The 60,948-nt window shown below is 46.1% G+C and overlaps 1 protein-coding gene and 1 long non-coding RNA gene across 5 annotated transcripts; one reads left to right on the top strand and one right to left on the bottom strand.

The window, feature by feature from the left end:
- The first annotated feature begins 6,258 nt into the window (after positions 1-6,258).
- On the top strand, positions 6,259-56,736 carry APPL2 (adaptor protein, phosphotyrosine interacting with PH domain and leucine zipper 2). Of its 4 annotated transcripts, none has more exons than XM_082739054.1 (21): positions 6,259-6,535; positions 13,236-13,334; positions 25,007-25,066; positions 25,590-25,661; positions 29,155-29,242; positions 32,458-32,499; positions 32,616-32,674; positions 33,404-33,550; positions 37,050-37,132; positions 39,232-39,390; positions 40,808-40,996; positions 41,873-41,915; positions 41,996-42,052; positions 42,150-42,238; positions 46,766-46,924; positions 47,093-47,145; positions 48,698-48,872; positions 53,154-53,190; positions 53,379-53,519; positions 54,306-54,353; positions 55,675-56,736. In XM_082739054.1, the coding sequence occupies exons 1-21, from the start codon at positions 6,482-6,484 to the stop codon at positions 55,801-55,803; spliced, it is 1,983 nt and encodes a 660-aa protein (XP_082595180.1). In that variant the 5' UTR covers positions 6,259-6,481; the 3' UTR covers positions 55,804-56,736. The 4 variants fall into 4 exon arrangements, with proteins under 4 accessions (XP_082595180.1, XP_082595181.1, XP_082595182.1 ...); XM_082739055.1 differs by having other exon boundaries at positions 55,883-56,736; XM_082739056.1 differs by lacking the exon at positions 6,259-6,535 and adding an exon at positions 7,397-7,515.
- Positions 11,589-12,636, bottom strand: LOC309868904. Its single transcript, XR_014313862.1, has 2 exons — positions 12,422-12,636; positions 11,589-11,949 (listed from the first exon to the last, which is right to left on the bottom strand). It is a non-coding gene; the product is annotated as an uncharacterized lncRNA (long non-coding RNA).
- Positions 56,737-60,948: the final 4,212 nt, after the last annotated feature.

Below are 60,948 nucleotides of genomic sequence, written 5' to 3' on the forward strand. Positions count from 1 at the left end.
TAAAAAATTATTTATTATTTTTAGTTAAGATATAATTCACATATCATAGAACTCACCATTTTTAAACGTACAATTCAATGTGTTTTTTTTTAGCACACTCACAAGTTTGTATGATTATCATTATAAGTCCTGATCATTTCATTATTCCAAAATAAACCCCATACCTATTAGCAGTTGCTCCCCATCCCCTCTTCCCTCCTGCTTCTCTGGCTACCATGCAACTACTTTCAATTTCTGGATTTTTGTCTTCTGGACATTTCATGTAGTTGGAGTCATACAACATGTGGCCTTTTGTGTCTGGCCTCTTTTATTTAGTATAGTGTTTTCAAGATTCAACCATAGTGTAGCATGTATAAGAACTTTATTCTTTTTACTGCCAAATTATAATGATAGCATTCCACTGGAGGGTGCCTGGGTGGCTCAGTCAGTTAGGCGTCTCACTTCAACTCAGGTCATGATCCCAGGGCCCAGTGGGGAATCTGCTTCTCCCTCGCCTTCTGCTCTCCTGCTCCTGCTCTCTCCCGTGCTATCTCAAATAAATAAAATATTAAAACAAATAATGTTCCATTGTATGAGGATACCATAAACAGTATTTTGTTTATCTATCTATAGTTTACAGACATTCGGGTTATTTCCCATTTTTGGCTGTTATGAAGAGTGCTACTGTGAACATCCCTGTACAAGTTTTGGTGTGGACAGATGTTTTCCATCTCTTAGGTGGACACTAGGAGGGCCTTGCTGGGTCATATGATAACTTCGGTTCCCATCTTGAGGAGCTGCCTATTTTCTGCAGATACATTCCCATCAGCAGACTATGAGGAGAACCCTTGGGTTTTAGTTGTGCAAACGGAGCCTGGGAAAAGCTGGACTTTCTAGCTTCCCTTCGTAGCTATGTGTGGCCATATTATGACTAAGTCCTGGCTTATGCGATGGAATGTAAGCAGACGTGGTATGTGCAGTTTCTGGTGGAAACATGTCCTCTCCTGCCTTCTCCAAGTTGCTACTTGGAAAGCTGACTTAGTGACGGGAGGACCAGAAGCTGTCCTGAGCCATGGAATGACTTTGTGAAGGGAGGCCAGGACAATGATAGGACAAATCTGTGACTGGCACTCTGGAAGGCCATGCTAGGCCTGGACTGACCACCTCTTGGCTACTTAAATACAGAAGAGAAATAAACTTCAGTTGTGCTTTACACACAATAATTTTTTTCTAATTAGTTATAGGCAAATCGAACTCTAGCTGAATTCCCTCACTCACTGTACAAATTCTCCCTGAAAGCCAATTGAAAGCCAGGTTCTGAGCTTGGAGCTAAAGAAATAAAGATGTGGGAAATGAACCTAGTTGTTTAGGGTCTCACATTTGAGTCACATTAATAAATAAGATGATAACACAAGCGCTAGTAAGGGTGAGTACCAAGTCTCATAGGCAGACGGAGGAAATCAGGGAGAACTGACCTAAAGCAAGAAAGTCTCAGTTTGGCCTACAGGCCCCCACTCCTGTTTCCAAATTCCGGAAATCAGGAATTCTTGGGAAATTTCAGAGATTCCTGATATCATAAGCTATTCTTAAAATTCTTCCAAGATTATGTACTCTTTATTGATGATTATGGTTATCTAAAATTGTTTAACAAACAGGAAAAATGAAGTTTGGTAGCATTAATAAGAACCATTATTTCTAGTCAATATTCAAACACTGGGGGAGAACTACCAGTCAATGTTATTGGCTGATACTTGAATAATTAATTGGCCCCTTCTAACACTGATAATAGCACTACACTGTGCCTTTTTTTTTTTTTTTTAAGATGTATTTATTTGAGAGAGGGAGAGAGAGAGAGAAAACTTGAACGGGAGGAGGGGCAGAAAAGGAGGGAAAGAAACAGATTTCCTTCTCAATGGGGAGCCCAACACAGGGCTCGATCTCAGGAACCTGAGATCATGACCTGAGCTGAGACCAAGAGTCCGATGCTTAACTGACTGAGCCACCCAGATGCCCCTACACTGTACCTTGTGTCCAAATTGTGAATTCTAGGATCCACTTTTTTCCCCCAAAATTTGTTATTTCTTGGAACATTGTTCAAAAGATTTATATAAAATATACTATTCAAATAAACTTATTAATATTTAAACTTAATATTAAACTTACTAATATGTATTTTACTCATAAGAATGACTTGTCGTTAGCAGCAGACAGGGCCACAAACACAGACATGGCAAAGCCACAAGCAAAAGATGGACTATGCATGGTGGTCACTTTTTTGGTCCACGCTCCTCTCCTGATGCCCAGAAATGTCAACCTTAGCCTCCTACCATGTGCTCCCTTGCAGTCTGTGCCTCACCTATCAGAATGTTCACCTCTTGGGGTGCCAGGCTGGCTCAGTCAGTGGGGTGTCTAACTCTTGATTTCGGCTCAGGTCATGATCTCAGGGGTTATAGGATCCAGCCCTGAGCCAGGCTCTCTGCTCAACAGGGACTCTGCTTGAGATTCTCTCTCTCTCTCTCCTTGCCCCCTGTTCTTGCTCTCTCTCTCTCAAATAAATAATAAATCTTTAAAAAAGATAAAATGAAGGTCACATCTTAAACTACCTGCCATCAGTAGACTGAAGGTCTCTTGAAGGCAGGAAGTCTTTTTTACAGAAAATCTCTAATATGTTGCTTGGCGTTTAGAACCAAGTACATGCTTAATTAACATGCATTGAACTGAATTTTACTGAACACAGAACTTATATTGAAGCTGAAGTTTGGAAGGTGTATTTCTTAAGTGGTTTATGGATGGAAGGGCATTTGAGGCTGAGAGAAACACTCTTTGCAGAGACACAAGCATACCAAACTCTATTTTCAAGGACTGCAATGATCTTCCCTTGGCATCTGTGCCAAGGGTCATGGTAGGAGATGAAATCAGCATGGGAATCAGAGACCAGGTCACGCAGGGGCCTGGGTACCTGTTAAGGACTACAAATGTGACCCTGTAGGCACAGGCTCCCCTGTAGCTGGGAGCCAGCTGTTGAAGGAGGCCTCCAGAGACTTGTGCTGGAGACAGATGGCCTGAGTTTGAATCCCACTTCTGAAATTATGTACTGTGGGCAGGTTCCTTAAACTTCCTAGACCTCAGTTTCTTCATCTTTAAAATGGTGATTATAACAGCAAATACTCAAGGAGAATTTGGATGAGATGCCCCAGAAGATAATGCAGGTAAGTAATAGTACACGGCACATACTAATAGCTCAATAAAGTGCCTTTTGGTATTATTATTATTGCTCGTACTATCACCAAAGGGTTTTAAGTAGCAGAGTGACATGATCTGATTTGTATCTTGAGCAAAAGTCAAAAGTCAATCCCCACCATGAGATAATACTCAGAACCGATGAGGGTCTTTCCTCTTCTTTCTCCTTAAATTTTTTTTTTTTTTAATTTGAGAGAGAGAGAGTGTGTGTGCACATGAGCAAGAGGGGCAGAGGGAGAGGGAGAGAGAGAATCTCAAGCAGACTCTGTTGAGTACGGAGCTTGACATGGAGCTGGATCTCGTGACCTGAGATCATGACCTGAGCCGAAAGCAAGATCGGTCATGCAACTGAATGAGCCACCCAGGTGCCCCTCTTCCCCCCTCTTTTTTTTTTTTTTATTGTTTTCCATGGTAGTCCCTAAGACCTAAAGGACTCCAAACATCCTTGGGGTTCTTCAGATTCCTCTCCTAGCTTCCACAGACTGGTTGTTGGAAGGTAAAGCAAATGAAAGCCTGAGGTCATGGGAGTCTTGGTGAAGAAAACAGGAATAATCATTCATTCAACAACCATTTGAAAAGCATTTGCTGTACGTCAGGACACTGTGTGGGCACCTGGGAGGGAAGAGGAGAGGGATCCTGGGGCCAACTAATCTTAGGCTTCCCGCCAAGAAGGCTCCATTCTTTTTGGGGGTATAGTGGGCAGAATCCTGGCCTTTAGAACCTTAGCTCTGTCATGTCATTTGTTTGAGCCTCATTTGTAGTATCTTTAAAATGGGGGTATTGATACTTATGTCTCATCTTTTCATGCCCCAAGATGACTTTATCATACCCTTGCTTCTTATTCTACTGAGAAAATAAAAGCAACCAGAAAAAAGTTCCTTCACCCTCCCCATTTAATCTACCAACCGACTGTCGCACGTATCAGTCTGAACACACTATCCCTGTTTCTATCCCCATCACATGTGATTTGGATCTCACTCCTTTTTTTCTACTCAAGGACCATGTTCCTGCAATTGTCATATCACTTTTCATATCTTCAGTTTCCCCCACTCTTCTGGGGCATTCTCCTCGGCATGCAAATAACCAAAGCAATATAGTCTCCTTACTTCTCAGTCTCTCCCAGAATTTTATGTTTTCTTTCAACTAACTGGAGTTCAATTTCTGTCTTTCCAATGGAAAAAGCCCTGCTTAATACAGGAGACATAGATAGGTGTCTATGGAAACAACCTGTGTCTTTTTCCCCATTCATCTTCAATGGGTAAAAGGTTTCAGCTCTGTAGAGTTCATTCTTGCTCTCCCCAGAGGACATGGAAACTCTAAATTGTCCATCTTTGTATGTCCTGTCACCAACCTCACAGCTCTCTAGGGATTTCAGACACAGTGGGTAGATGTTTGAAATTCACCTTCACAGTAGTTTAATAGAAACAGACAATTTTACATCAAACATTTAAAATTTTTCTCATGTTTGCATAAAAATTCCTCTTACATAGTTTTTCACAGATTATCTGTTGAAGAGGAGGATATTTGGCTTCAGAATTTAAATGAGAGGCATAGTAAAGACAGTAAAATATGTGGGAGGCAGAGTACTTAATACTGAGCAGTCTATATTTAATTAAATGATTAGATGAACTAATGAAGGGCATAAATTAACAATTTGCAAATGTGTTGTATTCCCAGAGTTGGCTTTGTAACTCAGTTGTTTTGGATTTGGGATGCATTCTCCCAAAGAAACAATGTTATAAATGATACTTCATTGCCAAGAAATCCCAGAGGCTGTTTACCCATAATGTAGCAATAGAATGTAGAAAAGTAATGGCATTGTGTAAGAACACTTAATTTTGAATACAGGCGTTTGAGGAAAAGTAAGTTTAATTAGGAGATAAGGTGGCACATGAAAAATGTTGTGGTGATTTCCAAGGAGACTTCTGAGCTCTTTCAAGGATCATGGAGGGCACTGTGTCTTTTCTAACATCTATTTTCATATTAAAATGTATGCACTTTTTTCCCTTGGTACAATCTTACACTATTCTTATCACCACCAGGATCTTTATTGTTTGTCTGGCAGGCAATTAATAACTGTTCGTTTCCCATGGCTAGAAGGATGGGGGGGGGGGCCTTCTCTTAATTGGAAAAGGGTTGTGTGTCATTAACAGCAAACAAGTATTTGTTACCACATCTCAGTATTGAGATTTTGAGTATTGAGTATTTGAGTATTGATATTGAGTATTGAGTTAGATCTACACAGAGAAAGAAAAAGCACTACCTGGTAAGCCACCTTGGGTATTCATCAGGGATCTAGCTGTTCAGAGTGGGTGGTGATCTCTGGGGCCAGAGAGGGGAAAGGAAGAGCTTAAGTCTGACCTTTGGAGGAGGATTTCAGTGAGGAGAGTTGGGGGAGTTTATGAAGTGAGATTAACTGAACAGTACTCATGAAAGAGATAGGAAACACAGGAAAAGGAAGAAACATTGTGTAGGCATGATTCTACCCAAGAAGAAAGAATATGGCAGGGAAAAAGGATGCCGAATGATTTCCCCATGGAGGTCATACAACGGTTCAGGAAAGGCTGGTGCTGGCTACGGCCAACTGGGAATGATGGCCTTGGAGTCTCCAAGTGCCCAGGAAGCCTGCCATCCTATAGCTCTGATTTCCACAATGGCTACCTCTGAGTAACACAGATGATTGTTCCTAGAAGTAGGTGCGCTCAGAGATGCCACGGGGGCACTGGGATTTATCTGGGACGAGTGGTGTGTAGGCTCTTCCCTCCGTTAAAGCAGTGGCGCGGGACCAAGGGGCAAAATCTGTTCTTTCCCATCCCCTTCGATTCTAAAGTCTTCTGGGTAGGCGCCAAATAGATAAAACCTTATCGTTCCCCGTTCGGGGCCTCCACCAGCGTGGAGTACCCAGCTGCCTAACCTCAGACCTCGCACCCTCCCGTGCGCACGGAGCCCGCCGGTCGGCTTAGATGCTCTGTGGCTATCCCCGAGGCGAGGCGCGGCGCTGGGCGGCGGAAGCGGGGCCGCCACACTTCCGGTGGCCGGGCTGCGCGAGCTCGCCACACTTCCTGTTGATCCGGTTCCGCGGAGGGCTGGGCTGGGAGGAGGGCCGGCGGGCGGGAGGCTGCGGGGGAGGCGGTCACTGGCCAGCCGTGGGCGCGCTCGGGGCTGCGGCGGGCCCAGAGCGTCCGCCTCGTCGCTTCAGCCCGAAGCACCCTCGGCGGCCGCGCCTCCCGCCCTCCGTCTTTCTGCCCGGCCCCGCGCCACCATGCCCGCCGTGGACAAGCTCCTGCTGGAGGAGGCGTTGCAGGACAGCCCCCAGGTACCTCCCGCCGCTCCGGTCCCCCCGCCCGGGGGTCTGGAGGCCGGGGAGGCCCCTCGAGCTCCGGGGTGGAGGCCGGGTGCGCGCAGGGGCCGGGAAGGGGCACCCCTCAGGCGGGGCTGGAGAACCCGAGAAAGCCCCCCGCGGCCAGAGTCTTTGTGTCGTGACCCCTTTTCCAGAGTCAGCTGAAACGGACGCTGCCCGGCCTAAAGTCGGGCTCCACAGCTTCGCTGAGTTCCTCGGACAAATAGCTTTTCTGTGCCGCAGTTTTGTCATTTGGAACACAGGGATGATCATTGTCCCCGCCTCACAGAGTTGTCAGAATTAAGTAAGGGAACGCCTGTAAAGTTGGTAGCGGCAACGTCTGGTACAGAAGAAGTCTATCTTAGTTATTACTACTGCTGCCGCTGCTGATGCGATGGGTCCTGGCGGGGTTAGAGCCAAGATGGGAGGCAGAGAGCCCAGCTCTCTTTCCCAGCGGTAACCTTCCCAAAATGGTTTTCCCATTTTGTCAAGCGAAAATTACAACACCTGCCCCATTTGTCGCACGGGGGGGACTTCATTAGCACGCTCGAGATGAAGTTAAGTCCTTGGAGCTCTGCAGATGAAAGCTACTGTGTAAATAGAACAGATGAGTGCAGAGTGACGGGAGCTTATAATTCAGTGCCCTTTTCTTCAAGGAACTTTTTTGCTCCGCATTAGCGTTGCCCGGGCTTCGTATCTACTCTCCGGGTTCTGCATCTTCCTGAGTTTATTTGAATCGGTCTTTTTATCCCCCCCGGGTGTCTCAACTCCTCAAAAATTCGAGTAAGATTAACCTGTTTTCCTTCCCTTTTCGTTTCCTATCCTTTTTCTTCTTAGAACATTACACTCTGGGGGATGATCTCTTGATGGACTCTGCATCTTGCCAGTTCAGAATCAGCAGTCAAACGGCAGTGTGCTTGGTTGCCTTGTGTCCATTTCTTTGTGATCTTCCTTAGGTAGGCGAGTTAAGAAACTTGAGCAAGCTGTGACTTTTTTTTTTTTTTTTAATTGGCATCTGCTGCTCTGATTGACTTTTTAAAGACCCCTTTGAAAGCTCTAGACCTGTGGCATTTTAATGGGACTGAAGCCCATTGGAGGAGTCATTTTGTCCGTCCTCACACATCATGTGAAATATGAAGATAATAATCTAGAATTTCTAAGGATACCGTTTGGGACAGGGATTTCTGTTTGCTTTCTCATCCGGAAGTGCAAAGCTATATTGCTTTCCTAACCGATCATGATGATGGCTGAGCCAGGTCAGAGAGGTTGCACTAACCGATTGTCCTATGTTTCCCTCACTGAGAAGTCACATTCTGCATTTCTGACTGTCACATGAGTGAATATGCACCATTTCTGAGTGGTTTACAGGGTTTGCTCAGCTGGGAGGAAGCAGAGGGAGGACTGGCAAACAAGTTGGGAAAACTGGATCCTAATTCTTGCTCTGCCACTGACTTATCATGTGACTGAGGCAAGTCACTTATCCGCACCCTGTCGCTGGCTCAGTTTTCTCATCTGCAGAATGAGGCACATGGAGCAGTTGATCTTTAAGGGGCTTTAGAAGCTTAAAATTATATTGCATGGTTTATAACTTTGAGCTTGTATGTGGAAGAGGAGGTCTGGTGGCACTGGCATTCCCATGTAATGTTCCTCTTAATGTAGGGAATTGTTACTGCTCTGGGGACTTAGGTGTCACCCGACCAGGATTCTTCATGAGGTTGATGCAGTGGAAGCTAACTTTCAAGGTCTTTGATAGTCATCAGAATATATTTATTTAGCAGTCTTATATGGAGTGTGTCCCTAAAGCAACCTTATTCTTGCAGAAACCCATGGATTTGGAACTGGAGGAAAGCAAATCTGATTCCTTTCATGTGTAGAGAATAAAAACAATAGCAATCACCTATATCACATGTACATTTTCTGCACCAGACATTATTCTAAATCCTTTGCCTATAATAATTCACTTTATATTTCCAACAGTCGTCTGAAGTAGGTCTCCTATGAAAATTACCAAGGGGCAGAGAAGTCAAATAACTTGCCCAATGGCAATAGCAGAGCCAGGATTGGAACCCAGGCAGGCTAGCCTGTGTTGTTCACGCGCTACCTGGCCCCTGGCATTTCTATCATCGGTGATCTACAGTGTTTCACTGAAAGGAAAAGATCCTAAGAAACCATCTATTGTTTGTTTCTTCTGGTTTTTTGAAGAGAAGTTATGAGGGTTGCTGCAGCAACCTGCACATGATTCAGTAAGTGAACACAAATGCTTTTGTAACTGAACTCAGTGACCCAAGAAGAGCTGAATAGCAGTTGACTGCCCTTAGACACATCTATTCATTTTGTCCTTTTTTAGCACTGCACAGTGTATGGAAGACTGGTGTGTGCATACACATACCATTTCTGGTTACACATTTCTGATATGTGAGAGGCAGAATGTTTTGGGGACAAAGTTACTGACTGGTCTCTGTTGTGGGTCGCGGGCCTCCACTCCTTGCCAGGCGCCGCTAGGTGCTGGGAATATTGTGACAAGGTAGGAGGAGTGCCTGCCCTCCACGGGGCACAGTCTGTCCCGGGAGACAGATAAGGAAAGCAGTGCCAGGGCCGTGTGAATGGGCTGTGGTAGGAACACAAACACAGCATTGAGCAGCTGCCGCGCCGACTTCTTCAGGGGCTCAGTGGCTTTTGTGTAAGTAGTCCGCTTTTGAGATAAGGTGAAGACAAAAGCAGTATTGCTGACTGTTTTCTTGATCTCTCTGTGTGTGTGTGTGTTTCCTTTGCAGTTGGCATAACTGAAGCCCAGAGAAATGAAAGGCTTAGTTCTGAGATCATGCAGTGAGTGGTCCGACTGGGAACAGCCCTCCTTGACCAAACTGGGCTTTCTTTACTCAAACAAGGTGCCTCAGAACAACCTGGGGTTAGGTCTTGTGGAGGATAATATGTATATTTTATAATCAGAGTTACTTAAATTGTGCCATTATATGGTCAGATGCTATTCTGGAGAATAAAAAATGTCTAGGACTATTTTATTAGGGAAAACCCCGTTTCTTTAAGATGGAGGGACGATGTGGAGCTGAGGCTGTAGCCCTAGTGTGTTTGGTTTTTCTGGCTAGGCATACTCTTAAAGGTATAGGGTAATAGGAAAAGGATGGAGCTGACATCCTAATTCTGACATTGTTGCCTTAGGCAAGTTACTCGACCTCTCTGAGCTTGAGTGTCAACATGTGTACAATTAGAATAAAAATAGTTACTTAATGTGATTCTTATGAAGAATGAATAATGTGTATAGTGTCTTCCCATGTCTTTCATGTCATAACAACTCCATAAATGATTGCTGTTACCTACAAGTGATAGGCAGCAGGGTCTTTCGGATTTTTAAGTAGAATCTTTGATGTCTGGTGTACCTTCAGCTGGTCCTTGGTCTCATTCCTTACATTCTAGATATAGAACATTCCCGTTGCTTCAGATATGAATTCAAGCATATATGGAGCTGATAACATAGGTATCAAAAACAGTGCCTAAGATAGCTGGGTAGGTTTATTTCAGTCATGATCCTGGCCTACTTAGAAAGACTGGATTTTTCCTGCCCGTGCTCCTGTCGGTGGGTGGTCACGGTAAATATGTCCAGAGTGTGAGCAAATGAAATACTGCTGATAAAGATTTGGCAGTTAATAGGCAAGAGCGTGACAGGATGGCCAAAGGGAAGCCAGCTCCAGGCAGGACTTGGGCTGGGGACCACAGCGCATGCCCACTGATACAGCTCGGCCAGTTGGGTGACAGGTGCAGCCTCCTGCAGGGGAGGAAGCATGGCCATTGGTGCCCATCAGACCGAGACTGACATCCCAGCCCTGCTGCTTCCCAGCCGTGGGAGCTTGAGCAACTTTCTTGACCTTGATGAGCCTCAGTTTTATTATCTGTAACATAAGGTTAAATATCCATGTACCTACCTCATAAAGTTGTTGGAAGGATTAAATGAAGTAAATATTTAGTGCTCAGCACAGTGTCTCATAGGAGGTACAGAGTAAAAGGGAGGGTTCATTTTCTTTTCTCTTTCTGGAAGACCTTGACATAAGCCTTCTCTTTTCCTCTTTTCATTTTCCATCCTACTTCATTCTTGAGAGTTCTAAAAACAATTAATAGGACTCGACTAAATGGAGATCAGTAGTAGTTAGAAAAATGAGATCTCAATCCAGTTGTATCATTCTTTCCTTCTCATTTTCCTAGACATGTTAGTTATAGCAAAGGAAGATACCAGAATCATAAAAACGTGAGCTCCTCCAGCACTGACACCATGAATACAAAGAGACAAAAGGTCCTTGCCTATTAGATAACATTTATAGATAACTGTACAGATAAGTATTGCTGTGGTGTTAAAGTGAAATCCTACAGAGATTCATTCTCCTTTCTTTTCTGAGTCTCTGAGATGCCCTGTCCATATCTGCTCTCTCTGTTTCTTCAGGAAGCTCTGTTCTCAGAAAAAATGAGATCATACATGTAAAGCCCTTAGTGTCCAGCATATAATAAGGAATCAGAATTCATTATTTTCATAATTAGTTTCATCTGCTACCACTGTACATCACACACTGGGAGGGGCTTTGTGTGTGTTTGTTATTTCAGTAACCCTGCACAGCAGTGTTAGAGCCTGAATTTGGACCCAGGACTGATCTGGTCCCATGGGGATCCCAGATGCTTTGAGAGGCGCAGCGGGCTCTAAGCTCCTGTAGAACAGAGTCGGGTCTAATCAACTCTGAATCCAAGTTCCCAGCACGTTGTTTTGACAGATACAGGAAGAAGACCGCGAGATGTGTGCATCTGGGAATGGATACAATCTTTTTTCTTCCCCCAAATAAAAAGTTCGTTTTAAAAAGATAGAACGAAGAGTTTGGAACCGATGTTTTCCACCTACTGGTTGACAACTATGCATCCATTATGAGAGCCAGTGGGCCACAGTCCTGATTTTTGTTTACAAGTGGAAGGGAACAGAATAGAACAGAAAAAATTGGAGTGTATACACATACTAAAGACAAATATTGTTTGGTAACGTGTTTCAAACCATTGTTTTTAATTTTAGAAGGTTTGAAGAGCTCCGCTCTGGCACACGAATGACATACTGTATGAGCTCTGATATTTTGCTGTGATTGAGAGCTCTTGAAAACCTGTCTTAGGTTTTCCATATTCATTGCATCTGGTCCCTCTGTTTGTTGATAAGGATTGATAGTGAAGAGAGGAGCCTGGTCTCACAGAAGGTATTTTTAGCCTTGAAGGCCTCAGCGAAGCCAGGACAAGGGTGTCCTGCTGCAAAATACACTGGAGTTTGGGAGACAAAATCCAGGGGAGACGGAATGATCCAAACCCCCAGGTGATTGAGGCTGCTTTGAAGTCCATCCCTGCTCTCTGACCTGAGGTTAGAAAAAGAAAGAAGGAATTGAAATGCATATGCAGGGAGATAATGAGCCTTAATAGATTGTTCTCTGTAAAGTGCTTTGATATTATCTTATTAAAAGCATTTCTAGGGGCGCCTGGGTGGCTCAGTGGGTTAAGCCGCTGCCTTCGGCTCAGGTCATGATCTCCGGGTCCTGGGATCGAGTCCCGCATCGGGCTCTCTGCTTGGCAGGGAGCCTGCTTCCTCCTCTCTCTCTCTCTGCCTGCCTCTCCATCTACTTGTGATTTCTCTCTGTCAAATAAATAAATAAAATCTTAAAAAAAAAAAAAAAAGCATTTCTATAATTTACTATCCATTCTATGCCTAATGGGTTATTTTTAGAGACTCCATTATCACTGACATAATATTTTAATTTCCCACTGTGCTGAACACATTAAGTAAAGTCCCTTGAGTAGATATGGTCACTTACGTGACGCCTCGATACTTACTTAGACACCATCTCCCATGTAAATATTTCTTCAGTGTTCCATGTGTCCAGCTCTGTGCACAAGAGCAACAGGAAACACCTTCCCTCTAATGACCTTGCTCGGCTGCTCTGGGGCACTGAGTAGTTAGCCTTCCTGAAGGGACGGAGCTAGCATTCTTGTTAAGTTGCAATTTCAGTTTTGTGCCCAGATCCACTGCTGGTGGACCCAGGGTATACAAAATTTCCTGGCCACGAGTTTAAAATTAATTGAATAAAAGATGACGAAAGATGTGGAAATTGACTGTAGTATCTTAAGAGGAAAGAGTGACACATTCCTGCAAGATCAAGTTTGCAGAAAACCAGACTGGCGGTTAGCTGTTGGGGTGATGCACTGCTGGGCGTCCACACCCCAGGTAAACAGACAGATCTGGCATCTTGTTCAGTTTATGGGCCAGAAGGAGAGGCTGCCTTTTCTTAAACTTTTTTTTTTTTTTTCCCAATTAGATGGATTCTCCTGGTGTTTAGGTAGGGGCTAAATTGAGACAGATAATAGCCCTCAAGTCTTACTCTAAAAATTGGCTTTCCTTCTCTGGCCCCAGCATTCAGATTGTATTCAGTTTGCCCCTGCATTGTAGTCTGAAGGATGAGGAATGTAGTTCTAAATTAAAGCTCCAGAAATCAACCCTCCCTAGTATTATCAGTAAAAGAATAAAGCCGGAGAATAGGCATCTCCTTTCCCCATTTTAGAGAGGAGTGTGCGCGCGCGTGTGTGTGTTTCTACCTCCTCTGTAACTTTTCCACTTAGGAATAAATGGACTTCTCTTCTTTCCTCGTAGACTCGCTCTTTACTGAGTGTGTTTGAAGAAGATGCTGGCACCCTCACGGATTATACCAACCAGCTTCTCCAGGCGATGCAGCGCGTCTATGGAGCCCAGGTAGCCGGCCCTGCCCCCCCCCCCCCCCCCGGGGAGGAGGGGAGTAGGAGCCCCCTGCCCTCACCTTGAACTTGTCTCAAGGGACAGAGGAATTGGGGTCAGAACAATGCTACTGAAAATTTGTAAGTAAAATCAGAATCAATTCCCTCACTTCCGTTCACCTTCAAAAACTGAGGACAATCTGTTTTCTCTGCTAAAGAAAATGGGTCATTTTCCTGTAGCTAGTAAAACCAGTAGAGAAGGACCACGTCACTGGTTTTAATTCTTAAAAAAATTCAGCCCCAGAACGGAACATTTGTGAATGAGCAAGGGTCAGTATCCTGAGACATGCTCTTTGTCTTTCTCGTAAATGGGAATCTTAGATGTCAGTGCGGGAGGGTAGAGAGGGTTTTCCACATGCTTCCTCTGAGAGGGCTTGAGTCACACTTCTGAAACTATCGGGTGGCTTCTTTGTTTTGAGGAACAAATATCCCCGACTTGCAAAAGAATGGAAAATAAATTGCTGAGTAGCAAAAGTGATTTTTTTTTTTTTTTGATGATCGAGAAGTGCCTGTGTATGTTAATATTCTAAGGGAATAAGTTACTTAAAATTCATTATGTTGCACATCAAAATATTATGGTGGCTGATGCTTTTGATTATTGATTCCTTGCTGACTTAAATCTGTGTGTGTCAATGTTTCTTCCATTGATGATCTCTAAGGAAATATCACATTCAGTATATAATATACACTAATAATTATGTGTGTCATTTCTCATATAACTCTTAATATTCATATGTGATCATTTATTGTTATCATTGTTTTATTAGTCATTTATTCATATCGTCTATGGGACAAAGACTTAGTCCTTTCCATTAGAGTGCTTATGTTTGGGTGGGGAAACAGAGAAAACATTTATCTAGGAGTGTTAGTACCGCTAAGAGAAGAGGTTGCCTAACCCAGAGAAATTGTGCTCAGCACTCAAAGGGAGGAGGATTGTGACAGTCGAGATCCAACTGAATATTGCATAGCTTCTGGACATGATTTCAGGGCTTTTACGTGGATTTTTTCCATTTAAATTTCCCAGAAACTCTGTGAGGTGGGTATTGGTGGCACCATGCACATTTTATGGGTTAGGAGACTTAAGGATTCCAATGACAAGTGACTTGTCCAAGTTCACCCCATTACTATATGTCAGAGCAAGTCAGCTGGAACCGGAAGTCCAAACTCTCAGCTACTAAACCTGGAGTAGCTTGAACTAGGAAAGTGGCAGTAGAAATGGAAAGAAGTGGATGAATTTCAGAGATGTTCAGGAGGCAGATTGTGACTGATTGGACCTGAAAGGGTCAGATGTGTGAAAGATGAGTCCGGAATGATGTCCAGGTCTTTGAGTTGAATGACGGGTGGAGAGTCAGGAGCACATAGGAAGAGATGGAGGGTGTGTGTGTCTGTGTGTGTGTGTGTGTGTGGTGGCAGGGATGCCAATCATAATTCTTTCTTGAAAGGCTGATTGCGAGGTGTCCACGGGACATCAAAGTGGAGAAAGAGCTTGTTAAAGGTTCAGATCTGAAATTCAGGCTGAAGATACAGATTTGAAATCTCAATCTCTCATGTATTATACAAGTGGAACTTCACTGGGACTGGTGTTAAAACCCAAACAAATGTGCTCATGTGTGATACTGTTTTGGTAAGACATTCAGAAACTGGGGACATATTATGTTGATTTTTTAAAACCCTATTTATATTGTATTTTTTATATTCCCTACATATTCAAATTTTAAGAAAATAAAAATTTTTTTCACTGGACTTGGACCAGAACTTACTTGCTATTCAGTGATTTGAATATTGTCATTAAATGATTTGTCTCTCGTTTAATGTTTAGGAGACCCAAGACTAAAAGGACAGTGTCTCTGTCACTCTCAAAAGTTTCTGTTCTGCCTCTCCATGTCTGTCAGAATCATTTGCTTGGAGATGTCCAGATGCCTTCTTACGCATTTTTTTTTTCTTTTGAGCCAGAAAACTACATTTTGCCAAAATTAAGTGGGTCGTGCATTCCAAGAGTCTGTAAACCGGCTTTTTAAATTCACACCACATGATCATCACATGGGTTCTCTACTGGCCAGAAACTCTTCCTCCTGCCTCGGCATTTCCTGCAGCAGAGGCTGGCGGGAAGGGCTGCTTAGGCTGCCAGACTCAGCCACAGATTCGAGCAGGGGCCAGCGGCGTCCAGATCGGCTGGGTCAGGGTCAGTTGGTCTTCAGGTTTATGTCTTTGTAATTAAAAAAACAAAACAAAACAAAACTTCTTTGACTCCTCTTTGATGAATTTGTTTATATACATTATTTATGGGTGTGTGTATACATATGTATAGTAATACTTCACCAGTGTTTTCACTCAACTTTTTCCCTCTAAGTTATTTCTTGGTTTATTTAACATTATTCCTTGAATATTTTGCACCTAGAGCTGTTGAATTAAATTAGTAGGGTTTTATAATCTCATTTTTAAAAACACAGGCACTTAGCAAGATGTTTTTGCATTAATGTATTTTAAAAATCAGGTATATACTGCTGGTAAGTGATAAATGATTCACTTTGAATCAGACCACGTGGTAAATTTCTGTATTCTGATAGGGCAAAAACCATTGAACCTCAGTTTATGAAAGAGGAAGAGTGAGGAAAACTAGAGGAAAGTTCTGTGAGCAGTTTTGCTGATTGTAGCTGATTTGGGGAAAATTTTTAAATTTTATTTCACGTATATGCTAGAATGAAGCTACCATCCATGAGCTGTTTTTCACATTTTACGGCAGTCCCAGAAGTCACATCTGGTCTTTTGACTGTCACATGTGCCTTTGCAGGCCATGGGAACTGAGTACCTTGTTAGGGGTCACTTGAACGAAGGAGGCAGTACACATTTCTCATGGACTAACAGCAGAGATGGGTTACATAAAAAGATCTGCTGTTTTGAGGATGATTGGCTAGATAAGGTTAAAATCTCCTTAGTGTCTAAATAGACGCATCTTTGTCTATATTCAGTTAAATCTCAGATTTTGCATTTCATAGATTTTACAGAATCGCATAAATAATCAAAACATCTGCCATAATTTTGTTTCTTTCTTGGAGAGGTTAAAAAATTTTTAATATTTAAAGAATGGATTTTTAAGGATCTTACAATGAAGTTTACTTAGTAATCTCCTTGTGAGTATTGTGGTGAGAAAACAGGGACCAGTGAAATGTCCCCAGCAATTTTAGCGAAACCCAGCAATTTTTGGAATCTGTCTCCTCCAACAGATAATGAACTTCTGTAGTCAGTGCCTTCAGTCTGGATAGAATTTTTTTCTTTTTTTTTTTTTTCTTTAAGTAAATTTTGGATGGATTCTTTCGAGGTGAGAACCATTGTTAAGCCACTTTCATTTTCCTTCAGCAAAGCAGACTTACTCACCCATAGTTCTATCTCTACAACTGTTCTTCAATCTTCTGGAATACAGAACTACACATCCTAAAAACTAAAAGCCCAAACTGGAGGTGGGAATAGTATCTTTTCAAGTTGTAGGAGGTGATAGGAGTAAAATATTTTGAAGAGAAGATACACAGAAATTTGGTATTATAAGAAAAAATTTTTCTTCTTAAGAAATGTTGATATACAGTTGACACTTGAACAACATGACTTTGAACAGCACAGGTCCATTTATATGTGGATTTTTTTATAAATATGGTACTGTAAATGTATTTTCTCTTAAGATTTTTTCTTTTTTTCTTTCTTCTTTTTTGTAAAGATTTAGAGAGAGTGTGCATGCGCACAAGTTTGGGGAGGGACAAGATTCCAAGCAGACTCCCCACTGAACCCAGAGCCCAAAGGGGCTTAATCACATGACCCTGAGATCGTGACCTGAACCAAAACCAAGGGTGGGATGCTGAGCCAGCAGAGCCACCCAGAGGATACATATAATATACAGAATTTGTGTTGACTGTTGATGTTATTAGTAAGGCTTCTGGTCAACAGTATGCTATTAAGTTCGGGGGCAGTTCAAAGTTATGTACAGATTTTTGGCTGCACAAGGCAGGGCTTGCCGCCTAACCCCTGCATTGTTTAGGGGGCCCCTGTATAGAGATCTCAAGCTACACAAGCTAATGCACCTATTGGGAAACAAAATGGGAGGAAGGGCTTCCAGGAGTGGGAGCTTATAATAGGGCCGGGGGAGGATTTGGAAAACAGATAGGGTCAGAACTACTTACTGTAATAACAGAAATAATAGTCTCCATTTACTGGGCACAGAAACATACCACACACTAAGCTTGGCATCTCCTTTGTAGAATCTCCTTTAGCTCTCACAAGAAAGGAGAGGTACTACCATAGCACATGTTTGCAGATCAGTAAACTAAGACTCAGGTGATATATTTTGCCTAATATCATAGTGACAGAACTAGAATTTGCACTCAGGTCTTTGACTCCAAGACCTTCACTCTCACCCTGAACCCAGTACGCTCTACTCTTTTGACATACTGGCCTCCAGAAGTGGCAGCAGAGGCTGAGGAAGTAGGAGCTTTCCAAGGTTGTTCTTGTCCCTCTAGAACAATCCCCACTATTAGACAGCCAAACAGCTGTGTAGCACAACGGTTCCGCCTTTAACTGTGGGCTCACTTTCCGACGTTCCCGTTACCCACAACCAACTGTGGTCTAGAAGCAAGTGCTCCTCCTTCCGCTGTATCCGCAGAAGGTCAGTAGTAGCCTAGAGCTGTGCTGTTCCCCTCACTTCATCACACCACGGGGGCATCTTATGGTCTCACATCATCACAAGAAGAGGGGTGTGTACAGCACAATGAGATATTTGAGACAGAGACCACATTCATGTAGCTTTTATTATAGTTACAGTTGGCCCTTGAACAATGGAGGGGTTGGGGCACTGACCCCCGCACAGCTGAATATCCTCATATAACTTTTAACTCCCCGGAAAGCTTAGCTAGTAATGGCCTACTGTTGACCAGAAGCCTTCCAATAACATAGAGTTGATTGACACATATTTGGGGTGTTGTACATACCATATTCTGTACTTCTTACCATAAAGTAAGCTGGAGAAAAGGTGTTATTAAGAAAATCACAAGGAGGAATACATTTACAGCTCTGTATGTATTTACTGAAAAAACTTGGCATGTAAGTTGACCTTCAAACCCATGTTGTTCAAGGGTCAACTGTATTGTAATTTTTCCATTTGGTTATTGTGAATCTCTCACTGTGCCTAATTTATAAATTAAAAATTTTATCATAGGTATGTATGTGTAGGAAAAAACAGTATATGTAGAATTCCGCACTAGCTGTGATGTTGGGCATCCACTGGGGGTCTAAGAATGTGTCCCCCAGGGAAGCGGGGACCCACTGTATGTGAGGGGGGAGCCAGTTCCTTTTTGTATCCCAGAGTGACTTTCCTTGTTGAATTAGTTTTAATGCATAATTGTTTTAATCAGTGCATTTCAGTAGCCCTAAAAACCAGCCAAATTGAGGTTGATATGACAGGGACTGAGGAGAAATATGAAAGTAGCTTCAGTGAGGGAGCAGAGAACCTGAGTGGTTTCTAGAAACTGCTTCAGAGACTGGGATTCCTGCTCTTGTTCTGCGTGCTGCAGGACCTACAGCTTTTCTTCACATGGCGTTGGTGGTGTTCAGATTAGTACGGAAGATGATTCTGGGCAAGGATTACTTGCTTAGGTACAGGGCTTAAGTGTGTGTCCTTGAACTCACAGATCTGAGTTCCAGTGCTGACTTTGGCCCCTTGCTGTGTGGTGTTGGGAGGGTCACTTGTTTGCCCGAATTACCTTGTCAGGTAACAGACCGTAATCATGGCCGCCTCACTGATTGTTGCAAAGGTTAATAGAGTTTACCTGTGAAAGGGGAGGATCAGTTCCTGCACAAAGGGCTCTGGGTATTAATCATCTTCTAAGTCTTATAATAACAATAGTTAAGGTAGCACATTGTACTGGGACTGTTATTTGGGTTCAGTAGAAGCTTGGTCCTCTGATCCTGACTTTGTTGACGGAGCAGTCCGTCCTTGCTCTCTTCACTTCCTCACTGGGTATTTGATGCCTGCCCCTCAGGCCACCTCAATCTGGCGTCTCTCCTCCATTTCGCAGGGGGGCAGTTTAGTTCCTGAGTCATAGCCTCTCCACCTCGGGCCCTGGGCCAGCACCTGATCCTTTAATGGCACCCCCCTTGAAGCGGTCTTGCTTTGGTTCCTGTGACAAGGTCCCTTCCGGTCTCCTCCTAGTTCTCTGCCCATCCTTCTAGATCTTTCTCCTTTCTTGGCACCTTGCTGCCTGCCCCCTTTAAGTCTAGGTGTTCTCTAAAACTGCGCTAGAATCCTCTGCTTCATTTTTTGCTTCTAGGGTTCAGATCCCTTGAGCAAGTCTGGCGGTTTCAAAATCTGTTTCTAGCCCTTGTCCCTGGGTCTTTATTCAAGACATTTTCCTCTTGGTGCTGTGGGGAGTGAGTTCTCAGTCTAACCCGATCCAGCGGTCCCCGATCCATCCATCGTCCTGCCTTCAGGAGTGTCTTCCCCTTTCAGTGCCTCCTCCGTCCAGACCTCCCTCCCTCCCTGTCTTCACATGCTTCCCTGGCTCCCTGTGCAGTTGAGTTTGAACTCCTCAGCAAAGGTACACAAGCTCTTCATGAACCGAGTATCAGCCTGATCCTCTGCCCTCTTGTTTGGCTGTTCCAGAATGTGCCAGGTCCTCCCCATGTCTTGAGATTGTGCTCTGCCGTTCCTGCTGCCAGCAATCCCCATCAAACCCTTCCCTTGACAAATCACCTTCCCGGTGTTAAGACCTCACCTCCGAGGTGTCTCTGTGTGCCCGGATGCACCGTGCACTTGTCGCTCCCAGCACTTCCGGCACAGGAGTGCGGTTTCCCTGTCCCTCTGGGCCGGGAGATGCCAGAGAGTGGACTCTCCGCTTCCAGTGCCCACACTAGGCCTGGCCCCTCTGAGTGTTAGAGCTGTAGGTGTCGCAGGTGTGGGGTGAAGAACCAAGTTGGGGACATCTGCAGCTGAACGCCAGCACAGCCCCGCTGTGTGCTTTGTCGTCACTCCCGAATCCCCTCGGGTCCTCTGCGTCCTCGCTGGGGGTCGTCTTCCCTCAGTCCTCCGACCAGAGGTCGGTTTTCCTTGATTTCTCCTCCTCGCTCACGCACTGCATGCTGCTGTTTTTGCCTCAGAAATTCCTCACAGGTCTCCAGCACCTCTTCGGTGGTCTCGCCACCCTCCTGCCAGGCCCCTGCAGCGCGCCTCTCCACCACAGCCACTCTTGAGCTTTCCTCTGCTCCTGTCAGGTCTTGTCACTCTCCTGCCCACGTTGCTCAGGGCTTCCCCGTTGTCTCCCCGGTAACGTCCCCGTCCCCAGTGGGCACCCCTCAGCGCCTGCCCCCGGCACAGCTTCCTGCCTCTGTTCCTCGCGCCCCTCGCTACTCCTGTACGCGACCCAGCCTGCGGGCTCCTGGACCCCGGCTTTGTGATAAGCACCTGCTCCTGGACCCCGGCTTTGTGGTAAGCACCTGGTGACTGAGACTTTCCACGACGGGCTTGAGATGACATTGCTGGGATGGAAGCAAGCACTTGGTGACTTTGACCCCCCCGGGGTTTCCTCTGCCCCTGCTCCCAGCTCACTGTAGCCATCCGGCATGGATGTGTCGCCAGCAGGGGCGTTTGGGTGGTTTGGGGCGACAGTGACAGTGTCGTGGGCTCTCTGTGCCACCCCGAGATAAACAGTCCTGCTAAAACCTTGGTTTTCCTTTCGGGTTTGCTGACCACTGAAGTTGCTGCCTTGGCAGGAGCCACGGAGGGGCTGTGGGATACAGGAGATGCTGTCAGCGAATGCTTCCTGAAGTGGTCTTTTTTAAGGATACTTAGGAGACATTGAATAGCATCGTTAATAGCCAGAGTGGTTCCAGAATGTCACAGAAAATCTTACTCGTGGAACTCCATTTAGAGTTGGAATTTTAGGCCACTTCTGTCGTTGAACCACAGTTAGCTAACAGTACGGGATTTATGTTCCTGGCCCTGGGCCCCGCGAGACATGCCCACTGAGTGCCAGCCAGATAACACATTTGCCCTTTAGATTGAAAGTAGCATGGTGTTAAAAACGCCGTGTGTAGATTTTAGGTCCAGCAGATCTGCGTTGGGTCTTTGCCTTGCTGGGTATTGGTTGTGATTTTAGAAAGTTACTGCCCTTTCTGAGCCTTTGTCTCCTCGTCTGTAAAATGAGGATGGCGATAGTCCTCACCTGTAGGAGCATTGAAAGGATTAAACGTGATAATATACGACAGGCACTTAACAGCTCCATCAAGAACCTAGAAAAGACTCACTGCACGTTTGCGGGTGTCTGTGTTACTGGTATTTCTTACTCTGCACCCCAGCTCCAGGGCTGCAAGCCTTGCCGCAGAGATAATCTTGTGGGCCGACCTCACGGGGTGTGGGGTAATTGGCTGATGTTAGCAAAGCATTTCATAAAACCTCTGTGTACAATAGATTAAGTGTGAATAAGATTAAAGTTGGTTTAGTTCAAAAGATTTTTTCACGGCATGTGCTCCGCCCAGAGTTCACTTCTTTTCAGGGCAGGTGACAGGTCGTTTTGGACCTGTCGTCTGTTCCCAGTGAGATCCCACTGGCGGAGCTGAATCGTGCAGCCTGAAATCACACACATCTGAAAAAGGCACAGGATTGTCACAGGGTGAAATTTCTGGGTGAGACCTGGCAGAGTCCAGTTGTATGCAGCAGTTGCGGAAAGCAGTGGTGAATGTTGGGCCCCCTTCTTTGCTTTGGGCAGGGAGCCCAGGTGCACCCCCCCCCCCCCCGGGAGCCAGGGCACAGTCTGACCCAGGCAGTGCTCGGACAGGTTTTTTCCCATTCCATTTGGGACATTTGCCCCTAAGTGGTAGCTGGTGTTTCTTGCTTAGTTTGAAGGCATGCATGGTAGGTATCATGCCTGTTAGCCAGTTGCCATAGGATAGAGATATAGGGCAGTAATATTTTAGGTTTAGCTAAGATCAAGAATGACCTAAAAGAGTAGAAAACAGGGGCAGCTTAGTGGCTCAGTCAGTTAAGTGTCTGCCTTTGGCTCAGGTCACGATCCCGGGGTCCTGGGACTGAGCCCCACATCACGCTGCTTACTCAGCTGGAGCCTGCTTCTCCCTCTGCCTATGCCCACCCCAACCCCCTGCTTGTGTTTTCTCTCTCTCAAATAAATAAATAAAATCTTAAAAAAAAATAGAATATGTTCCTTGAACTTGAAATATTGTAGCTTAATGGAGAGCATCCTGAGGGTGGTTCTCTAGAGACATTTAGTATCTAAAGCAGGATCAGCAATTTACACCCTTGGGCTGGCTTCCTGTTTTTGTAAATAATGTTTAAACAAGGAAGGCACACTCATTCATTTTTGTCTTGTTATGGCTGTTTCTTGTTCCAGCAGCAGAGTGAGTAGTTGTGAGAGACGATGTCCAAAAGTAATGTCTGTTCGGGCCCTTCGAGGAAAAGTTTGTCAACTTTAGGCTTAAGCATAGGCGGTCTCCGCTCTTAGCAAGACTTGGGATCCTGGAGGGTAGTATATCTTAGAATGGAACAGATGTGGGCTCACATCCCAACCCTGCTGCGAACTGGCTGTGTGACCTTCAGCAAGTGTCTTAACCTCTCTGTGCCATAGTTACTTCATCTGTAAAATCAGAACCTAACCTACAGGGTTGTCAGAACTAAATGAGGTAATGCATGGAATACACTTGGTGTGGCATCTGTCATGGATTAAATGCTCTGCGTGTTAGCTGCTACTGTTAGGGTAAGTCTGTAGGTCTGCAAATCCCAGTCCACATGGCGCTGCCCCCAGGCAGATGCCAAAGTAGCTTGAGCAAATCCACCTTAAACCCTCCCATCACTAACTCCGAGAAGAGGAGCAAGGGATTTTCTGACACAACAGGCGATTATCCCAGTGAGTGGGCCAAGACCCTTGTGCCCATGCACTCTGTCTGATCTTCCAAACGGCACTGCTGGAGATGATCGACAGGCACTGTTTCTTGGCAGATTGTTTTATGTGTGTCCATTCTTGGTATTTTATTGTACCTGCCCCCTCCCCACATTGTGATGTTACCTTGTGGGGTTAGAGGTATTTTCCCCTGACCTCTGATTCCGAGTGTTGTATTAAACCGGGAATTTCCATGAGTCCTCTGACCGTGTTTGCTCACTCACTCATCAGCACATTTGTTGAGAGGCTGCCATGTGCTGGCAGCCATCGTGTCCCCTCCCCCGGTGGGGGGCTAGTGCTTGTGCATCTGTTCACCTGCCTCCTCTTGGCTCTGTGGCCACCAGCTCTCGTTTGTTTTGAAAGGAGGGACACCCTGGTAGGCTGCCAAAGCCGGGAACTTTTCTTATATGTGCTTGTTTTATTCCGGGGGAAAGGGGTGATAGCCATGTTTCAGGGCCAATTAGTGCCTATTCCTTGGGGCCAGTGAAGGAAGTCTGGGAACAAGTTGGCTGGTGGCCAGCAAAGAGGGCTGAAAAAAGTAGGATTAGGACTCCTATGGGTCTTGCAAAGGAGAACCAAGGTAAAGAAAACAAGCCCCTGCAGAGTTCAGGCCTTGCCCCTAAAGGAACAGCAAGCCTAGAATTAGAAAGTAAGTGAAGGCCGAGGCCAAGGCCAGCCGGTGCCCTCCCCTCCTCTCCAGTCAGACCCTGTGGCTCTCTCCTCTGCTAGGAGTGAGTCCTGAATCCGAAGAGAAGCTTTCAGTGAGCTTTAGAGATGGAAAACACGTGTTCTAGACGGAGGGCATCGACTGTGGGAGGCTAGTGGTGGAAAACTGCCCCACATCCAGAGATTAGAGGGATAAATCGGAGAAGAGGAAGATGAACAATATAGGCCAGTGAAAAGTGGCACAAAACGGGCCTTCCAGGACAGGGCAGCTGGGCTTCCGTGTTCCTGTCCAGCAGGACCGACCTAGCCCTCTTGGGTTTGCTGGATCTGATCAGGTCCCAGTGCTGCTGAAATTCCCACTGCACTTCGAATCCAGGCCAGATGTGGACCCTGGAGTTTGTGTGCCTTCTGCCCACACAGTCAGCCTCGTCTCGCCTGCACACCTGCTTCCCCTGCTCCAGCTACACTCTGTTGTCTTCTCTTTGTATAAGGACATTTGTCATTGAATTAAGGCCTACCTGGATAAGACAGCCTGTGCTGCTTTACACATGCGAGTCTCTCCTCTAGAAAGCTGGTTCCCATGGCTAAGTCCTCGTCTGTCTTCAGGGGTCCGCTTAGAACCTCTCTTCCTCAGAGACCATCTGCGTGCTCCTACTATAGCCCTAACATGTCCGCGATTTCCTTTGCAGTTCTCATCATGCTTGTAACCATTTTTTGATGTCTGCTCCCCCAGTAAATCCTGTGAGGACAGGGACGGCGTCTTTCTTGGATGCTGGGCACAGCGTAATTGCTCGCTGCATTTTTTTGTACTGACTGACCAGAAGGAGCAGTAATTTGTAAATTGGCGGGGGTGGGGGGAAACAAGCTTTAACCCTTTTAATTTGTTTTGCTCTTGTTTTCCAAATAATTTCTGAACAAACTATTATTTCACAGACACACACATACATTTTTTTTAGGGGATTCTCTGAGGTGACGTTTCTCTGGTGCCTGTGTGTGTGTTGGACACATCTTACCTGCTTTTCTCCTCTCCCTGCAGAATGAGATGTGCCTGGCCACCCACCAGCTCTCGAAGCAGCTGCTGGCGTATGAGAAACAGGTAACTGGGGGGCTCACCTGGCATGTGAAGCTGTGCTCGGGGCCCTCGTGAGTGGTAGTCTTGTAAGGAATTCTCCAAGGGCATCCTTGAGAGGCTTTGATTTCCTTCTTTCTTTTCGTTTGTGGTCCACTCCTGTTTTTTCTCTCGTCTTGCCTTTTCCTTTCCCCTGATAAATTCTAATTGGGGTGATTATCCCAAAGTCTTTGTGGTATATTCTAATTAGCCTACAGAAGTCACCCACTGCCTTGAGGGTTCGTGATCTAATCAAATTCCAGGAAATAACCCAGTTCCAGAAACTAAACTCAAAGATGACGTTATGACCAGACAGAAGGGCGATGGCCAATGAAGGGATCGTCAGGGCAGGACGAGGCTAGCGCACTCGATTTCTGCATCCAGACACCGCGACACCTTGTGTGCTCGGGGGCAGAGTGGGGACTGGTGTGGAGGGCGGTGGGACGTGGGTGGGGTGGTAGCACCAACTCCCCAAGCCTTAACACCCGGGTCTTTTATTCTCTGGTCTTAGAATTTTGCTCTTGGCAAAGGCGATGAAGAAGTAATTTCTACACTCCACTATTTTGCCAAAGTGGTAGATGAGGTAAGATCACAACATGGCAAAATTTGATTTGATTCCTTCCTGAACTTTATTTCATCTTTGTGTTGGCCCACTTTCCATTTTAGATATCTCCTTAAATATCTCAGAGTATATCTCAACTTGCTGATCTTCCAAGGCTCATTTCATAGGACAAGTTGTATGCGATTACGTTTGTTCCTGGTTGAGGAGAAAAGCTTTGTTATACGTGAACAATGGACCAAGAGAGATTTCTGAGAATTCAGTTTCCTAAGAAGGGTGTATTGGTTTCTCCAGCTGCTTGTAATAAATTACAAGTAGGTGGCTTAAAACAGTAGACATTTATTCTCTCCCATACTTCTGGAGGCCAGAAGTATGAAATCAAGTTGTTGGCAAGGCCAGGCTCCCTCCAGAGGCCCGAGGCGGAATCTTCCATGGCCTCTTCCGGCTTCTGTTGCCCCTGACTGTCCCATGGCAAGTGGCTGCATCCAGTCTCCACCTTGCCATGGCCTCCTCCCCACCCCACTTCACTCCTTCCCTGTGTGTCTTCTCTTTGTGTAAGGACACTTGTCATTGAATTAAGGCCTACCTGGATAATGAGACCATGAGGATGGTCTCATTTGGAGGTCCGTCACCACATCTGGGAAGACCTCGTTTCTGAAGACTCACATGTTCTGCTTGGACTTTTCTTTGGGGGAGGATGAGGGCGGGCAGGATTCACGCCACCACAGAGGGTGTCATGCAACCGTCATCGTAGCTCTACTGCATAATACATTGGGAACATTTGCGAAAAACAGGTAATTGTTATAAGAGAAGTACATAAATCCCAGTTGTGATAAACACTGCAGCTCAGGTGCTCCTGGTGCTGAGCAGAACCCTCTGCAGAACTGGGTCAATACGAAATCGTATTTCATCGTTCAAGGAGCTTGCAGTTCTCACAGCAGAAAATGATGATGAAGAAGCAAAAGAATATGCAGGTGCCGTTTCATTGTCCAGGCGCTGGTGTAGAAGAGATACCGTCTTCAGTTTATAAAATGTGAAACTAACATTGCAGGGTCATTCAGTCAGCAAGTCAACCCAACACGTTGACACTTGTTCAGCAAACACGTATTGACCACCTGCTGTGTAGTAAGTACTGTTGTAGGCACTGGGGCTATAACAGATATAAAAGGTTGTAAAGGGAGATATAACAGGATATAAAAGAACGGTCGTCCAGTTCTTTTTCAGCTTCATACTTTCTCCACAACTCTGACTCTTTTCACAGTGTATGTTTAAAATGGTTAGATGTCTTTTCCAGAAGAGGAGGAGCGTGAATGGAAAAAAGTAATAGAGGAGTAAAAAGTAATTTTTTTGGAAGCGAGGAGACAAATGTTTCCTAATTAGCCATGAATAAGGAGCCCAGGGGAAGAAGCAGCGGACTACACCCTCTGAAGTCAGGTCTTTTCTTGACCAGAGCCAGTTGCTAAGGAAATGTGGCTAGTTGTCAGACACCCAGAACCGATATTTCCAGTTTAAGAGACTTACTTATAACCCTCCTTTCATGGGCAGGAATGATGATGCTTTAGGTGGGGAGTGAATCATTCCCAAAGGCTGGACGGCTGGGAGTGTGATGTTACAGGTGGTGTGACCGCCTCCCCGAAGCTCGGCCCTGTCGGGGCTTCTCAAACAAGCCTCTTGGTGTGGAGACCTATGTGCATGAAAGCCGTTAGCTCAGGTGGGAGCCTTCTGAGTAGATTTTCAGGTTGTTTTCTCTACCGGGGCCTGTATCAGGTTGGAAAATTTTCAAGACAAGTGACTTGACTCAGAAAAAAAACAACTAAAAGTAGAGATTTTTTGTGGCTCTTATTTTTAATGGAATCCCTAGGAACCAGACACTCCGTGTTGTATGCATATAGAAATTTCTGTCCTTGTTGATTTCCCCAAAGGCAGGGTTCCTAGATCACTTCCACTGAGTGCACCCGAATCAGGAATTCACCATCATTATGGATATGCCAACGAGTGTGCAAGTGTGCGTCAGGCCCTCTACTCTGAGTGTTTTCTATTCAGGTTACTATTTTGTCATCACGGTAACCATGCAGGGAAGGTGGTATTCTTCTTATTTTCAGGATGACGATATTGAAGTGCCGAGAGGTAATCTCTTTGCACTCTCTTGAGCTAAGGCACGGTGTTTAGAAGTGATTGTCCCATCCCTCTCAAAAACCCCAGGGCAAAAAGTTGGTGCCAACCCCCTTGATCCTTAAGAAATAAGGAAGACAATGAGTCGATAGGAAATTTACCATTCCAAAAGTGAATGATGCCTAGAAAACCACGTAATCACCCTGATTTTGGTGTCTTCATTTGTAAGTGGCAGCAGCGAGAAAGCCCATCTAACTGGGCTGTGTATTAGGGCATTGAACACACAGCCAGACACATAGTAGGTACACTGGTTGACTTTCATTCACTTAACTGTTAGTAAAAAAAACAGTACATTTCTCACTGAAGTTATTCAGGAAAAGTAGTTAACACATTCTGTCTTGGTGGCATTTATTGGCATGTGTGTCCTCCTGCGTTCTCAGCAGAACAAAGCTGCCGTGCTTTGTCTTGATGATTGAAAGACAGGACATTAACTGCTTGGCCTCCAGCTCCCCTGCCTGGCAAATGATTGTCTGTAAGCTTTTCAGAGCAGATCTGGAAGTACAGCCCTGAAGGACCAGATCTGTTGGTGGGAGAGCTGTGGGTACAGAGGGGGCTCGTATGTGACTGCTGTCATCGCTGAAAGAAGCTTGGCCAGATGCACACTGCCAAGTAATATGTGTTCGTTGCTGATGTCTAGACTACCAGACATTTGAAGTTTGGGCAACTTCGTGAGCACAAGACTCTCTATCCAACACGGTATAATGGGAGAAACCTGGAGTTCGGATTCCAGTAGCCCAGGATGAAAATCCCAACCGTTCTGCCTCTTTGCTGTCTGGATGTGGAGAGTTGTTTGTCCACCTGGTACATGGGTACAGTCAGTAAGACCGGACTCTCAGAGTGGCTGAGAACCAAGGGATACAAAGCATGTAACTCTCCAGAGTAACTCCCAGGCCTGCAGCTGCTGTGGTTTTAGGGTTAGTAGGCTCCTAGCAGGCCGGTCTTGCAAGTATGACCTCAGCCCTTCTGAGGGGGAGCATGCGCACTGTGACTGATAACGTGTGACCTAAGGTGAGTGCTCCCAGTGAGCTGTGCTCACTGCAAGGACATGAACGCGTTCTCCTCCAGCTGGTGTGGCTCAGCCTGGATTGCACCGTACACAGACCGTAGCCATGGGCTCAGAGACTGCTTTAGCAAACCTAACTGAGGCCCGCTCAGAACCTTGCATTTAGTTTTGAGTACCTCTGGGCCTGTATCATTTGCAGCTTCATGAAGTGTTGTTTATTTGCTGAGGAAATGTAGCAGAACTCTTGAAACACACAGAATTGTCCAGTGTGATCCTGTGTGGAAAGAAGTGTTCTTTATAGTGGGTTTAATTTTTCTCAATAAGATTTCTCTCTTTTTTCAGCTTAATGTTCTCCATACAGAGCTGGCGAAACAGTTGGCAGACACAATGATTCTACCTATTATACAATTTCGAGAAAAGGATCTCACAGGTAAAGTTGCTGAGTTCGGTGCCAGTTACCTGCAAAACATCAATTCATTTCATAATTGTTCTGACTGTATTAATTTCTTTAAATCTGTGCACCATTGAGAAATGCCTTTCTTTTTCGGAGCACTTCAGTTTAGCTAACTTCCACTGAATTTCCACTATGTTCTTGGTTCCCCTAAAGGAAGGTTACAGGCTAATGAGAAAAACTGACTTGGAAACAATCATAACATTATGTGATGAGGGCAGCCGGAAAGAGAGGTACAAGGAATAAAAACAGCACACGGAAAGGTGTGATTACCCTTTTGCCAGGGAGGGCTTCCTGGAGGAGGTGATCTTGTGCTGGGTTTTGAAAGATGAATAAGTGTTTACCAAGGAGACAAAGATGGCAAGGTTTGTATTACTGGTTTGGAGCATTTATAGGAGGCATGCTGTTTTGGGGGAGCCATGAATGCTTTGGAATGTAATGTGGGTAGCTTAGAGAGGGACAGGGACCACGCTTTACCTGTGCTAGACCCTGAGCTGCAGCCACGAACAAGGCAGACAAGCTCCCTGTTTTCCTGGAGCTCACATTTTAGTGGGTCGGTAGATCTGGGACTGGTTCAGAGAGTCTGGTTGCCCTTCTAGACTATTTTTGGTTCTTCAATGAAAAAGTAAAACAAAGCTTTAGAGTAATTTTCTATCTCTTGGAAATCAAGGTAGTCGAAAAATGAATTAAAAAGAACCCAAAATCTTGGGGGGAAAAAGTAGTTGATAATAGGAAAGGGAACCCAAACTTTCTAGTCTTTTTGTTTTTTATGTCACTGAAAATATTCACTGCTTAGAGATGGAAGAATTGTATTTTCTAGAACACCGATATAAAAATTGCTGGCCAAAGAAATCTAAACCAAGTACTCAGAGATCTGTTCAGTATAGTACTGCCTCTTCAGGGGCACCTGGGTGGCTGAGTTGGTTAAGTGTCTGTCTTCGACTCAGGTCATGATCCTGGGGTCCTGGGATCGACCCCCACATCAGAATCCCTGCTCACTGGGAATTCAGCTTCTCCCTCTGCCTTCTTCCCCCACCCGCCTCGTGCTCGCTCTCCCGCTCTCTTGCTCTGAACTGAAGTCATATATATATATACATATATATATTTTCATCTTAAATGAAGTCATATATATACACATATATATATTTTCACCTTAAATGAAGTCATATATATATATATACATATATATATACACACACACATATATATGCATTTATATATGTATATATATATACTCACCTTAAAATGTAAACTTTATTCAGGCAGGAAAGACACAGCACATCTTAAAGATGGTCTTCTCCCCACACCCACCCATATGGAGATTCCCTGTGATCATGTCATCTGAGGCTCTAGGGAGCAGAGGTAGACCTGATCATTTGCCAGGGGCAGTGTGACAGCGCTGAAACATGACAAAGAACAATAAATGATAGGTCATCTTGTGTGAAGAGAAGCCTTGCTTGAGCAGGACTTTTAGCGGTTTTGTGTGTTGCTCGTCTGTAATAGCATGCAAATCCCAAAGCTGCATGTAGTCCTGTGCTGATTATCCAGTACGAACTGAGAGTCTTAGTGCATTTTTTCATAAAGATTTTCTCTAAATAAAATCATAGAAATGTGTGGGGATATCGTTTTAAGAACAAACTCCGAGTCGTTTAGACAGAAAATAATCACCCCCCAACCCCGACCTGCGTTGTCAGATTTGTGTCTTTCAGCTTTGGGGTGGGGGGCAGCCCGGGCCAGAGGGTCCCGGCAGTGATAATGACCAGGCCTTGTCGGGCCTGTAGGACCCAAGTGTGGATTAGTAGTATTTGCCTAGGATGGCGATTTTTTTTTTAAAGAGAATAAAACTATGTGGCAGTAGTAAAAAGAGAAGCCTCTTCGGTATCTTTGGAAACAGTGAATCACAGTAACCTTCTCTGACGACACCAGCATGCAAGTGTGAAGCGTTTGGCCCAGGTCATGCTTGAGTCAGCTCGAGAACCAGCCTAGAACCTGGCCTCCCCTCCACGTGCTGGTTTTTACCTGACGTTTCGCCTCCTTTTCCATTTCTGCACCGATCCAAGGACATATCTAAATGAAGAGAACACAGACCGATTAAGGAAGCTCTTTGACCCGGAAAGGGAAGCCCCGGAGAGTGCTCCGGTAGGAAGTGGAAGGGAGAGGGGAAGAAGGGAAATGCAGGAAGCAGCGATACCGGAAGGCGTAAGAATAACACGAGGAGAGATTAGAAAGCTGGAGGCAGTTTTGAGGGAAACAGAAAAAGACATAAAAGGTATGAAAATGCTTTCCTTTGTTTGATGAAGCAAAACTGATCGTGGCAGAGTTGTAGAAAGTATTGCTTTCTTCTAGATGTCTCTGTGTTTGTTTTTTTTTTTTTTTTAAACCTTGGACAGCCATCACCCTCATTGACCTCATCATTTTTTCTTCTCGGTCTTGGACTTTGTTATACGTCCTCATGCGTGAGGCACGTGGCACCCACAGGAGGAAATGGTGGTGTGTGTTGGCTTGTCGCAGGTACCCTGTGCAAGATAGCTTCAGACTTTGTCATTAAAACAAATACCCTGGGCGCCTGAGTAGCTCAGTCGGTTAAGCAGCTGCCGTTGGCTCAGGTCATGATCCCGGGAGTCCCTCAGTGGGGAGCCTGCTTCTCCTTCCACGTCTGCCCTTGCCCCCTGCTCGTGCACTTGCTCTTGCAAATAAGCACCCCCATATTCCTTTGTTAGTGGTGGCTTTGCCAGATGTTAAAAATGGCCAGCCAAAGGGCCTTTCTAGGTTCTAAGTATGGTCCAGATATTGTGAGGAAAGAGGTACTAATTAGAACACTCTTTTGTGGGGGGCAGGGGAGTCCGAGCTTCGCTGTATACTCCAGGTCTCCCTGAAGAGCACCTGTCCACCGCACACTCCAGCCCACTTCCCCCAGGGACCCTCTGCTTCATGGACCCCCCAGATGCTGTCAACAAGGAGTGGGTGGTCACGGTCAGTCAGGCTCCCAAGTTTGGGATGCAGCTGAAGCCACAAACTCCAGTCAGACCAGGAGGCCAGAGCCATGTGAGGGCAGAGGCCCGGAGGAGGGGCTCACAGAGCCGTCTTCCTTCTGCACATGGACTTTGATTTCTTGGGGAAGCACGTGCCAATATGGGGTTGGCATATTTTACTTTCCTTTGCTCTAAGATTTTCTTTTTTTCTCTCTTGTTCAGAGGTTAGCACTTTAAAGGATCTTTTTGGACTCGCCAGTAATGGTAGGCATCCTCTCCGTTCTTGGTGCGTGGGTTTAGTATGTGTGTGGGTGGAGATGCTGAATGAATGTTCTTGCCTTTCAACCCATCTGGGTGCTAAAATGCCTCTTTATTTTTAGAGCATGACCTCTCAATGGCAAAATACAGCAGGCTGCCTAAAAAAAAGGAGAATGAGAAGGTAAGAATAGCTACGTGACATGGTGTTTCTCACCTCACTTACTTAAGCTCCTTTCCTACATTCCTGCTGTGAGTTCATGGCATTGGGGGTACCTTGATGAATTCTTTTTCTTCTTTCATATACTTAGATTTTTAATTATTCTGAATCTCATAAGTAGTCTTCTACCTTCCTATTCTAGCTTTTCAACGTGGTTTATTAGACAGCAACTTGGAACCATTGTATAATTACATTTGCACAATGATTTCAGATTAGCTCGGTACCTTGTGCTTGTCTGCCGCATACGTATTCAGGTCACTTGAATTTCTTGCCATGGGTGCTGGCTCCGCTTCTCTAACTCGTGCTTTTTTGCTGCTGTAGATGATATTGCCCATTTGAATGCATCTAAATTCCTACTTCTGTTGCATGATTTCCTTGAGCTAAATTACTTTCTTGGAATACAGTCTTAGGAGTGAACTAAAATGTTTGTGGCTTTCAGTGCAGGCCCCTGAGTTGTTCTCCTAAAGGCTCGGGGAGTACTTGGCTTCACCCCGGGGAAGCCTCATAAGCATGGAGATGCTAATACTTCTTTAATTGGGAGTTTTTAAAACATAAAGGGGAACCTTATCTGAGTTTTATTGTATCGGTCACAGAAATGGGTCTCATGAGTAAACACACGCTGCTGAAGCTTCATGCTCTTGCGGACGGCCACATCCTCAGACAGCCTGACGTTTGCCTTCGCCTTTCACCCAGGTGAAGACGGATGTCGTGAAGGAGGTGGCGGCCGCGCGACGCAAACAGCACCTCTCTTCCCTCCAGTACTACTGCGCCCTCAATGCGCTGCAGGACAGGAAGCGCGTGGCCATGATGGAGCCCATGATAGGCTTTGCCCACGGACAGGTAGGCCGTGCCCGTTCCCTGAGGGCTGAGCCCTGAGCCAGCTGGGGAGAACCACTCGGTGTGCCTGCTGAGCTAGCGTTTAGGAGAAACTGAAGCATGTTTCAGAGAAAGAAACACGTACGCACCACCTTGCGTGGTAACTCAAGACGGCTCCATGTATGCACGTGGAAAGCTTCCAGGGGGGCGATTGTTAGGCTGGACATGCAGGCAGTGACGGCCTCTGTCCCAAGCCTCCCATGGGGCCGGAGGGGGGGGCTGGCATGACACTTTGTCTCTGAGCCAGGCGAGAGCCAGGCCTGGTCTAATGTTCTGAGAAGCAGAACTGCTCAGGTTGGTAGACCTGGGCCTTTAGCTTAGGACCCACAGAGTCCCCTGCTGCTCTGTGTGGCGAGGCTCACCCTCAGCTGGGCTCTTCTCACTGCTGAGGTCATGGCCGGCACCTTGGCATCTGGGCCGTGGCAAAATACTGCTGTAGCTTGCTGAAGTCTGTCCGGGATGGATGTGGCTTCTTCCCGTTAGTGGTCTCCTGAACACTCGTCTGTCCGGAGTCTCCAGTGGCAGGGCGGGGCCCTGGCCGGGCGGCACCAGCCTGGCAGGGACAGGAGTGAGTGTCCATTCATGGTGGATGGCACCCCCCCATCCCTGCCCTGCTGGAGCCCCACTTACACAGACTCTAACACCACACCCCAGCATGCAGGAAACACACCAGATATCTTCTCTCAGTTGACAACCTAGGAATAGAAGGGGATGTCAGGAAGCAGAATGTTGAGAAGAAAACAGTCAGCAACTTTTTATTTAAAACACCACATGTGTGAGCATCTATTCTTTTTAAATACATGTTAAAAAATACGTGTATTTCAGAAAACAGCATCAGTATCCTTCAGTTGGGGAAAGGGGAGCAGGGGAGGATCTTCAGGCGTTCAAGCTCAGGGATCCGTCTTTTCTGTGGTTGTGACGCTGAAAGGCCAGGTAGCTCAAGATGGCTTCTGCCTTCAGGGGTGATATTTAAACAGAGCGCTATAATCTGTCTGTGTCCTCTGGGTAAAGCCAGGTTGAACACAAAGCTGGCCCTGTCCCACCCTGGGCTCCGGTCCACAGCGGACCCCTGCAACGTCCAGCTGCTTGCGGTGGGCGCTGGTGCCGCCTCTCTCCTTCGTTCTCACACCTCTGCCAGGCGGAGGGCCTGGGTGCTGGAGAGCGCCGGTGCTGCCTGTGCTGTCTCATGAATGCCTCCTGTTCTGTCTGTTCTTCCTGGATTGACAGTGGTGGCCTGTGGAGCACGAGTCCTGGCCTCTAAAGTGAATGCCACCCCCAGCGGTGCTAGCAAACTGCCCCCCACCCCGCCCCAGGCCTGGGGACACAGAGCAGAGCATGCCGCAGTCATTGATGGGTGGCAGCAGCAGCATCTTTGAGGACTGAGGAGGCCTATTTCCCTTTTCATGTGCAAAGTACCAAGATTTCAAGACCAAGACTAGAAAACCCCTCCCGCTGCAAACTTCACATCCTGCAGAAAACTATAACTCCTTTGCTTAGACCAGTTGTTGTCTAACCCATAAATCTTTTGGATGATCCCAAAGCATTCGCTCTCCTCCAGCCTCATCAGCCGTTTTAAATACATGTTGACTAAGCGTCCACCTTTTTGGTTGGTGGCCGTCGGACCACTGTACTTCCTGCGGCTCCGAAGGCCCGAGAATCTGGGTCTCTGGATAATGCGGCACTGAGTCGGGCTTCTCGGCACCACCCGCTTCAGTGCGGGCTGTTTGACTTCATTTCTGCCTCCCCTGGCCCTTGTTGAACAGGTTTGCACTGAGATCACCATTCAGTCGTCATGCCTGAAACAGGTTTTGCAAACCTGTACAGGTTTACGAGATCCCAGAAATCAAGTCCAGGATAGTAGTCACAGGGTAGATCCGATGGCCGGTGGCTGGAGCAGCCAGGATCTCATCTGTCCCTCCCTGCCGTCCCTTCAGATCAGACTGAGGGCTTGCAGGAGCAGCCCCCCACCCGCACCCCCCCGAACTTACAGAATAGCAGAGGAGCTAAGCCATGGAATTTGGAGTATAAATTCCAGGGAGTTCAGGGAGGGGAAAGAGGAAAGCCACTGGGAGGCTGTGTCCTTAGAAATGCAGAAGCTCCTGAACAGACTTTGCTGTTTGAGGTTTCAGAGATTCAGAAGGGCATTTGCTGTTTTGATCTCCGTATGATTAAAAGATCACGGGGCCAGAGCAGCGCCCCACATGATTACCTTACATTAGGATAATCGTGATCATCCTGTTCTCTTCCTGTGAAAACTAAGGGCGTGGGGGTACATCCTTCCCCAGGATGTGAGCATGCGAAGCCCGCCAGCCTCACCAGGGTGCGTGGGCGGGTTCCGTGCCCACCGCACAGGGCAGGGGCTGCTTCCAGATCAGACACCTGAGCTGGCCCAGAATGTGAGAGAAGTCCCATGTCCAAAGCTAAGCCATTTTTCTCTTTACTCATGACTCAGGCTTTCAACTCTTACCTTTCTGTGATCAGGCACGTAAGATGAGACAGGTCACCCCCAGTATTTGGATTTTTTAAAGCCCTGGCCATGGGAAGAAATGGAGACTTGAGCTTTGGGGCGGGATGGTGACAGATGTCAGTCATGCACAGAGGCAGGCCCCTCCCTGTGCGCTGCCCATCAGGGCTTGTGAGGCAACCCAGCCTTCTGGAAAGTGAACACCCTGGAATCACAGGAAGTAAGGACTTGCTTTTTATTTGTTCCCCAAAAGCCAGCAATTGAAGTTTTATTTTCAGAGGAGATGGAGCCCTCCTGGGGCTACCCTCCCCTGAGCGCAGAGAGCCGCATCGCAGAGCGCTGGGGGCCGGAAGGGAGCTCGCCCGTCCAGGCAGCTGTTCAGGCCCAGAGCTGTGCTGCCTCCTTCACACCCACGGTCCTCCCCTGGGTTGACGTCGGGGTTGGAAGGGCAGCATCCCGGCCGCATCCTTGGTCCAGCCCGTGTTTCAAGCCGCGCATGACTCACTGACGGGCTCACGGCAGCCTCTGGGGTTTGCTGCTCTGAGCACCTCCCGCCGCGCTCCAGCCAGTGCTCGTCTGGTTCTGGCCGTGCACGTCAGCTGTCACCCGCTGATGGAAGCCCCTGGGGACGCCGAGGTGTAGACCCGCTCCTTGCCCCCCTAGAAGCTTTCTATCCAAAATTCACAGAATTCGCAGAGGAGAAGAGCTGACGATGAGACCAACGGAAATAATTGTCAGTAGGAACTCCCGACGCAACTCACCTAGTATGTGCCAGGCAGGGAACTCACATTATCCCTGATGTTCCCCCGCCTGTCCGTAAGAGCTCCCAGTGTCCCCAGGCTGCAGTGCACTGGGTTGGGAGGAACTCCACGGACGTGGGGGTGGGGGGGCTCGGTTGGCCAGCCAGGGTCGCCGCCCCCGCGCTCAGTCCCACGCTGGATGCGCTCACTGGTCACCTTTCCTAGGCGACCTGCAGAACATCACCATTCTGTCTTTCAGATTAACTTCTTCAAGAAGGGAGCAGAGATGTTTTCCCAAAATATGAACAGCTTTTTATCCTCAGTTGCGGACATGGTCCAGAGGTAAGGCTGCACTCCACTCTGGGTCCGGGGGCCTCTGCCTTTCCTGCTGGGAGGTGGGAGGGACGGAGCCCCGCCACCATGGGGACTCTGGGCAGCGGGCCCCTTCTTAGCTGCCGGTATTCGGGAATCCTGAGGTTGGATAGTAAGGCCTTCTGTGTACCCCTGCCCCCACTGTGTGGGGAGCCCAGAGGTGTGCCCACCACGTGAACAGATTATATAGCTTAAAGAAAAGATGAAGCATCTGTGAAGGGACTTTCCCGTCAAGTCCCAGTGCCCGTGCTGAGGGAGGTCTTCCCTGTGTCACAGCGGCCTCCACGGCCCGTGGGCCCGGTGTAGGCTGGCTGTGGATTTAGATGTGGCCTTGTTTCCCCTTTGGAACCAAGGGGCTGACAGCCGGAAGTGCTGGGACTCTTTAGGAAACTGGCCATTACGGCCATTTATGACTGATCATGGGGCTTTATGCTTTTTTGGAATTAATTTAACAAATCGCTCTTCAGCCTCGCAAATGCTTATTTTTTTTTTTTAAGATTTTATTTATTTATTTGACAGACAGAGATCACAAGTAGGCAGAGAGGCAGGCAGAGAGGGGGAGCAGGCTCCCCGCTGAGCAGAGTCCGATGTGGGGCTCCATTCCAAGACCCTGGGATTATGACCTGAGCTGAAGGCAGAGGCTTAACCCACTGAGCCACCCAGGCGCCCCTCAAATGCTTATTTTTTAAAAATACACCATCCTCTCTTCAGGCTGTCCTGCCAGGCTTGCCTCCATTGCCAGTGTGCACGACAGCGAGCCCCCAGGAGGCTTGTTTCCTTCACACTGCAGATCTGGTTCCGGGAGTGCTCCGTGATTCCTGGAGCATGGGCGAGGGAGAGAGCAGCTGAGAAGCAGACAGACACAATGGAAGTAGGAGTGTGGGGTTCTATGTCGTGTGGAAAAACAGAGGAAGGTTGCTCTTTTTCTTGAGGATGTTGTAGTTCAAGATACCTTTAAAATAAAATTTGTTTTAGAGCAAGTGAGCAAGTGCAGGGAGGGGCAGAGGGAGGCAGAGAGTAACTGTAGCAGACTGCACAGAGCCCGATGCGGGGCTGGATCTCAGGACTCAACCCTGAGATCATGACCTGAGCCAAAAGGAAGAGTCAAATGCTTCAACGGCTGAGCTGCCCAGGCTCAGTGGCAGGGCTGCCATAAAAGGGAAAGCATTGCCTTTGTCTTTGTCACTGCACTTGGGAAAATGACCAGGAGGGGGGCACCGGGTGGCTCAGTGGGTTAAAGCCTCTACCTTCGGCTAAGGTCATGATCCCAGGGTCCTGGGAACGAGCCCTACATCAGGCTCTCTGCTCAGCAGGGAGCCTGCTTCCTCTTCTCTCTCTCTCTCTCTCTCTCTCTACCTGCCTCTCTGCCTACTTGTGGTTTCTGTCTGTCAAATAAATAAAATCTTAAAAAAAAAAAAAATGAGCAGGAGGTGGGACCAGTCTCCAGTGGCCGTTTTTCCCCTTAGGGGAGCCTGGGGCCGGCAGGGAGGGCAGGCATGACCGCGGTTTCCTTCCTTCCCTCCCACCGTCCTTCTCTTCCGGCTTTCGTAGGCGCCTGCATCGCAGCCCTGAGGATGGGCTCATCAAAGCTTTTCTCCTAAAGTTTGCATCAGCATGGGGTGCCTTGGTGGCTCAGTCATTTAAGACTCTGATTCTTGGTTTTGGCTCCGGTGGTGATTTCAGGGTGACGGGGTTGAGCCCCATGTCAGGCTCCGCCCTCCTTGTGTGCGCAGGCTCTTTCTCTCCCCCTCCTCCTTTCTCTACAATGGATGCATGAGTCTTTGAAAAGAAAATTGCATCAACAGTTCTAAGCCTGGCTACCACTTTGTCAGCAGAGAAGTTGTTTCGCTGGATTCAGGCGTCGTCCGGTGTTATTATTCCTCATGTTCTGTTCTAAAACAGCGGCCATATAGGACCACTTCTAGCAGAGCAGACTCGAGTCCCACCGTGTCCAGCTTCCAGGGCAGAAAGCCCCAGGGGGCAGGAAGGCCTGGCACAGCTCGCCGTGGGCTGCTCAGCCGTGCTGGGTCGGCGTGAGGAGCAGCTGACCTGACGCCTTCTGTCTTAAGCATTCAGGTGGAACTAGAAGCCGAAGCGGAGAAGATGCGCGTGTCCCAGCAGGAGCTGCTCTCTGTTGATGAGTCTGTTTACGCCCCAGACTTTGACGTGGCCGCGCCACAGATCAACAGGAACCTCATCCAGAAGGCTGGTTACCTTAATCTCAGAAGGTGAGAATGCCACTGCGTGCCTCTTTTTCTGAAGTCTGTTTTCCCTCAGGTGGCTAGACGGCGTCGTCGGGAGGGTGGCTGGTGCTGGGGAAGAACTCCCACCCCCACGCCGCCCTTCCCGCCTCCGGGCCCTGGTCACCGAGAGGTGGGCGTGAACCAGACTCAGAAGAACCTGGTGTGCCGACTCCGAGCGCTGGGCCGTCCCTGTCCCTGGTCGCGGGGACTGTATGCAGATAGCCTGTTCTTAACCATTATCATCCTGGACTGTAAGGAGTTTCTGTCCCATCCCGCCCTTGGCCCTGGCCCCAGACAGGTGAGAGCCGTGTGCTCAAGGCCTGCCACTGAGGCCGGAGTCCGAGGGCCAGCCAGCCTCGGGGTCCTCCAGGTTCTCACACACAGAATCACGCTGTAACACTAGCGGCCCTTTGGCTTGAAGGGAGGCGGCTCAGGCTTCCTTGTGTCCAGGAGCTGACTGAGGCCATTTGGTGTGGTGAGGACCCTGATTTGGTTCCGTCACCCCCGCCTTAGCTGGGCCTCAATCACGTTATGTGCAAAATAGAGCCGATGATCACACCTACTGAAAAAAGTTGTTACAAGGACCAAATGAGGCCATTTCCAGTAGGTAGGAAGCACTCGGACGCTAGCTAGTACCAGTTTTTGGAAATAACTAATGATTGAGGCAGGATGCCTCGTGCCTTGCACAAAGCTGCTACTTAATAAACACTGAATCAGGTAAGTGTACCAGATATTTCCCAAATGGAGGATCTACAGAGAGGAACGGCCAGCTGTTTTCTTACCAAGGTGGAGCTCCTCAAAGCTCTTCTAGCTCGTTGAGATCACAAGTTAAATATCTGTCAGTCTGTGTTGGCTAGAAAACCTTACAGGGCTGGTGGTGTTTGCCAGGTACTGGATACTTCTCTTGGAAGCAGCGCACAAAACATCCAATAAGAGCAAAACTCAGTGTGGTAAACGCGCCCAGGATTCCGGGTGCCGGGAGCTGAGGGGATCCTGGTGACTCTCACTGGACTCAGAGCAGTTCAGGTCCATGTCTTAGAGGAATGAGCATCTAGGTTTTCAGTTCCGAACGGGGATGGACTCATTCTGTTTCCAGATCCTGCAAGAAGCCAGTGTCTGGCTGCCGTTGGGCGGGTGGGGGCGGTGACTGCCGCCGGCACGCAGGGCTGGCCCCCGGCTGCATCTACTGTGTGAGCAGAGCCTCTAACTCCCGGGTCACCCAGGCTGAATTGCGCCTCATCTGCCCCTCTGCATTTGGATTCTTTCCAAAGCAGTTTTGCTTTGATGTAAAGAAATACTATTTCTAGAAGGTCACCAGTACTCAGGGAGAGGCAGCCAGACCTTGAGGTGCTGCGCGGGCTTCCTCATACTGGCGGGTGTTCTAAAACCACAGTTCTTCCAGTAAAACAGGGCTGGTCACCACCACCTGGGAGAGGCTTTACTTCTTCACGCAAGGCGGGAACCTCATGTGTCAGCCGCGGGGCGCTGTGGCCGGAGGCCTGATCCAGGACCTGGACAACTGCTCGGTGATGGCCGTGGACTGTGAAGACCGCCGCTACTGCTTCCAGATCACCACGCCCAACGGGAAATCGTAGGCTGGGCGGGGGTCTAGTGACTCTGCCCCTGCCAGGGGCCTCCTTGGGGAGCAGCGGGGGGTGGTGTGCAGGAGGAGGCCCCCCAGACCTGCCTGAGTGGAGCTCTTTGCTCCGGCCGAAACCCGAGATGGCTGGTGCACTCAGGCCCCGTACTGTCCTGCAGACCCCCATGAACTGCAGGGGCCCAGAAGAGGTCACTTGGGGTCATCCGCAGGGACTGCCCGCCCTTCAGTTGTGGCTGCTCTGCTTCCATTTGCTTCCATGTGGGGCTCTGAACTGAGCTCCTGTGTTGACAGGAGTGTGTCCGGCCAAGTCAGTTTAGTGCAGACCGTCTGCGTGGTTGGCAGAGCTGTTTTAGACCTTGTCCTCCCTCCTGGGTGACAGGAGTGGCCTGGGATCCCAGTCCCGGTTGCCTAACTCCTTGGTCTTCTCTGTAAAACAGGATAAGAGCCATGCTCCCTGCCCCCACCACCGTGGGGTCCCTGGATAGGGTGGAGCCCTCCCCAGTGGAAGGGCAGTGGTATTTGTGTCCAGCTCCCCTCTCCCCTCCATGGGTTTGGTGACGGGGGGGTCTGCCAACGCCTCTGGGCCGGACTCCTGGTGGCCCGAGTCACCTGAGAAGCCAACATGTCCAGGCCTGTGGACCGCCAGCCTCGAGCTAGTAGATCCAAGCCCAGCTACTCACTTCCCTCGGGAAGTATCTGTCCAGGATCGCACAGCAAATGAACAGGGAGCCTGAACCCCATTTTCTTCCCTTCCTGTCATCCTGCCTTCCTGGCCCTTCCCTTTGGGACCCAGCTGAGTTCAGCGTGTGTGGACTAAGCCTCAGGCAGAGGCCCGGGAGGCACTGACGTGGATGTGCTTTATTGCAGGGGAATCATCCTCCAGGCAGAAAGCAGAAAGGAGAATGAGGAGGTAGGGTTTGTTCTTCCACTTCTGTCCTAGTCTAGCGGTGACCGGGGTCCGGCAGATTTTGTAACGGCTTCTCTCCACAGTGGATATGCGCCATAAACAACATCTCCAGACAGATCTACCTGACCGACAACCCAGAGGTAACTCGCGCTGCCTTCCCCGCATCCGCGGCCCTCGCTCTGTCTGAAGGGTGAGCGCCCCTCCCGGGACTGAGCCTGGCCCCCCGCGCGTTTGTAGGCAGTCGCCATCAAGTTGAATCAGACGGCGCTCCAAGCAGTGACTCCCATTACAAGTTTCGGAAAAAAGCAAGAAAGCCCGTGTCCCAGGTAATTAGAGGACGGTGGGAAAGCGGCTTGCCTATAGTTGTGAGCTAGGAATTGGACAGCAGTTATTTCTCCTCACGTACCACCTAGCGGGGGAGCTCAGGCTGCCGGGAGAGGTGGGGTGTTTGCGCACGGTGACGCCACCTGTGAGGGGCAGAACCGGGAGCCACGGCCGCGGGACCCTGGGTGACCCTGGCGCCGCCCTTCCCCTGGGCTGTGCAGCCACAGCCCGGGCAAACAGGACTTGCCTCGAGGGTCTGCTGGTCAGGGCTTCTTGCATTTTTCTGTCAGCATCAACAAAGTTCTGGAATCAAAAGGAAACTTAAATAAGGAACAAAATGACCTTTTTTGCATCTGTGTTACTGCCCAGGCCTTATCTGCACATGTACAGATACTTTCACATGTGCGTTAAATTTTTCTTTTCACATATATTTTTCATGTTTTTACATTTCTTATAATTGTTCTTTAGTAAGTCTCCACACTCTTCCATGATTTATTATTATTAGCTGTTGAATATTTAGGCAGCCTCCTTTCCTCTGTTTGCTACAATCATGTACAGTGAACACTTTCGTGCATCTAGCTTCGCTCTTGTCTTGAATACAGCTTTAAGGTTTATTCCAAGAATCTCACCTTTTGTCTTAATGGGAGTTTCCAATTGGTTAACTAATAATTGCATTATTGGTCACACCAAAGATGGGTTACGATTAGGACTGTATGTGGTGTCCCATTTTTCTGTGGCATGGTAGAAAGAACCCATTAAATAAATGTTCACAGATACTGTCTCCTGAGTCCAGACAGATGTCATTAGAAAGCTAGGAGTTCAGTTCCCAGGACCTCGGGGCTGTTTGGCAGGTTGCCAGTGTGCATACGCGGAGACCTTGGTGTGCGGGAAGGAGCAGAAGAGAAGGCCAGAAAATGGCCATGAGTCTGATGTCAGTGGTTGGGGACCCTGCTTAGGCTCTGGGCCATGGAGCAGAACTGCAGACTGAGGCGAGTGGCGTGTCGCAGCCGGGGTGGGCGGGCTGTCCTGCGGCTCTCTGCACATAGCGCATGTTGGATCTGGGGCGTGGTGGGGCGAAGGACAGGGCAGGGACGTCCGACAGGCTGCTGCTGGAGTATCTAAGACAGCACAGGAGAAGCTGATCAGAGGTAGTAAAAAATGGACAAGGGGCAACAGGTGACCCTTGAGTGCTAGGTTTCATCGTTGACGCAGGCAGCATGTGCGTGAAGGGCAGCTCTAAGGAGGGCGCTCTGATGGAACTGGAAACACCGATCGGGCCAGTGGGCTAGGCCATGAGCCTCGTCGTGGGTGAACACACTGGCCCCCTCTGTAAAGCTGTGAGCTGCACAGCGAGCTAGGCACGCTGGAGAATGCTGGCTTGGAATTCTGAGAGCTTCTGGTGGCTCTGCCTTCAACGCGGCTAGATGGGCTGGCGAGGCTCAGCTCTCTGGGCCTCTGTCTCCTTGAATTTGTGACACAAGAATATGCGAAACTAGGTGACCTCCCCAGTCCCTTTGCACTTCTAACACTGTCTAGGGTGCCGATGTATCATTTGACTAGTATTAGTAATTAAAGGTGTGACTGGCTTTCAAAAAAAAACCTCAACCCAGACTGTGTTTGGGTTTGTAGTTTGTAGCCACAGAGTTTGTACCTCAGATTTAATTATTCAGTAACTGATTTTTCTCCCTGTTGTAGAATAAGTAAATCACACAGAAGAATCCTGAAACAAAAAAGACCTCTAGCCAGGCAGCTGAATCAGCAAAGAGACTGGGAGGGTGACGGATGTGGCTGCCAGGCGGCCCGGAGCTGTGGAGACGGTGGGAGGGCTCCTGTCCCTCTCAGGGCCAGCTCATTAGGAATAAAGAAATGTTTTGATGACAGGGGAAAGCAGCAGAGAAACTGTTTGTGGGAAGAAACTGCCACTCACTTCTAAGCAAATACCATGTGTGGCCTTTCCTCGCTCCGCGGATAACGCGGCTCTGATGCACGTTCGTCCCTCCAGCTGGTCCAGTACCGGTTCGTTCGCGGAGTGTCTGCTCTGTGCCCCAGGCCTGGGCCAGGTCAGAAAGCTGAGTCTTGTCGGTAAAGACCAGCAGAAGGTACATACTTAGTTAAGATGGAGGAAAGCGCTCCGGTGTTCGAGACGAAGGTGCTGTCGCGGAGAGGCCTGCCTGTGGAGACAGTATCAGACTGAGAAGTGAACCACGAGAACTGGCCACCCTTGCAAAGAGCCAGACTCATGCATTCCCGGTAGCAGTCTGGAGGCCGGAAGGCAGGAGAGAGCTTAGCGTGTTTGAGAAACTGAAAGGAGGCCACTGTAACCACAGTGTGGGCGCGCGGGGATGGCGGGGCAGGGTGGGGCCGGGGAGGGAGGGAGGCAGGCAGAACGGATCGAGAAGTCATGGTCAGGTCCCTGGGGAGTTGTCGAAGGGTGCAGAGAGGCAGACGTGGGTGTGTCCGACAGAGTGGAGCCGCTGTGCGTGATCTAAGGGCAGCTCTGGCTGCGGTGGGGGACACGGAACTCAGAGCTGGGCAAGTAGGTGTTGAGTCAGGGACCCGTGGCAGCAGTCCAGGTGACGGCGATGGTGTCTTAAACTAGGATCATGGCAGAGGACATAAAAAGTAGCTAGCTCGGGGACTTGTTTGGGAGGCGAAATCTACTGGACTTACGGTATGGTGAGGTGTGAGTGGAAGGGACAGGAAAAATCAGACGACAGCCACCGTCTGGGTTGAGCACCTGGGCAGAAGGTGGCATATTCAGGGAGTGAAAGGAGTTGGTAGTGTTCACTTCTGGACACAAGATTGAGGGGCCCGCGACGTAGCCCAGCAAGTGTCACGTGGTCAACGGATGACACACTTCTGGAGCACATGGGCCATCCCAGGGCTGCGTATAGTATACGAATCAGGAGCTCCACGGAATGGCCGTGGCCGTGGAAGAGATCGTCGAGGGAGGGAGTGTAGGAGAGACGGGAGCCTCGGACAGATTCCTGAAGAACTCCAGCATTTGTCGCAGAAGGGAAGGTGGCCACAAAGCCACCAAGAAACATGAAGGAAAGTGGTGTCAGTAGGAGCCGAGAAGGGAGGAGAGCTCAGCTCTGTGAGCTGCTTTGATGCGGGTATTTGAAGCAGGACACGCTCAGGAAGCACGTGTCCATCAGAGTGGGTGACATGGAGGTCACAGGTGATGCTCCCCTGTGTCACTCCTGTGTTCAGGGTCTCCCGTGGCTCCCGATGCTGTAGACTCAAGGGCAGTCCCCACCCCATGGGGTTACTGCCTGTATTCTCTCCTTATAGACTGTCTGGGGAGCCAGAATCTTGGACTCACTTTTCTCCCTTTAAGCTTCTACTTCTCCCTTCCTCCGTTGCTCACCACGTACGAACTCCTGCCCTGCCTTAGAGACTGAGGGAGCTGGCAGACGTGATTCTGCCCTTCTGGACTGAGGCAATATGACGTCGGGGTCGGGGGAACATTAAGCTGGCAGCGAGGAGCCCTCAGAATTTCTTCCATAGAGACCGTGCTTCCCTGTCCTGGTCACGGTGAAGCAGAGTCTCTCCTTGCAGTGACAGTCTCCACACCCTTGTTGTATTTCTAGCCACTTCCCGGTCCGCGTGCTTACCTGTCAGGTGGCTATTTTAAGGTCATTTCACACGTATATTCAGTTGTTGACATATTTGAGAGCAATGAACAGAGCTATCCAGAGCCGTCCTCGTGCTCCAAATAGCGTAAGAAATCAAAATACTTTGACATCCTTTGTCCCTCAAAGGAGCTTACCCTCGAGCTGGGGGGAAAAGATCAGGAAGATGTGGAAAGCTAAATTACAACAGCCTGACACTGAAAGGGAGGAGGCACGGTGGCACGTGACCGGTCACCGTACTGATGGTCCCCCTCTGTCCTGTCAGACGTGTCAGACGCGTGTGTGCGCACAGAGCAGAGCTCGGGGGCACGCCGCCATGCGAGACTGTCCCTGGGCCTCTCAGAGAAGCAACACAGGAACGCACGGCCTTAGTAGAGGAATAGGAATCGGAGCTGGTGTTGGAAAGGAGGGGTTGGGATGGAGGAGGAAACGAGGCGAAGTGTGGGGTAGCTCCAAGGGAGGGTGCGTGGAGGAGAAAGTTAGAGCCACGTGGTGAATGCTGGGCCGAGATGTATTTAGTCTGTTAACATTTTTGAGCGCCTTCTGTGTACCATGTAATAAATAGGATTTAGCTAAAGCCCCCGCTCTCAAAAACCTGTCTGACAGGAAGAAAGACCTAGAGCAGTAGGTAACGTGCTAAGTAACAGAACCTAATGCAGAATACTGTGCGGCAGAGCTAACTGGGGGGAGGGGGTGGTCCTCAAGCTGTTTACCGAGGACTCGAATGATGTTCTGTGAAGATTTATTTGTAGAACGAGTTGAAGGATTGACTGAAATCGTCCCCTTGTCCATCTGTAAAAGTCGTATCAGTATTCAGCACGTGTTCACGTGATTGTAAAGGCATAAATAAGGCTAAATGGGATTTGATTTTTCCCTCGCTCTTTTATACCGCAGCCAGCACCTGAGAAATGTAGAGCTGGAGAACGACAAGATTGTTCCCGCAGCAGCAGTCCCTGTCCCTGACGCTGATGAGCTCATCGCCCCTGGGACACCCATCCAATTCGATATCGTCCTTCCTGCCTCCGAATTCCTGGATCAGAACAGGGGCAGCAGGTACGGGCTAAGGGAGGCCGTCTCTGGGAGAAATGAAGGTACACTTGGGGTCTCTGTGTCGGCAGCCATCTGCCAAGACTGTTGCTGTTCTGACTTCTAGTTGGAGAGTTAGTGTCCTTTTAGCCGAAAAGGTCTTGATTGTTGGACTCTGGCCATTCATTCCCCTAGGCGCATCAACCCTTTTGGTGAGACCGAGGACGAGACATTTCCAGAAGCAGAAGGTGAGTGGCTGGTTTGGTGCGCTCACCCTTTCCCCTCAGCATGACGAGTCCTTGAAGTGAGACGTGAAGTCACATTCCGGGGAGCCGGGACTTGGACTGTGAAGCAAAATTATGACCCACAGATTTGTTGCTCCCTGGAAACTCAGCAGGGCATGTGCAACGAAGGCAGGTCTTGGATGAAAACTGAAGGGAAGTAGACAGATTTTCTACAGGTGTACTGTTGGCCTCACGCACATCCTTTTGGTAGCTCTTGCGAAGAAAGCTGCCGAGCCTAAATCCGGTGTCAGGGGACTCCAGAACGGACTGATAGGGGATGAAGGGGCCACAGCAAAATGCAGTCCGGGTGAATCACAAATAGGCGGTTCCATTTTAGCCAAAGACACACAATTTATTCTTGAATTTGAGGAGGACATGAGTGAACGGTATTTACTTCGTTCAAGTTCAGATATTTGATGTGTGACGTGCATTCTTACAGTGGAGCTGACGTAACCTTGTGCCTCAGAGAGCAGCACTTGGGTCCCAGCCGAGGCAACTTAGGAGCTACAGGTGCTGGCGAGACCTCGTTCTAACACCCCATGACTGGAGCCAAAGAATATCACTAGAGTTGCCACTTCCTTAAATGTAAAAGTAGCACTTGAGAGTCGGTTCTCCTTACAGAATTAGGCAGAAGAGTGTTGGGGCGGGAGGCGGAGAGGAAGGAAGCTAACAGGTCTGCTCAGATCTGCCGGCTTGTCTCTGGCTGACTTTCCATATACTCCACATAGTAACTCTATAAAACTAAACCTTCAAACTTATAAAAAGTATCTTCGTATGGGAGTAACTACTTACAATTTTATATCAGTTACATTTTCCTAGTCTTTTGTTACTTAAGTTATTTTTAAGGGCAAAGACATTAATACAGCAAGTGAAGGAAAAGTAGTCTTCTTCGTTTAAAATGGTGGGGAAGCGAATTACTGTTCTTACAGGGAAAAAAAACCCACGAACCTTTAAACCTTTGTGACCTTCCAGTTATGGCTGCGGATACTCAGTTTGTCAGGTTACGTCCCACTCTCAGGAAGCCAGTCCTGGTTGTTCACTAGAGTCAGAGAAGTAGCAGACGGGACGTCCTCACGGCCCGTCAGAACACGACGCGTGTGAACCGACTTGAATCCCGTCAGGTCTTCCGTTCCTTAGATTTTCTCAAGGGCCACAGTACTGCATTTTCTGTTGTCTGAGTGGAGACGCTCGTATTTTCAGAGAAAAGATGCATCTAGTGTCACCTACGTTAGTCACCCAAGTTTTCGCGCCGGAAGGATGTCCTTGTGGCTCTGCCGTCTCATTGTGTAGATGCAGTAAGAGGTGCTTGTCTAGTCCGATGAAGTAATTCCAGAGAGACCAGATGCGGACAGCAGGAGGCTCGGGGCTTTGGCAGTGCGGGTTTGTTGAGAAGCCGGGTGGGAAGCTGTGTGGGGGGAGGTTTCCAGCGAGTTCTCCGACCCACCCCTCTGAGGGGTGCAAGGGCCAGTCCAGCAGGAAGCGAGTGTGCTCCTGAGTGGAAAATGCTGTCTTGCAGATTCCCTTTTGCAACAGATGTTTATAGTTCGGTTTCTGGGATCCATGGCAGTTAAAACAGACAACACTACCGAAGTGATTTATGAAGCGATGAGACAAGTACTGGCCGCTCGGGCTATTCACAACATCTTCCGCACGACGGAGTCCCACCTGATGGTCACCAGTCAGACTCTGAGGTATGTTGGTTCGTTTCAGACTTCTCACAGCTTGATCCGGTTGCCCACGCAAGGCACATTTACTCATCTAGAAGGTTCACACTGAGAGTATTTGATCGGAGTACGTGAGGCTGTCACTCCCGTTTCTGCCCTACTCGTTTTTACAGTTTGATTTTATAAGACACGTTGGGTAGGAGGTGCTCCCCTAAGGAACTGATACTTTCGGAATTTAGTGGTGAGTGAATCCTACTGTTCACAAAGACGTCGTCACTCAGGAGTTGCTCCATGTATCTCAGAGCTTGAAAAAGGAAGGGTTTGCTCCTTTCTGAATGTACTATTTATAAAAATTAACAATGAAAACAGAACATGAACCTGCCCGAGATGACTAGACCCCCACAAATAAAGTCTGATGAATATCTGTTGGGAGGAAGATAAAGACACCAAGTGCTGTTACCAACATTACTTGGGGTCTCAGGTGGTCAGATGGATATGAGCAACAGCAGAGGACGGTCACACCATGGTTCGCATCAGCTTCCGCACAAGCCGCACCGTCCAGTGTCGTGTCCACATGCAGCACTTGAAACAGAACTGAAGTTTGAGCTGAATGTTTTAAATGTAAAAAACAATAAATTTCTAAGACCTCATACTAACCCCCCAAAATGCAAAATATCCCATCAACTTTTATATTAATAACATGTCTAGCTAGTATTATTTTAGACCTTGTAGATTAAATAAAGTGCATTATTTCACCTGATTCACTCTTTGATGTGGCTGCTAGAAAATTTTATATTATATATGAAGTTTACATTTGATTTCTCTGAGACGACAGCACTGCTTTAGAGCCAGAATTTCTAGGTTTACCTCTGGCTTTTGGTGTTTGTTAGTTGTATGACCTGGGCAAGTTTTCCTCTCTGTGCATTGGTTTCTTCAGCTATAAGATGAAAATAACCATATTTATACCTCATTATGTTGTCATGAGGAGTAAATGAGTTAATACACACAAAATATTTACAACCACAGCTGACAGAATGGAAAGTGCTCAGTTAAATGTTAGCTTCAAAAAAGTTAACTGGGTGCGGGGGGGCGGTGCCTGGGTGGCTCAGTGAGTTAAAGCCTATGCCTTCTGCTCAGGTCATGATCTCAGGGTCCTGGGATCGAGCCCAGCATCGGGCTCACTGCTCAGTGGGGAGCCTGCTTCCCTTCCTCTCTCTTTCTGCCTCTCTGCCTACTTGTGATCTCTTTCAAATAAATAAAATCTTTAAAAAAAAAAAAGTTAACTGGGACTTTGTTAAATATCAGAATATAGTGTCTTCCATTCATTAAAATCAGTCCTTTTCATTTATTATAAACCTTATACTGAGAATAAGTTTCTTACAAATAAGACCTTATATTTACTTATTTAGAACTTTTCTCCAAGTCTGTCCTGCACTTTTTATGGGCACTGGCTTACTGTTCTTATTATCTTCACCAAAAATGTCAAGAGTAAATACGTGTAAAAGCATTGTGAAAAATGTCAGTACATCCAAGAACACTATCAAAGCACAAGGACAGTCCACAGAATGGGAGGAAATATTTGCAAGTCATGTATTTAATAGAAGTATATGTTCATAATTTATAAGGAACTCTTATAAGAATCAACGAAAAGACCAAAAAACAAAAAATGGACAAAGGCCCTGAGTAGACATTTCTCCAGAGGAGATACACAAATGGCCGACAAGCACATAAAAAGATGCTCTGTCATTAGTTATTAGGGAAATGCAAATCAGCTCCATAGGGCGGTATCACTTCATACTCACTAGGATGGCTGTAATTAAAAAAAAAAAAAGGAAAGTAACAGGTGTTAGTAAAGATGTGAAAAAATCAGAATCTGTCGCTGGTGGGAATTGTTAAGACAGTTCAGCCATTCCGGGGAAAAGTCTGGCAGTTCCTCCATGAGTTAAACCTAGAATCCCACTCCTGGCAGATACCCAAAAGATCTGAAAACAAGTGTTCAGATAAAAATATATATGCATGTTTGCAATTCATGATGGCTAAAAAGTAGAAACAATCCAGATGTCTGTCAACAAATTTTTACCCAAAATGTGGTATTTTACATATAGTGGAGTATGATTCAGGCTTAAAGAAGAATGAAGTTCTGACATGAGGTACAACATAGTTGTACTCTGAAAACATTCTGCTAAGTGAAAGAAGCCAGACGTGAGTGTCAGCTGTTTTGTATGAGCATTTACACGAAAAGTTCACGGTAGCCAAATCCAAAGACAGAAAGCAGGTGACTGCTTGCCGGAAGCTGAGAGGGAAGAAATGGAGAGGGACTCCTTAATGGGTTTGGAGCCCCCTGGTGAGGTGATGAAGATGGTTTAGGAGCCTGAGAGCGGCAATGGTTGTACAGTGTGGTAAACGGACGCATTGTCGACAGTGGTCAGTTTTATGTCGGGTATATTTTACCGCAGTATATGCTCACATATCCTGGAACTGGAATTCATATTTTGAGGCAATTTAGAAGTCCCACAAAAAATCTGATTTTTTAAAAAGATTTTATTTATTTCACAGAGAGAGGGACAGTGAGAGAGGGAACACAAGCGGGGGGAGTGGGAGAGGGAGAAGCAGGCTTCCCGCTGAGCAGGGAGCCTGATGCAGGGCTTGATCGCAGAACCCTGGGACCCTGACCCAAGCTAAAGGCAGACGCTTACCGATTGAGCCACCCAGGCACCCAGGAAATCTGATATTAAGAGGCAAATCCATGTTACCTGATTTAGACAGCAATCTCTTAAGTTACTCAGAAAATATGTTTTAAGTTTCTATTTATGAAAAAATTTTACAAAATACCTAACTAAGTAAGGGAACTTAGCCCAATTTGAGGGAACTTGTTTATGATGTATATTTTTTAAATCTTTAAATTCATGTTCATTAATAGCGACATAAATAAAAAATAACTTTTATTTAGCTCTGTAGATTACTACAAATTCCATACACATTTTCTCCTTGCCTTCACCACGTCTTCCAAGTGGGAGGGTTATCCCCATTTTATAGCTGAGGCAGTTGTGAGAAGTCAGGGTGACCTGCACAAGACCAGGGCTGAGCAGCAGGTTAGAGCCCTGATCATAAAGCTGATGCTTTTACAAGTGTAACTGCTTGTATTTCCGACTGTAGCCAGTGGGGGAGAGAACCGCTTTGCTGAGGCAGAACTCCCAATACAGTTCACCCATTCAGAGTGTTTTTAATATATTCATAATTGTGCAGCCATCACCACAGTTTCCAGACATCTTCATTATCCCCAAAGAAAACCATACCCATTAGCACTCGTTCCCTTTTCCTTGAAAACCCCCAGCCTGCGGCAGCCATTAGCCGCTCATCTTTTATGTCTATAGATTTGTCTATTTGGAACATTTCATATAAATGGAATCGCAACTTTTTTTTTTAACACATTTTTTTTGCTTATACCCACAGAATTTATAGCCTATTAGCAATAGGTAATACCACATTTAGAAAGTAGAAATTTGTGTGTATATATATATATATATATGATAGCAAGGGATTCTGTAATCTAGTGTATTTGCCTAGATACATCAACCTGATTATTAGGTGCTCCGAGTGCCATTCAAGATACATCTAGAACAGCTCCATAAATAGTACTTCCCACACCAAAACTGACATAGAATAGTTTTGTTAAAATCTATTCACTATTCTCTTACCTCACCCCATATTTAAAAAAAAAAAAGAAAAAAAAGATGTATCTCAAACACTTCAAAGGAAAACCCGTAGTCAGTAAATGGCTGTTGAGCAGCCGACTATTCAGGATATGACCCATGCATATACGGAACTATAATGCGGCCTTTCTGGATAAGCACTGAAATGTGAAATTGTCGGGGCGCCAGGGTGGCTCAGTTGGTTAAGCAGATCTGCCTTCAGCTCGGGTCACAATCTCGGTCCTGGGATCGTGCCCTGCATCAGGTTCCTTGTTCAGAAGGAGCCTGCTTCTCCCTCTGCCTGCCGCTCCACCTGCTTGTGCTCTCTCTGAGAAATAAAATCTTTAAAAAAAAAAAAAAAAGGGAAATTTTCTATTATGTTCTTCCATGAAGATACACACTGAGCTTTAACTACTCAGGTTGCACAGAGCCAGGAACCATGGCACGTCCTCCCTTTGGATAGTCACATGGAGCCGTGCCGCCTTGCCCTCAGCCAGGCCTTCTGTTTTCATATTTGAAGTGTACTTGTGTGATTTCATTGGCAACTTCTATAGATGCTTCTAAGAATATAAGTGTATCCAGCTTGTGTGATATAATGACTCTCTTCAAATTTCAGGTTGATAGATCCTCAGACTCAAGTAACAAGAGCCAATGTAAGTACCACATGCTCATTGGCTTTAGCAGTTATTCCTTAATTCAAAGTAGGCACTTCACCGATTTTGCCAAATTTAATGCCTGTCTTCTAGTAGTGCGCTCTTCCCATGATGTTTTCCACAGAGAACAACTGGTTTGGTTTTGCGTAACAGTTGTGCGATATTCGGTCTGCTCCTGTTATTTCCAGTTTGAACTCACCAGCATTACCCAGTTCGCGGCTCATCAAGAGAACAAAAGACTGGTTGGTTTCGTGGTCCGCACGCCTGAATCCACCGGGGGAGAGGCTCTGAGCACATACGTTTTTGAAAGCAACTCAGAAGGCGAAAAGGTCTCATTTTTTTCATCTTAAGACTCCCTAATCTCTCTGTCCAGATACTTACAGGGGTTTATGCACCATCCCCTGGATATTTAGTTGACTGTTCCTTGTTTCCTATTGAGGAGGTTAGAGAATACCTCTAGGAAGGCCCCACTGAAAGAAAACCAGCTAGAATACAGTTTCCCTGGGGAAAATGCATGTTGTCCTCAACAGAGTGATGAAGAGTGTTAATGGTGGAGTGGGATACAGTTGTTTAGAAGAGATATCGGGAAATGTTAAAAAAGCAGTTGCCTTCAAGTTTGTTCTTTCTTTAAAAAAAATTAAAAGTTACAATGGAGAAAATCTAGTCTCAGAGCAAACCAAGGAAACAGACATCAGGAAACTCTTCTCCTTTGGTATGAAAAATTTTATGACGGTATTTGCAACTTAGTATTAATCAAAATTAATCAGCTCTTTAGCAAACACCTGTTTGCTACTGTGTGCATGAACATGTGGTAGCTGAGTGTGATTTAGAGAGAAAGGAATAAAATATTCCATTAAGAATTTTAAGCATCGGAGTGACTTCAGTTGCCACTGAACCTGGACATTTTTGTTAAGCACAAGCACAAATGGGCCACAGGAGACCAGGAGAGGTGGACACTAATGTTCAGAACCCCGCGTGATGAGTCTCCTACGACCAAGTCCTCGGTCCCCACACTGAAAGGAACAGTGACCTCACTGTACTTCCACAGTCACATTTTCCTCCTAAAGTTCTTTATCCTTTTCTACCTTTGCCAAACTACTCTTCTTGTCTTGCAGATATGTTACGCTATTAATTTGGGAAAAGAAATCATTGAGGTTCAGAAGGTAAGGTGCCTTTTAGTGCTGGTTTTAACAACTGCTCCAACTCTCTCTACATACTAAGATTTCTCTCAAAAGGAGCAAGGATGTTCACTAGGCAGTGTGGCCAAACTTGAGATTTCCTTTTAAGCATTCTGACCACCAAACTTGCTAGAGGTCCGATGTCACTGGTAACCCATGTGGAGTTCTTAATAATCACTGCCACAATCCTGCTTTATATTATCAGTTTTGTGCTTGCTACTGTTGTCTAGATATTCTTTCTTTCAAATTAAGATGGTAGGAACTTTAAGTATCTACCATGTGCTCAAAGGTCTTGTCCCTGAGAGCACGGACAGACCTCACCTGAAAATGTACTAGACATGAAGGTTCCCACACGTCCTAGTCTGTCAGCTACTTACAAGTCTTTCATTCACCAAACAAATTTTGAGAGCCATGTTTGAAGAGAAGACCTTGGAATTACAGCTGTAATTAATACAGTTCTGGTTCCTCCCCTGAAGGATTCTAGTTCAGCATTGTCCAGAACTTTAATAATGGAGATGACCTATACCTGCACTGTTTAATATGCAGACTGAATGTAGCTAATGTGACTGAGGAACTGGATTTTTAAGTTTTAATTTACGCAGTAACATACAGTTAGTACTGTATGAGCAGTTCCAGTCTGTTGGGGGAGGGTAGGAAGGCCAAGGACTAACACCAATATACATGAAAGAGTAGCAAGGAGCACAAGTGAGTATTTTACGATATATTTCAGGGATTGACAAACTTTCTGTAAAGGGCAAGATAGTAAAGCTTTTAAGCTCACATCTGTTGCAACTACTCAACTCAGCAACTGTAGCACAAAAGCAGCCAAATAAAGTATATCAATGAATGGCTGTGTTCCAATAAAACTTCACTTAAATAAATAAAATAGAATTTTATTTTATTTAATAAAATAGAATTTTATTTTACTCGAATAAATAAATAAAATAAAATAAATAAAACCGGCAATGAGCCCAGATGACCATAGTTTGCCAACTCTTGGTATAGTGTGAAAGAGAGAGAAAAGCTAAAGACCTAGAAGACAAAGGTCTTGTAAGTTCCTCTCTGGATTCCTTCTGGAAAGACAGTTATGATTTGTGTGAAAAATATTTTGGCTGAAAACAAAACCTTGCTCTCGATTCTAGAAATAATACAATTGAGTTTTTTCGGAGAAGCACGGAGACTCACCTGAAACATAACAGAAGAAGTGAGGCTAGATTATAGGACATCACGAATGCCAAGCCCACAGGGGTTCTTAAGTGCATTTTAAGCATTTTCTTTTCTCCTTCTTAAACTCCCCTAACTTCAGGATCCAGAAGCGTTGGCTCAGTTAATGCTGTCCGTACCACTAACCAATGACGGAAAATATGTACTGTTAAACGAGCAACCAGATGATGGAAGTCCAAGTGAAAATAGAGGCGCAGAATCTGAAGCATAACTCTCTTGGGCCTTTGGGGGAAGAGCACCCAGGAAGGAGAGCTACCTCCTTAAGGGTTTTCAACTTCTCTGACATACAGGCCCATGACCTGGTTTCAGAATGCTGACAATCGCTTGTGGAATGTCCTCTGGATGCCTTGATACTGAGAGATGGGAGGGAAACAGTTCGAAATGGTTGACAACATTCCTACCCATCTACAAATGTTACTTTAGGTGCTTTGTGGTAAGTCTTTTCCTTAGATTGTGGTGTTCAGCGCTCAGAATGAAAATTAATGAAAAAATGCATTGTTCACTTTATTCAAATGTCATCTCTTCAGTTTCCAGTACCCTTTTTTAAAAATGGCAAAAACCTAGATTTATAATTTGATAAACACTAAATATTTCCTATTAATATAATCTATTTTTATATTTGACTTAATGAGCTTTAAGTGCCTGTCACTCCAGAAATTGTGTATTTATAATCAAACTTATCTCACATTTGGACCTAATAGCATTAATTTGTGCACTTAGGTGACATGCCCTGCTTTGAGGCCTGAGCACTAGCAAAAATGCAGGTCTAGTTTGGATAATTTTTCCAGACAAGCAATAAAAAGACTAGCAGATGAGTACCACAAAAGATGTTCGATTTTACAGTGGAAACTTAAGAACCAGCATTCACAAGTTTACAGACCTTTAGATCAGTTCCTGATTCCTCTGAGCCAGACCCTCCTCAAGGAAGGGACCAATTAATTTTAAAACTCACTTGAAGCACGGCTGGTTGTGGGGCTTGGTACAAAGTTTCTGTTTCCACCTCTACCTATGAAATAAGTGTAATGGTCTTGAATTGGCACAGTGTGTTTAATTATAACCAAGTTCAACAGAGTATCACTGTCTTTGTAATAAATTAACCTAGCAATAAATGCTAGCAAATAAAAACTATCATTGTTTCTCTCTCTCTCTCTCTCTTTTTTTTTTTTTTTTTTGGCTTTGTATGGCTATTTTCTGGATTAATAGAACAATTTTTCTAATCCAAAATTGTTATAGGGTCATCTATACTGTGTATACACCATTAGAGACAAAGTGAACTGATCTAAGCCAGCAGGAGATATACCATGAAATTATTAGTTCAGTGTTAATTAATACCTTACAAAAAGTTGTATATCATAACTACATTAAATTACTAAGTTCTCTGATAGGTGTCAAGAGCCACAGTCCCCTGAATTTTTTTCTTGTTTAACATTGTTCATGGTGGGAGGGAAGAATCTAATCGTGAACAATAATATTGTTAGAAACTACTTTTTTCATTAACGTAACTTTTAAAAAACTTGTGGCTTAGTTAAGTCACAAAGCATGCAAATGATAAGGAAAAAAAAAAAAGCCTGAAATCCAGTACATTAAAACTACTTATCAAAAAACTATGGGGGGGGGACATCATAGAGAATGAAAACACAAAATTAACTGAGCTTATTAAGCAAGCACAGATGACCAATAAAAAATGCTACCCAGAATATATAAAATACATTAAAAACAAAACAGAAAAAGTCAGAAAAGCATTTCATGGAATGAAAATAAAAGGGTTTCTGAACGGAAATACATTCAATTTCCTATTATAATCAAGGAAATGCACATTAAAACCAGTGCAATATTATATGTTCACCAGATGGTAGGAATGAGGCTGTTGGTGGGATGGAGTGATGGGGAGCCTCCTCCACTGCTGGGAGGGAAGAAGCCGGGTATTGGAGCCATTGCGCTTGTACTTAGCCCTGCTACCTAGCAGATTCACTTGTGGGTACAAACATGGAGAAATTCTTAACACATATACAATAAGTTACAGTAGCCCTGTTCATAGTATACCAAATTTGGAAATGACCCACATGTCATCAACCGAATACTAGAGAAATAAAACTAAATGAACTATAGCTATCATCCATCAACATGGATGGATTTCAGAAACAAGTCCTTTTATATTAATTATTAAAAAAATAGGCAAACCACCACCATGTTGTTTAGAAAAATACAGAGAGGTTATGACACTAGAGAAAAGGAATGAATAGTTACCATCAAAACTCTGCATCTTATGGCTTCCTCTGGAGTGGAAAGGGGAGCTGAGAGCTGAGGAGGAACAATGGGAGCATCTGAGGCGGATGCTCAGATGGTGGCTACTGAATTGTTCTGTTTTTATTCTCCATATAGTACATACATATTATATATTCTTTTGCATGTTATATATTTTTAAGTAATTTTAGAATTTAGAAAAAAATAGATAACTTCCCCTTTCTTTAAATTTACCAAACGAAAGCACAATGAAAAATTAAGTGTCCTGTAAATGAAACGCGGGAGGATGGAAAAACGGGGCCTTTTTCTTAGCCAGCTATTCACACCAATTTTCATTTCCCAGCATTGCCTCTGGTTGGTTAGCTACCCTGTCAGACTACCTTTTTTTAAGAAGTGTAAGACTTCTCATTTAGTACATAGGGTACTAAATGAGAAAAATATGCAGCCAAGGATACTATATCCAGCGAGGCTGTCATTAAAAATAGAAAGAAATAAAAAGCTTTCAGGATAAACAGAAACAAAGAATTTGCAACCACCAAACCAGACCTACAGGAAATACTGAAAGGGGTCCTCTAACCTTGACACTAAATTCATATCTTTTAATAGTTACACTGAAAGTTAATGGGCTAAATGTCCCAGTCAAAAGACACAGAGTATCAGAATGGATAAAAAAAACAAGACACATCAATATGCTGTCTGCAAGGAACTCATTTTCGACCCAAAGACACCTCCAGATTTAAAGTGAGGGGGTGGGAAAACCATTTACCATGCTAATGGACATCAAAAGGAAGCTGGAATAAGAGATGAGGAAGGACACTATTATCATACTTAAAGGGTCTATCCAACAAGAAGATTTAACAATTATAAATATTTACGCCCCTAACATAAAAGCAGCCAATTATATAAGCCAGTTAATGAAAAAATTAAACATACAATAATAATAGGGGATTTAGCAACCCCCTCACTGAAATGGACAGATCATTAAAAGATCAACAAGGACAAGTTAGTACAGCCACTTTGGAAAACAGTGTGGAGATTCCTTAAGAAATTAAAAATGGAGCTTCCCTATGACCCTGCAATTGCACTACTAGGTATTTACCCCAAAGATAAGATGTAGTGAAAAGAAGGGCCATCTGTACCTCAATGTTCATAGCAGCAATGGTCACAGTCACCAAACGGTGGAAAGAGCCAAGATGCCCTTCAACAGACAAATGGATAAAGAAGATAAGATATGGTCCGTATATACAATGGAGTATTATGGCTCCATCAGAAAGGATGAATACCCAACTTTTGTTATCAACAATGGACAGGACTGTAAGAGATTATGCTGAGTGAAATAAGTCAAGCAGAGAGAGTCAATTATATGGTTTTACCTACTTGTGGAGCATAAGGAATAACATGGAGGGCATTGGGAGATGGAGAGAGATGAGCTGGGGGAAATTGGATGGGGAGACAAAACATGAGAGACTGTGGACTCTGAGAAACAAACTGAGGGTTTTGGGGGGGTGGTGAGCCTGGTGGTGGGTATTATGTGGGGCACATATTGCATGGAGCACTGGGTGTGCTGCATAAACAATGAATTCTCGAACACTGAAAAGAAAAAAGATCAACAAGGAAATAAGGGCTTTAAATGACACACTGGACCAGTGTTCATTGGACTGTGAAGTCCATCGACTTCACAGATATATTCAGAACATTTCATCCCAAAGCAACCCAATACACATTCTTTTCTAGTGCACATGGAACATTATCCATAACAGATCACATCCTGGGTCACAAATCAGGTCTCACCCAGTACCAAAAGACTGGGATCATTTCCTGAATATTTTTGGACCAAAATGCTTTGAAACTTGAACTCAATCACAAGAGTAAAGTTGGAAAGATCTCGAACACATGGACGCTAAAGAGCATCCTACTAAGGAATGAATGGGTCAACCAGGAAATTAAATAATTTTAAAAATTCATGTAAACAAATGAAAATGAAAACAGAACTGTTCAAAATCTTTGGGATGCAGCAAAAATGGTCCTAAGACAAAAGTATATAGCAATACAAGCCTTTCTCAAGAAACAAGAGAAGTCTCAAATACGCACAACCAAACCCTACACCTAAAGGAGCTGGAGAAAGAACAGCAAATAAAGCCTAAACCCAGCAGGAGAAGAGAAATCATAAAGATCAGAGCAGAAATCAATGAAACAGAAACCAAAATAACAGTAGAACAAGTCAATGAAACTAGGAGTTGGTTCTTTGAAAGAATTAATAGTAAGACTGGTAAACACCTGGCCGGACTTGATCAAAAAGAGAAGAAAGGAGAGATCACAACCAACACCAAAGAAATACAAACAATTATACAACATATTATGAACAACTATATGCCAACAAATTAGACAATCTGGAAGAAATGGATGCAGTCCTAGAGACATATAAACTACCAAAACTGAACCAGGAAGAAATAGAAAACCTGAACAGACCCAAAACCAGAAAGGAAATTGAAGCAATAATCAAAAATCTCCCAAAAAAACAAGAGCCCAGGGCCAGATGGCTTCCCAGTGGAAATCTACCAAACATTTAAAGAATTAATACCTATTCTTCTGAAACTGTTCCAAAAAAGAGAAATGGAAGGAAAATGTTCAAACTCATTTTATGAGGCCAAACCAGATAAAGACCCTGATCCCCAAACCAGATAAAGACCCCATCAAAAAGAATAGCACACCAATATCCCTGATGAACACGGATGCAAAAATTCTCACCAAAATACTAGCCAATAGACTTCAACAGTACATTAAAAGGATTATTCACCACGACCAAGTGGGATTGATTCTGTAATTCTCCTTTTGCAGCCACATGCAGCAATACTCTCAATAGATGCAGAAAAAGCATTTGACAAAGTACAGCATCCTTTCTTAATTGAAATCCTCACAGTGTAGAGATAGAGGATACATGCCTCAATATCATAAAAGCCATCTATGAAAAACCCACAGCAAATATCTTCTCAATGGAGAAAAACTGAGAGCTATTTCCCTAAGGTGAGGAACACGGCAGGGATGTCCACTATCACCACTGCTGTTCACATAGTACTAGAAGTCCTAACCTCAGCAGACAATAGAAAGAAAT

Source organism: Mustela nivalis (genome assembly GCF_964662115.1).
Source record: "Mustela nivalis genome assembly, chromosome: 7".
NCBI classification, from domain to species: Eukaryota; Metazoa; Chordata; class Mammalia; order Carnivora; family Mustelidae; genus Mustela; species Mustela nivalis.

Bases quoted from the DNA above. Each gene is read 5' to 3' on its own strand.
- APPL2 (XM_082739054.1), top strand. From the start codon at position 6,482: ATGCCCGCCGTGGACAAGCTCCTGCTGGAGGAGGCGTTGCAGGACAGC. The intron at 41,916-41,995 runs GTAGGGTTTGTT...TTCTCTCCACAG, and splicing joins GCAGAAAGGAGAATGAGGAG to TGGATATGCGCCATAAACAA. The intron at 47,146-48,697 runs GTGAGTGGCTGG...GCTGTCTTGCAG, and splicing joins GACATTTCCAGAAGCAGAAG to ATTCCCTTTTGCAACAGATG.